The sequence below is a fragment of the Muscardinus avellanarius genome (genome assembly GCF_963383645.1).
Source record: "Muscardinus avellanarius genome assembly, chromosome: X".
In the NCBI taxonomy this organism is placed as follows: Eukaryota; Metazoa; Chordata; class Mammalia; order Rodentia; family Gliridae; genus Muscardinus; species Muscardinus avellanarius.
In genome coordinates this window covers 40890493-40962581 of record NC_137792.1, presented here as the reverse complement: position 1 = coordinate 40962581, position 72089 = coordinate 40890493, and the positions used below count along the sequence as shown (strand labels likewise).

The 72089-nt window shown below is 45.0% G+C and overlaps 1 protein-coding gene across 1 annotated transcript; it reads right to left on the bottom strand.

The window, feature by feature from the left end:
- Positions 1 to 32977: 32977 nt before the first annotated feature.
- SPACA5B (sperm acrosome associated 5B) lies at positions 32978 to 34709 on the bottom strand (the record flags this gene model as incomplete). Its single annotated transcript, XM_080718860.1, has 4 exons — positions 32978 to 33077; positions 33181 to 33259; positions 33975 to 34133; positions 34565 to 34709. 4 exons carry the CDS (start codon positions 34707 to 34709, stop codon positions 32978 to 32980), a joined length of 483 nt encoding a protein of 160 aa, XP_080574986.1.
- Between the last annotated feature and the right edge of the window lie 37380 nt (positions 34710 to 72089).

Genomic DNA, 72089 nt, shown 5'->3' with positions numbered 1-72089 from the left:
GAGTGTAGCCTGGAGGTAGAAGGATTTCCAGGAACCCCAGTACCAACAAAAATAAATAAATAAATAAATAAATAAATAAATAAATAAATAAATGATACTAAATTGTTGTTTGGGCTCTTAAAATCAGGTCCTTGGAGCTGGGCATGGTAGCACACTCTTGGAATCCCAGTATTTGAGAGGCTGAGACAGGAGGTTGAAGATTTGAGTCCAGCCTCAGAAACTTAGTGAGACCTTGTTTCACAATAAAAAATAAAATAGGATTGGAGTGTATGTCAGAGGTAGAATGCACCTGGGTTCAATCCTTAGTAACACACACACACACACACACACACACACACACACACAAATAGGTCCTTGGATTTTAAAAACATATTCTGTAGATTTCCTAGTACTTCACTTGAGTTGGTTGCACATAAATAATATAAATTGACTGTCAAGCTCTTTTAAATGTCTAGATTTTTTCACTAATGTGCTCTTTAGGGAGTATTTTGTTCATGCATACTTTCATCATTAAATTGAAACAGTCTTTCACTTCTCTTAGTTAATGCAAACCATTTGTTTTTTATTATGCTTTGGGGGACAGGATGTTTTAATGCAATATTTGCCTAAATCAAACAGCTCCTTTTGACTTTCTTTCTTTCTTTCTTTCTTTCTTTCTTTCTTTCTTTCTTTCTTCGCAGTACTGGGGATGGAACCCTGGAGCATTCTACCTGTGAGCTACACCCCCAGCTCTATTTTTTATTCTGTTTTTTTTTTTTTTTGCGGGTCTGAGGATGTAACCCAAGGGCATTCTACCTCTGAGCTACACCCCCTACCCTATTTTTTATTCTTTCTTTTGAAACCGGGTCTCACTGAGTTGCAGAGGGCCTCACTAAGTAGCTGAGGCTGTCCGCGAACCGCTATCCTCCAGGTCTCAGCCTCCCGAATGCTGGGATGACAAGCGTGCGCCACCACGCCCGGCTCCTATTTTTTATTCTTTATTTTGAAACAGGGTCTCACTGAGTAGCAAAAGGCCTAAGTAGCCAAAGCTGTCCTTAAACTGCGATTCTCCTGTCTCTCCTCCCGAATGCTGGGATTACCAGCGTGCGCCTCCACTCCTGGCTTTTGAACATTAATTTTAACTGCCAAAATGTAATGAGCCAGCGCCCAGCTGCGGCTCAGTGATCGAGTTTGTATTTCACATGTGCAAGACCCTGGAGTCTATCTCCAGCACTACCAAAAAAAATTGTGAACCATATGTCTTGGAAGAGATATTGCAACGTGCTTAAATGAAGTGGGGTTTAAAAAACAACAAAGAAAAAAATTCTGGGATTTGTTATTATTGAAGCTTCACAAAGAAAAATGGAAGCCAGGTATGATGGTTCACTCTTGTAATCCCAGTACTTGGGAGGCTGGGACAGGAGGATCGCAGGTTCGTGGCTAGCCTCAGCTACTTAGTGAGGCTTTCTGAAACTTAGTGAGACTCTGTTTCAAAAATAAAACATAAAGCCAGGTGTGGTGGCGCAAGCTTATAATCCCAGTACTTGGGAGGCTGAGACAGGATTGTTTAAATTCAAGGCCAGCCTCAGCTACTTAGTGAGGCTCTCAACAACTTAGTGAGACCCTGTTTCTAAATAAAAAATATAAAATAGGTCTGGGAGTGTAACCCAGAGGTAGAAAGCCACTGGATTCTATCCCCAGTGCCACACACACACACAAAAAAGAATAAAAGTTAGGGCTGGGGTTGTAGCTCAGAGGTAGAATGTCCCTGGGTTCAGTTCCCAGTACAGCAAATACATACGTGCATACACACACACACACACACACACACACACACACACACACACACACAGATGTGTGTGTATGTATGTATGTATATATTCAATAATAACAAATACATATATATATATATATATATATATATTCACATATATATTTTTTGTGGTACTGGGGATTGAACCCAGGGCATTTTACCTCTGAGCTGCACTCCCAGCCTTATTTTTTATTCTTTATTTTGAAACAGGGTCTCACTGAGTTGCAGAGGGCCTCACTAGGTAGCTAAGTCTGGCTGCAAATCTGGATCCTCCTGTCTCTGCCTCCGAAGTACTGGGATTACAAGTATGCGCCACCATGCCCAGATAGGATTTTATATTTTATTCAGTTGAATAGATACTAGTGTCAATGTGTGAAAATTTTTCCTTCAAATTTTTTCATGTCCTATTTCTTTTTCTTTTTCTCTTTCTTTCTTTCTTTCTTTTTTTTTGTGGTACTGGGGGTGGAACCCAGGGGCTTTTCTATCTCCAAGCTATACTCACAGACCTATTTTGTATTTTATTTGGAAATGGTCTCACTAAGTTGCTGAGAGCCTCGCTCAGTAGTAGCTAAGGCTGGCTTCAAACCTGTCTCAGCCTCCCAAGTGCTGGGATTACAAGCGTGCGCCACCATGCCCGGCCATGTATTATTTCAATCCATTTTTTATGTGGCATTTTTTGCAATAACTTTTTGAATTTATCTTTTTTTGTAGTACTGGGGATTGAACCCAGTGGTATTCTACCTCTGAGCTCTACTCCCAGTCTGATTTTTCATTTTTTTATTTTGAAACAGGGTCTCACTAAGTTGCAGAGGGCCTCATAAGTTACTGAGGCTGGCTGTGAACCTGCGAGCCACCTGTTTCAGCCTCCTAAATACTGGGATTACAGTACTTGATCCGCTATGCCTGGCCTTTGAATTTATCTTGAAAAAAAAAAAAAACGTTCTTAACATCCCTTCGCTCATCTGCCATGATGGAGCTAATGGCTATTAAAAATAAAGCTCAACACGCTAATAGAGCCACGTTCAATGTCCCAGGGCACAAGGCTGCACCCTTCATTCTGATTGACTTCTGATCTTCTTCTGCTGGATCACATCAAACTGTGCTCTTATAAAATAATTGCTGGCCAGCCCTTAAGAATTATTCTGTCTTGGCTCACAAAGCTACTAACGTTTTTAAAATACGGTGAGGTAGCTGGGCACAGTACTTGGGAAGTTGAGACAGGAGAATTGCAAGTTTGAGGCCAGCCTTGGCAACTTAGACCCTGTTTCAAAATAGAAAAGGAGCTGGGCGTGGTGGCGCACACTTGTAATCCCCGAGATTGGGAGGCTGAGACAGGAGGATCGCGCAAGTGAAGCCAGCCTCAGCTGGCTTAAGAGACCCTGTTTCCAAATAATATATATAAAATAGTCTGGGAGTGTAGCCCGGAGGTAAAAGGCCCCTGGGTTCCATCCCCAGTACCACCAAAAAATAAAAATAAAAATAATTTAAAAAAAGATTAGAAACTTTTGAGCCAGGCATGGTGGTGCACAACTGTAATCCCAGTACATGGGAGATTAAGACAGGAGGATGGCAGGTTCAGAGTCATCCTCAGAAACCTTGGGAGGTTTGCATCAATTCAGCAAGACCTTGTTTCAAAATAAAATTGAAACAGGTTCAGGATAGCATGCTTCTGGGTTTAATTTCTAGCACCACCTATAATCCCAGTACTTGGGAGGCTGAGACAGGAGGATCACAGGTTTGAGGACAGCCTCAACAACTTAGTGAGATTCTCAGCAACTTCAGCAACTTAGTGAGACCTTGCTTCAAAATAAAAAATATATAAAAAGGTCTAGAGGTGAGCTGGGAGTGGTGGCTCACGCTTGTACGTCTAGCATTTGGGAGGCTGAGGCTGGAGGATTGAGGTTTGCAGACAGCCTCAGCTACTTAGTGAGGCCCTCCGCAACTCAGAGAGATCCTGTCTCTATAAAGAATAAAAAACAGGGCTGGGGGTGCAGTTCGGAGGTAGAATGCCCCTGGGTTCCATGCCAAGTACCCCCCCACACACACATACACACACACACACACACACACACACACACACAGTTTCTGGAGGTGGGGCTCAAAGATAGAATGCTTTTGGGTTCAATTCCTGAATATAAGCCAACCAACCCAGAAATGGTACCAGGAGTGGTGGGTGGTACTCACCTATAATCCCAATACTTGAGAGTCTGAGAGACCAAGATGGCAGGTGTGCAGCTGGCCTCAATAGCTTACTGAGGTCCCTCCCTCTACAACTTAGTAACACCCTTTTTCCAAATATAAAATAAAATAAAATATGGCTGGGGGTAGAGCTCAGAGGTAGAATCCTCCTGGGTTCAATCCCCAGTAGCACAAAATATATAAATAAATAATTGCATAGGAGTGGGGGTGTAGTTCAGAGGTAAAACACCCCTGGGTCCAATCCCAGCACCAAGCTGGTCCGCGGCATCCAGCTCCACCTGGTTCTACTGACATGTCCTAAATCCACAAGGAAACAGCCACGTACTCTGCCAGGGGAGCTGCTTTCCCAAGAACTCCAGAATTGCCTGCATGATACAGGAGGAAGCGGAGAGAGAGAGGATGGTCAGCGTCCTCAAAAGAAGAAAAATGATGGTCTTCAAGACTGAATACAGCGCATAAGGGAGTCAAACAATGGCCAGTACAGCCTGTCACTCTTTTCTGTTTTGTTTTTGGTACTGGAGATTGAACCCAGGGGCATTCTACCTCTGAGCTACACCCCTTGCCCTATTTTTTATTCTTTATTTTGAAACCGGGTCTCACTGAGTTGCAGAGGGCCTCACTAAGTAGCTGAGGCTGTCCGCGAACCGCCATCCTCCTGTCTCAGCCTCCCGAATGCTGGGATTACAAGGGTGCGCCACCACGCCCGGCTCTAATTTTATGCGCTTAAAAGCATTACTCAGAGCCCAGCATGGGGGCGCACCCTTGTAATCCTAGTACTTGGGAGGCTGGGACAGGAGGATCTCAGGTTCAAGGACAGCCTCAGAAATTTAGTGAGACTCTCAGCAACCTAGTGAGACCCTGTTTCCAAATAAGAAATAAAATTGGTCTGGGGGTGTAGCTTGGAAGTAGATTGCCTCTCGGTTCAATACCCAGTAACACACACACACACACACACACACACACACACACACACACACACAAGCATCACTCAGGGCTGGAGGGTGTGGGTCAGTGGAAGAGCACTTGTCTAGCATGCTCTAGGCCCTGGGTTCCATCTCCAGCACTCAAAAAAAAAAAAAAAAGTAAAGAAAGAAAGAAAGAGAAAATTAAACGAAAGCAATACTCTGAGAAGAGCATCTATGGCCCAAAAAAGTTTAAGAAAACGAAGAGATAATTTCAGCCTCCCAAGGAGTGGGATTACAGGTGTGCATAACCACACCCAGCTACTATTTCTGTTTTTAATAAGGAGGTCTCTGTGGCTAATCTGATCAAATGTGTGTGTGTGTGTGTGTGTGTGTGTGTGTGTGTGTGTGTGTGTGTTCCATCATACCAGGTATAACAGGAGTCTCGGCATGTACAGTAACTGGCTCTATCTCGTAGGAGTTTCCGTTTTCATGGGTGCCCAGCACTCTGACAGGAGACACCGCTGTAGGGGTGAATGTCTTTGGGATGAGTCTGGTCTTCAGCATCTGCTCATGGTGATGGCCAGGGTAGGTGCCTGCCTGTCCATTCCATCCAGAGGCCCCAGGAAGCCAGTTTTGGGGGTGGTGGGACATTTTTATTGCAAGCCCTGCCCTCAGAGTAGCAGCTGGAGACCTTCAGTGTATCAGCGCCTTCTGCTCAGATCCGCACTAAGACTGGAGGCTCGGCACGTAGAGGCGGTGTTGGCGTGGGAATGCACACATCCCTAGCTGGGTGGCCTCAGTGACATGGAGGTGGAGCTTGTAAGATGGAATAGTTACCCTCTGGAGTTCCACAGAGAAAAGATGGAGGAGGGTGGGTGATCTCTTGCCCCACAGTGTTCACATGCAAGTGTAATGGCCCGTGAGACACCGTCAGGTCCCAGGAAGACAATGGCACAGGAACATCAAAGCCACATTTCTGGGGAGGTGGGGGGGGCGCAGGGGGACAGCTGGCCCTGTCGGCAGAGCCCAGGTGCTGGGCTGTAGAGGTCCATGCCCCGGGGCTACCTGGTAAAGGTGGGCTGTTGACGTTCCAAGGTGAAGGCGATTGTGATGGCCGTCCTGTGAAATTGTCACAGAACAGGACATGTCACCAGATCTGATAACTCACCCCATCTCCCAGGTTTGTCGTGTGTCGTTGGGTGCTGTGATTTAGTGGAGGAGCTGTACTAGGTGTGTTTCACCCGCCAGAGCCTGCAAGTAAGTCCCCTCCTCTCATCAGTCTGGCTTTATTTATTTATTTATTTTTGTGGTACTGGGGTTCCCGGAAGCCCTTCTACCTCCGAGTTACACGCCTAGACCTATTTTATATTTTTATTTGGAAACAGGGTCTCTTAAGCCAGCGTGCGTGGCTGGCTTCGAACCTGCGCGATCCTCCTGTCTCCGCCTCCCAAGCGCGGGGATTACAAGCGTGCGCCACCACGCCCGGCCTCAGTCTGGCTTTAAACACAGGTCAGATCCAGGAATTGCAAGGTGACAAGGTAGGAATTTGTCCCCCTTTATGAACATCAGTCAAATGGAGCATGCCTTAGTTGGTGCTGTGAGCGCTTACCCTCCCTAGTGGGAGGAGATGCTGACTCCCTCCCACAGGCCATGTCCCTAATAGCTCGGAAGCTTCAGGCTTGTTGTACAAGGTGACCTTCTAACTGAGAAGATCCATTGTGATGATTGGGGAAAGGGATAGTTTGGGGACAATAATGAGGACAGAAACACATTTTAGCAAAACTGGGTCAGTTTTAACAGCATGAGTAGTTGCCCCTTTCAACCTCCTTTGAAGCTGATCGCTGCTAAGGAGGATCATTCAATGCATGAATGTTTGCTGGGGTGAAGCCAAGCATGATGGCGCATGCCTGTAATCCCTCTACGTGGGAGGCTGAGACAGAAGAATCTCAGGTTCTAGGACAATCTCTGCAATTTAGCGAGGCTCTTCACAACTTAGTGAGACCCTGTTTCAAAACAAAAGAAAAAGGTCTGAGGAGGTAGCTCAGAGGTAGAGTGTCCCTAGTTTCAATTTCCAGTAACACACACACACACACACACACACACACACACACACACACACACACAAATAAATAAAACAAAAATATTTGCTGGAAGCCGGGCTTGGTGGCACATACTTTGTAATTTGGGAGGCTGATACAAGAGGATCACGGTTCCTGTACAGCCTCAACTACTTAGTGAGGCCCTTTGCAACTCAGTGTGACCCTGTTTCAAATTAAAGAATACAAAATAGGGCTGGGAATGTAGCTCAGAGGCAGAATGCCCCTGGATTCCATCCCCAGTACTAAAAAAAAAAAAAAAATGCTGGTCAGGGCATTGTGTTGCATGCCTATCATCCCAGTACTTGGGTGGCTGAGACAGGAGGCTCACAAGCTCAAGGATAGCCTTAGTATTGTAGTGAGACTTGGCAATATCAAGAGACCCTGTTTCAAGATAAAAAAATATATATATACCGGGTGTGGTGGTGCAGGCTTGTAATCCCAATACTTGGGAGGCTGAGACAGGAGGATCACAGGTTCGCAGGCAGCTTCAGCTACTTAGTGAGGCTCTCTGTAACTTAGTGAGACCCTGTTTCAAAAGAAAGAATTAAAAAATAAGGCTTAGAGCCAGGCGTGGTGGCGCACGCTTGTAATCCCAGTACTTGGAAGGCTGAGACAGGAGGACCGAGGTTCATGGCCAGCCTCAGCAGCTTAGTGAGGCCCTCTGCAACTTAATGAGATCTTGTTTCAAAATAAAGAATAAAACATAGGGTTGGAGGGGTGTAGCTCAGAGGTAGAATGCCCCTGGATTCAGTCTCCAGTACCACAAATAAGTAAATAAATACATAAATAGCCGGGCGTGGTGGCTCACGCTTGTAATCCCCACGCTTGGGAGGCGGAGACAGGAGGATCACGCTGGTTCGAAGCCAGCTGTGCTGGCTTAAGAGACCCTGTTTCCAAAAATTAAAAAAAAGTATAAAATAGGTCTGGGAGTGTAGCCTGGAGGTAGAAGGGCTTCCAGGAACCCCAGTACCACCAAATAATAATAATAATAATAATAATAATAATAATAATAATAAATATTTGCTGGAATGAAATGATATGAACTCTTGCCTTTATGAGAATCAGCCAGTGTTTTTTTGGAACCAAAAGCACACTTCATGTGGCAAAAGGGTGGAGGACTGCTTCTGTAACTGCTGGATCCTCCCAATCAAGGGCTGGCCCCTGGCCCAGGCAGCGGTCAGGGGCAGGTGCTGAAGGTGAGGTTGCCTCTGAAGAGGGAAGCTGCCAGGTCTGTGACCCACACCTAGTAAGTGTTGTGTTTTTCCACTGATTTCCCAAAGAACATCCAGTTTGGGATCCTCGAGTTTTTAGGGTTCAATATAAGCTGTGACGGTTAATTTTAAGGTCACATGACTGGATCACAGGGCACCCAGTTATTTGGCCCAGCCTTCTTCTGGGTATGTGTGTCTGTGCGTGAGGACAGTTCTGGGTGAGAATAACTAGAAGACTAATTGGATGATTAATTAGAAGTTTGGGTGGCTGGATGATTAATTGGAAAACTGATTGATTGGAAGGATAATTGGATGAGATTAACTGGAAGGTAGTGGGAAAGAACTGGCTCTTCCCAGGATGGGGGCCAGGAATCAGTGGAAGGCTGGACTCCAGCAAAAGGTTGGCCCTGCCATGAGCGCAGGGAACTCTTTCCTTCCTGACCCCTTAAGCTTGGACAGTGCGTTTTTTTGGCCTTTGAACTTGAACTAAAACACGAGCCTGCCTGGGTTTTGAGGCTCTGTCCTTCAGACTTGGAACTTTCCCATCAAGAGCTAAACCCCTTCCAGCCAGGCCCTGCCTCAGCGTGAACCCCGAGATGAAGCAGCCTCTCAGACGGCAGGTGTTGGGGCTTATCTATCAGCCTGTGTAACACCTGTGCCCATTCCTAGTGTGGAATCATAGATCTCTAAGAAGACATAGAGCTCCGTCCTATTGGTTGCTTCTTGTGCTGAAGTGGGGCTTGGCTGGGCGTGTTTGTTTGGACCAGGAGATCCCTAGTCTAGGTGACTCCACTCCTAGAGATTTTGATCCAGGCCGCATGGGGGATGGTTTAGGGAGTTACAGGCAACTCTTGACGGTGTCTGTCTTTCTGACTTTCTGTGGGATCTAGCACAGCTCTGCTCCCTGGGACGGTTTCAGAGTTGGCCACCATAAATCAAAACCAGTACCTATATCTATGGTCAGGGGCCCCTGAGAAACAAATGTGCAGACTCTGGACTCTGTCAGCAACCTCAGACTCACCAAGTCACTGTGTTACACACCACCTGTCACCTGAGAAGCTCACTCTGACTTCCTTGCTACTGGAGTCAGTACTAGCATTTCCTTCCTTCCTTCCTTTATTTCTTTTTCTTCTTTCTTTCTTTCATTTTTCTTTCCTTCCTTCCTCTTTTTCTTTCTTCCTCTTTTTGTGGTACGAGGGATTGAACTCAGAGCATTCCACCTCTGAGTTACACCCCCAGCCTTATCTATCTATCTATCTATCTATCTATCATCTATCTAACATTGTTTGGAAACAGGGTCTCACTAAGTTGCTGAAAGCCTTGCTACAGTGCTGAGGCTGGCCTCGAACCTACGATCCTCCTGTCTCAGCCTCTCAAATACTAGTATTACAGGAATGGACCACCAATTCTGGCTTCCCCTAGCATTTTTAATGGACAGTTGGTCTAGAAGGTTATGGAGCCTCAGGGAATGTGGACAGCTCTCCCAGAAGCAGGAACCCACACCAACAAGGTGGACGTGGACAGACTTCAGTCTGAATCTTCCCGGGTGGGGGGTGGTGTTCCTGCCCTCCCTGCTGATTTTTAGAATGCTTATGCCACTGTTCCATACTATGGCAGCCCTGGGTGTGACTTCAGCCATTGTCAAGTAGAACTTGTCATAGATAATCACATACAAGCTACCTATCTGGGCAGCCCACTTGGTTCCTGGGCTAGGTTCTTATGAAAACATTGGACTTCAGGGCAAGAGAGAAAGGATGCGTCTCCTGTTCCAAGGCAGAAATGGCCCTTTTCTCCAGACCCTCCTCCTTTGCCTTTTGAAATGTGGTTTGGGCCAGCAGAACAGGTAAATTGTCCCTGAGCCCCTCATGGTGGTGCTGTGCCTCCTGTTCCTCTAGAGGGCACCAGTCCTCTGTTCCAGGGTGCTCTCCTTGTAGTCCTGCAGACTGAGTTTCCACCTCCTTTCTTGAGCCTTGATCTAGGCCCAGCCTGGGTTTCTGGGTCTCCTGGTTTGGATTCACGAGGACAGCCAACTCCATCGAACTCCTAGGAGGGGAAGGATACAGGGCCCCACATGTGCTGGGCAAGTGCTATGACACTGAGCTATACCCCCAGAGCAACTTTCTTTTGTATGTATGTGTGTATGATTGGTACTAGGGGTTAAACCCAAGGATATTATTCTACCTTTAAGCCATACCCCTAGCCCTATCTTATTTATTATTATTATTATTATTTTTTTTTTTTTTTGGTGGTACTAGGGGTGGAACCCAGAGGCTTTCTACCTCCGAGCTATACTCCCAGACCTTTTTTTAGTATATTTTATTTGGAAACAGGGTCTCGCTAAGTTGCCGAAAGCCTCACTAAGTAGCCGAGGCTGGCTTCGAACCCGTGCGATCCTCCTGTCTCAGCATCCCAAGCGTGGGGATTACAAGCGTGCGCCACCACGCCCGGCTTTTATTTATTTATTTATTTATTTATTTATTTATTTATTTATTTTGTGGTGCTGGGGATTGAACCTAGGGGGCATTCTACCTCTGAACTACACCCCCAGCCCTATTTTTTATTCTTTATTTTGAAACAGGGCGTCACTGAGTTGCAGAGGGCCTCATTAAGTAACTGAGGCTGGCTGTGAACCTGCAGTCCTGTCTCAGCCTCCCAAGTACTGGCTATTTTATTTTTTACTTTGAAACAGGGCCTTGTTAGGTTGCTGAGCATCTCACTAAGTTGCCGATGCTGGCCTTGAACCTACAATCCTCCTGTCTCAGCCTCCCAAGTACTGGGATTACAATTCCCTTGTTTGTTTATTTATTTATTTATTTATTTATTTATTTATTTATTTTGGTACTGGGGATGGAACCTATAAGCTATGCCCTCAGTCATTAAAAAAATAGTTTTATGTAGTAATGGGGTTCCTGGAAGCCCTTCTATCTCCAGGCTACACTCCCAGATATATTTTATACTTTTTAATATTTGGAAACAGGGGCTCTTAAGCCAGCACGGCTGGCTTCGAACCTGTACGACCCTCCTGTCTCCGCCTCCCAAGCGCGGGGATTACAAGCGTGCGCCACCATGGCCGGCACAGTCATTTTTTTTGAAACATGGTCTCATTAAGTTCCAGAGAGTCTTACTACATTTCTGAGGCTGTCCTTGAACCATGATCCTCCTGTCTCAGCCTCCCAAGGACTGGGATTACAGATGTGTGCCACTATGCTCGGCTTTCCCTTGTTTTTATTTAGTTTTTGTTTTTTTGTTTTGCAGGTCTGGGGATGGAACCCAGGGGTATTCGACCTCCGAGCTACACCCCCTGCCCAATTTTTTATTCTTTATTTTGAAATCGGGTCTCACTGAGTTGCAAAGGGCCTCACTAAGTAGCTGAGGCTTTCCGCGAACCGCGATCCTCCGGTCTCAGCCTCCCAAATGCTGGGATTACAAGCGTGCGCCACCATGCCTGGCTCCCTTGTTTTTATTTAGTCACTTTAAGTAATGCTTTAGCCACCTCAGTCCAAATCTGAAGCTTTGCTATATTTCTGGGAAAGAATTAAGAGATGCCATTTTTACAGGAGGCCCAAGCGTGACAACCACAGAGGCATACTGGCTATTCACAGATGCTCTTCCCCAACCGCATGTAGGGCCAGTTCAGACTAGTATCTCTGCCTTATCGTCTTGTTTCTCCGCCATACTTGTCTCAGAGTCTCTCAAATCAGAGATCCAAGCATGGATATCCTCCCACCATACCCCAAAGTGTGCACAGTTCCCTTTTTGTGTTCAGGCCCACAGTCCTCACGGTGTTCAGTGTTAGCCAAAGGAGGACCCAGATGGGAGAGACTGACCTTCCCTGGGCAGCAGGTCACCTCTGAGCCCCAGAAGTCAGTCCTAACAGGGTGGACTCACTCAAATACCGTGATGCTGCTTGGCCAGGTTAGTGAGGCACAGGAGAGACCACAAAAAATAGAACGTAACACAGCACAGAGCAATGCCACGCCAAGCTGATGCGGTGCCATTCCAGATTCTGAGTCCCGCTGCTGGGGGCCTTTCAGAGTTATTCTGCCAATTGACTGTTATACTGATGGGGTGGTTCTCTGTCTTTTTCAAAAATAATTTCCTGCTGGGCGTGGTGGCACACGCTTGTAATCCTTGTAAGCTTGTAAGGCTGAGACAGGAGGATCGTGCAGGTTCGAAGCCAGCCTCTCTGGCTTAAGAGACCCTGTTTCCAAATAAAAAAGTATAAAAATAGGTCTGGGAGTGTAGCCCAGAGGTAGAAGGGTTTCCAGGAACCCCAGTACCACCAAAGAAATAATTAATAATAATAATAATAATAATAATAATAATAATAATTTACAGAGGCAAGTTGTGGTGGCACCGCCCTGTAATCCTAGAATTTAGGAAGCAGAGCTAGGAGGATGGCAGGTTTAAGGCCAGCCTCAGCCATTTAGGGAGACTCTGGAACTCAGGGTGACCCTGTTTCAAAAACAAAAAATAAAAAGGGCCGAGGGAATTGGGGGTGTAGTTCAGAGGTAGAACGTCCCCTGGTTTCAGTTCCCAATGCAAAAAGATAAAAAGAATTTTCAGGAACCCCCCCCCCCCCTTTTGCTACTTGTTGAGAGTTTGACTTGGAAGCCCATGAAGGAAAAATATGTGACCACAAGGTGGCGGTACGACGGGGTCTTAGTTGGGCGATGCTTTGACAGCCATAGAGGCTGGCAGCAGGCAACCTGAGCTTGAACAGAGGTTGAGCAACTGGGCTCCTGCTCAGTGGGAAAGCGCTCACTTTGCGAGAGCAACGCCCTGGTGATGCACGCTTGTAATCCCGGTACTTGGGAGGCTGAGACAGGAGGATCCAGGTTCCTTGGCCCTTTTTTATTTGACCTGAGATTTCCAGACCAGTAAATAAATAAATAAAATAGGGCTGGGGGTAAATGACTCAACGGTAGAATAATACCCTTGGGTTTAACCCCTAGTACCAATCACACACACATACATACAAATACACACACATACATACACACACATACATACAATTTGGTGATACCTTGTTTCAAAATAAAGAATAAAAAATAGGGCTGGGGGCATAGCTCAGAGGTAGAATGCCCCTGGGTTCCATCCCCAGCACTTAAAAAAAAGAAGAAGGAAAAAAGTCAAGAGAGAGAGAGAGAGAGAGAGAGAGAGAGAGAGAGCGAGCCATATGTAGAGACGCACAAGGGAAAGGCAGAGATGAAAGAGGAGGCTTATGGGGCTTACCTTTTCTATTGTGAAAAATGTAGGCTCCAGTTTTATAGGGGATGTGTTTTCATCAATGTTCTCACTGCTGTGATCACTGATACATAACACTTATGGGTCTGGAAAATTCAGACCATTTATGTAGCTGCCAAGCAGGAGCTGGGCTATAGGTCCTCGGGGCATGATGGGAGGAAGCAGAGGGAAGAAGAGAGCTTGTTATCACATAAAGGTTGCAGGGAAGTAAGAAGATCTAGAAGCTCCACCAGCTTGGAGAGGAGACGCTGTCCCAGGCCATACCCCCAGGGACCCCTCCCCAGTGGCCATGTCCTGCCTCCAACAAGGCTGCCTTATCTACCTGCCACATAAGATCTGGGGAACATTATAAATCCAAACTATAACAGCATGCGAAGCAGGCAGGCTCTCAGAGGCTACGCATCTGCTTACCTCTGCTATTCTTTTTTTTTAAAAAAAAAACTGGGGATGGAACCCAGGGGCCATTCTACCTCTGAGCTACACCCCCAGCCCTATTTTTTATTCTTAATTTGAAACAGGGTCTCACTGAGTTGCAGAGGGCCCCACTAAGTAGCTGAGGCTGTCCGTGAACCGCGATCCTCCGGTCTCAGCCTCCTGAATGCTGGGATTACAAGCGTGCGCCACCACGCCCGGCTTACAAAAGTAAATCTTGCTGGATTTAGTAATCCCAGAGACTTGGGAGGCTGAGGCAGGAGGATCACAGGTTCTAGGCCAGCCTCGGCAACTTAGTGAAACCCTGTTTCAAAATAAAATAGGGCTGGCCGGGCGTGGTGGCGCACGCTTGTAATCCCCGCGCTTGGGAGGCGGAGACAGGAGAATCACGCAGGTTCGAAGCCAGCCACGCACGCTGGCTTAAGAGACCCTGTTTCCAAATAAAAATGTAAAAAATAGGTCTGGGAGTGTAGCCCGGAGGTAGAAGGGTTTCCAGGAACCCCAGTACCACCAAAAATAAAATAAAATAAAATAAAATAAAATAAAATAGGGCTAGGTATGTGGCTTGGAGGTAGCATGCCCCTGGCTTCAATTCCCAGTACCAAGTAAAAAAGGAAGAAAACAAAACAAGTACACTATGCTAAGTGAGGAAAGGTAGGCATGAAATGTCCCAGTGTATGATTCTATTTATATAAAATTCCCACAATAGGCAAGTCTATAGTGACAGAAAGTATATTAAGTGGTAGCCAGGAGCTGGGAGTAGGGGAGTGGGGAATTCTTGCTTAATGTCTATGGGGCTTCTTTTCCGAGTGATGAAATTGATGTGGAAGTAGATAGTACTAGTAATGGTTCACATTGTGAAATGCACTAAACGACACTGAATTGTACTTAACATGGTTAAAATAGTAATTTTCATGTTATGTATATTTAACCACAGTAAAAAGTTGTGGGTTTTTTTTTTCAGTGCTAGTGATGGAAGCCTGGGTGTTGTACATGGCAGACAAGTGAGGAGTTACATCCGCAGCCCCCCAGGAAAGTTTTCAGATGAGGTTCAGAATGTGTGAATGGTGACCATGTAGCTAAGTGAATAAAAGTGAATAACTGTGTGTGATGGAATGGGGGACATTGGGGTACAATAGAAAATAGATTAGAATGATTGGTAGAGCCGGGCGTGGTGGCTCACGCTTGTAATCCCAGCATTTGGGAGGCTGAGACAGGAGGACTGTGGTTCGCGGACAGCCTCAGCTACTTAGTGAGGCCCTCTGTGCAACCAGTGAGATCCTGTTTCAAAATAAAGAATAAAAAATAGGGTTGGGAGCCGGGTGTGGTGGTGCACGCTTGTAATCCCAGCATTTGGGAGGCTGAGACCCGGAGGACTGTGGTTTGCGGACAGCCTCAGCTACTTAGTGAGAGCCTCTGCAACTCAGTGAGACCTGGTTTCAAAAATAAAGAATAAAAAATAGGGCAGGGGGTGTAGCTCGGAGTTCGAATGCCCCTGGGTTCCACCCCTAGATCTGCAAAAATAAATAAATAAATAAATAAGGCTGGAGATATAGCTCAGAGGTATAATGCCCCTGGGTTCCATCCCCAGTACCACACACACACACACACACACACACACACACACACACACACACAAATGAGAGTCATGAAGTAAGTTGAACTGGAGGAGTGATAGCATTTCTTTATATCTGAGAGAGTCCTGCTTTTCTAAAACACCTTGACAATCATTCAACTCGCCAACCTCCACCCCTTTGTGCCCAGCAAAGGGCTGTCTGTAAAGCCCCTCTCTGGCTGCTGTAACAAAGTACCACAGACTGTGACGTCAATGTCGGGAAATTTCTTCCTCGGTGTTCTAGTGGCTAAGAAGTCCAAGATGTAGGTGGCAGCTAATTTGGTCACATCCCCACCAGTCATGCCAACCCTTCTTTTTTATCCATTTTTTATTTTGAGACAGGGTCTTGCTACACTGCCCAGGCTGACCGCGAGTCCACGATCCTTCTTCTGCCTCAGCCCCTCCAGTCACTTGGATTGTAGACATGCAGCACTATACTCAGCTGTCACTTTTTTCTTGGATGATACCCACTAAATTCCACTGGAGACCTGTGCATTACCCGCATGACTTCATCCAACCCTGATCACCTCCCAAAGGCTTCATCTCCAAATTCCATTATGTTGGGGTTCGGGGTTTCAACATATGAAATTTGGGAGAGGACACAAGACCATAGCAGTATCCAGTGCTGCTGCACATTCTGAGATAAGACTTGTGTCCATCCTGCGTCAACTCCTTTGTCGACGCGCTTCTATAAAACCCCAGGGTCCCTTCATCACCTATGAGCTGTTCCTCATTAGTGCAAGTTTCCCTTATTGCAATAGCCTGAAAAGAGTCATCTCCTTAGTTGCCCGGTGCACTATCTTTCACCTGGCCAAGTGATGGCGTGTGCCAACTGGGGTAGGGTGTTTGAAGTCCAGAACCTGAGCACTATCTGCCTCCCATCGGCTCCCGAGGGCCTCAAAGAGTCCCTGAGCTGGGCCCCATAGCAATCAGACCCTGGCATCTCTGCCTTCGCAAATCTCTCCAAGGGTCCACGGGTACCCAGGAACGTGGGCACGGCGGGGTCACCGTCAGGTCTGTGTGGAGTCTCTGACTTAGTTTCCACCTCGCTCAGGCCCCTTTCTCTCTGGGCTTCTGTCTCCCTCACTCCTGGCACCCATGTTTACCGATGTCACTTTCGTCACGCGGCTTTACTCAGAGGACAGAATTGTACCAATTGTACCACCCCCGGCTTTCCCCACATCTGCACCGTGGTGTCTCCCACAGTGGACTGTACCAACCCGGGCCTCCTGCGCAGCCAGCCCAATGGACGAACCTTCGAGTGCTATTTTCTTGAGAAAAGTACCCCTCTACACTTTCTCCCCATTTCCACGGTGGTACTGATTGTAGAGGAATGTGCTATTATTCTCTGCTCTATTCCCTTCTCCAATTACCAGGTAGTGCTGAACCATCCCGGGCCTCCCCCATCTCTACAGTGGTATCTCCCTGCGGAGGCGGGTGGGTGCTGTGCTTCCCAGCTCTAAATTTGTAAAAAACACGCACATCATTAGACTGCCTTTGTATAAAAGGGCTCCAGTCTTATCGCCAAATTTTCAAATTCCTCCCCAAATCCCATCTCTTCTAAACTTTAATTAGCCCATTTTCTCCGCTGTACGGAATGGAGACGGCCGTAAAGATGTCTGCTCCCTTGGCAACCCGTCTTACTGGCGCAGCCATTTTTCTCGCCTGCCAAATACGATGGTAACCAAAATCATTTTGGCTGCTAGCTTCAGGAAGGGCTACTGCGCATGAGCAAGGATAGTGACTGACAGTAACCAAGGCGGGGTAAAAGACGAAAAAGTGGCTGTCGGAGGAAGTTATGTCTGATTTTGGAAACATCAAGGGGACTTTTGCCAGAATAAGAATTCAGATTTTAAGATCAGAGCAGGGGATGGAGAAGGGCAGAGTTCACTCAGAGCGGAAGTGAAAGGGCTGCTAGTCTGCGGGCGGAGTGACACCGGCGAGAGTGGACTCCCTGGAGAAGCGATCTACTGGGTGAGCACTTGGGGAGGGGCTTTGGGATGAATAATGAGTGCCGCGGGAGGGAGCTGGAAGCGGAGTGATGGGGGTCTGTGGAAGGAGTGATGGAGTCGGAGAGTCAGTGACGGAGGACTGTGGGGTGAATGATGGGAGCATATGGAGTGTGTGCTGAGGGGATCCGGAGGGTGAGTGATGGAGTGTGTAGCTTAAGTGATGGGGGGCTCGGTGGAGAGCGATGGGGGTGGGGGTCTGAGGTCAGTGATGGGGAATCGGTGATGGCGAGCGTTGGGTGGCCTATGAGGTCCGTGCTAGGACTGCGTTGTTAAGTGATGGGGATCCGTGGTGGGTGGGTGGGCGGGGGAAGCAAATGTTCTTTCCCCCCTTTTTTTTTCTTAGCTAGAGCGTGGCCATTTTACCAGCTGGCATTTGTGAATTTCTGGTTTGGTGATTTGGTGAACTTTCAATCTGGGTATTCCTTGCCATCTGCAACTCTTTTCTTGTCTTCTCCTCCCTCTCAACAGCTCTGCCCTTTTAGGCCTTTGCCTTCTCTCCACAACAGTCAGACATGACTAAGTTCCGGGTAAGTTCTCACTTGCTTCTCTCCCTCCCCCTCCCCCTGTTAGGGTGCACAGAAGTTAGGGAGTGACGCTGTACGGTGGTCAAGACCACCGCCGAACTGCTCTTAACAGCTTTGTGAACTTACGCAAGCCGCCTAACCTCTCTGTGTCCTGGTTTTCCTAACTGTAAAATGGGGATGCCGGTGGTGGTGATGACGATGGTAATTACCTTGTATGGTTGTTGTGAAGATCAGTGCAGTTAATATATATGTTTAGAAGAAGGCCTGTCACATACATAATAAGCTTTATATGCGTCTGATATTATTGTATTATTGTTTATCCCCCCCAAATAGGTATGTATAATCACATGCAAAGTTAGGATTCGGGAAGTAGAGCGAGACCAGGGCAAGGTTGAGAGGTGCATCTGTAGATAATAGGATTCCCCAGACTTCTATTGGGCTACGGTTACTTTTCCAGCTTCCTAGAAGTCACAATGTAAAGGGAAGGAAACACACTCGCTTGTTTTATTTATGTCGCCCATACAGAGAAAGTGAGCTACTTTCTCAGAAGCAAAGCTATCCTGATGTTGATCAGACAGTTCTCTGATGGGTCAGCTAAGCCTTAGTCAGCTGTGCTAAAGACAGGTCGAGGGTTGCGCTGCTGGGACTTAGATATGTCTTCATGTTATTCAAATGTGTCCTGCCAGAGCGGAACTAAAGGATGTGATTCTTCGGGGAGCCAAAGCTATGTCTGCATAAGGAGCTTTCCTTTATTCTGAAGTTATTTATTTATTTACTTTTAATTTTATCTTCATATGCTTTTGTTGTTGCATTATAGTCTCACACCATAATGCATAAAGAGCTTTCATATATTCAGGCACAACATGGGAATAAAACCTCGATGGTCAGGAAGAATCTATAAATTCCATGTCCTTCAACTTCTTTTCCAGTGGTTTTTTTCTCACCTGGGATTTCGGTGCAGCCTAAGAAACCCCTAGGGCTGCCCTCTTCCTTTGTAGGTTCTGAATTCATGGTGTCTCTGACCATTTGCAGTGCTGTCCCTTTGTTTTTCTTTAAAAGGTCTATATGAGCCGAGCTTGGTGGCGCACGCTTGTAATCCCCGCGCTTGGGAGGCTGAGACAGGACACCACACAGGTTCAAAGCCCGCCTCAGCTACTTAGTGAGGCTCTCAGCAACTTAGTGAGACCCTGTTTCCAAATAAAATAGAAAATAGGTCTGGGAGTATAGCCCGGAGGTAGAAAAGCCCCCCCTGTTTGACCCCCAGTACCACAAAAAATAAAAAAGGTCTATATGAGCCGAGTGAGGTGGCGCACGCTTGTAATCCCAGGACATGGGGGGCTGACACAGGAGGATTGAAGGTTTGTGGCCAGCCTCAGCAACTTAGTGAGGCCCTTTGCAACTTAGTGAGATCCTGTTTCAAAGTAAAGAAAAAAAAAAAACACAGGTCTGGAGGTGTGGCTCAGAAGTAGAATGCTCATGGGTTCCATCCCCAGTACTGCCAAAAACAATCTATATGATTTCATCTCTTTTTTTTTTTACAGAAGTAATACAGGAATGGCACCAAAATTTCATATTCTCAAGGAATATACAGCCTAAAAAGGGAAACTATCCCGTGGTCTCACATCATCACTCATTGCAGATAACCAATTCCATGGTGAATTTGGTTAATTTACACCCATACACATCTCTCTTTCTCTCTCTCTCGTTCTTTTTCTTCATATTTACACTTAAAATATATAGTTAACAAAAGTCTTTTTGCTGCAGTTTGCCCAGTGGGTGAAACTGTTTTTTTCCCCTTACAGAATAATTTTGATAGTGATAATGTGAGATGACTATCCCTAATCTGAAATCTAAAAAGCTTCAAAATCAGAAACATTTTGTGGTGTGGACATGACACCACAAGGGAAAATTTTCACAGCTGACCTTATGTGAGGGGTCACAGTAAAAATGTAGGCACTTAAAAAGACTGCATAAGTTAGGCTTGGCATGGTAGCACACGCCTGTAATCCTAGCGCTTGGGAGGCTGAGACAGGAGGATTGAGGCCAGCAAAGGCCTTCAGCAACACAGTGATACTTACAAAAGTACTGCATAAATTATATATTATAAAATTATTAGACCAAGGCGTATAAGGTATATATGAAATATCAATGAACTTTATGTTTAAACTTGGGTCTCATCTCTCAGACATTTCATTATGTATTCTAAAGGATTCAAAATTCAAAATACTTCTTGGTACCAAGCATTGGGATAAAGGATGCTTAGCCTGTAGTAGTAATAATAATGATAATACAGATGACGATGATGATGATGATGAAGTATCAGAACTGGAGCCACACACTGTACTAAGCATTTTATATCTGAAGCCAACTTTAATCCTCAGAATAACCCTATGAAGTAAGTACTATTTTCATTCGCATTGCCCAGATGAGGAGCTGAGTCCCAGAGTGGGTAAGCTCGTGGCATGGGGTTGCATAGATGATCACTAGCACAGCTGGGATAACATCTGCTCAGTGAGCACTTGTTAAAAGATGTTTCACTTCAAGACATAGAGTTTCTTTTTATTTTGTGTTTATTTGTGGTGCTGGGGTTGGAACTCAGGGCATCACACACGCTAGACACCTTCTCTACTACTGAGATACACCCCAGCTCATAGAAATATATATATATATATATATATATATATATATATATATATATATATATGGTACTGGGGTTCCTGGAAGCCCTTCTACCTCCGGGCTACACTCCCAGACCTATTTTTACATTTTTATTTGGAAACAGGGTCTCCTAAGCCAGCTCGAACGGCTTGGCTTTGAATCTGCGCGATCCTCCTGTCTCCGCCTCCCAAGCGCAGGGATTACAAGCGTGCGCCACCACGCCCACCTAGAAATATTTTTAATAGCTGCATTTTTCTGTTGTGTGCATGTACTATGATTTATTAATCAGCTTCACATTAAAAGACCTCTGTGTAATTTCTGTTACGCCGTGGCAGTGATATCTCTCGCCATCTATCTTTGTATAGAGTGACGAGTGTTTCTAGAATGTCTGGTTCAAAAGGTGGGCATGTTTCGAATTTGCATGGACATTGTCAAGTGGCCTTTTGAAATGCTAGTACAGGTTGACACCTCCACTAATAATGAATCAAAATACGTCTCCCCTCCTTTTTGTGGTCCTGGGAATTGAATCCAAGGGTAGTCTATCTCTGAGCTACACTATTCCCAGCCCCTTTTGTTTTATTTTATTGAAACAAGGCCTTGCTAGGTTGCTTAGAGTCTGTTGCTGAGGCTGGCCTTGAACTTGCAATTCTTCATTCCTCCTGTTCAGCTTCCCATGTACTGGAATTACAGGCAGGCACCACCATGCCTGGCAGAAATGCCCTTATTTATTTATTTATTTATTTATTTATTTATTTATTCATTTATGTTTTTGTGGTATTGGGGATGGAACCCAGGGGCATTCTACCTTCGAATTATACCCCGAGCCCTATTTTTTATTCTTTATTTTGAAACAGGGTCTCAATGAGTTGCAACGCCCCCCCCCTAAGTAGCTGAGGCTGTCCTTGAACAGCGATCCTCCTGTCTCAGCCTCCCAAATGTTGGGATTAGGGCCAGCTTTAGCTCAAGTGGTTATTTCCTAGTACTGATCGGACTCAACCAGGGCCAAATGCTGGGATAATAAGCGTGAGCCATCATGCTAGGCTCAGAAATGCCCTTTGAATCCTTTTGCCATAGTTTTAAGCCTTGCCATTTGATTTTTGAAAATACTCAGTATTTTGGTTTGTATTTATTTAATTATCAATGTGGTCTAACATCTTTTTTTATATTTATCCTTTTCAAATTTCTTTTGTGTGTGCGCATGGTACTGGGGATGGAACCCATGGCCATTCTACCTCCAAGCTACATCCCCCAGCCTTATTTATTTATTTATTTATTTATTTATTTATTTATTTATTTGCAGTACTGGGGATGGAACCCAGGGCATTCTTCCTCCAAGCTACACCCCCACCCCTACTTTTTATTCTTTATTTTGAAACAGAGTCTCACTGAGTTGCAAAGGGCCTCATTAAGTAGCTGAGGCTGTCTGTGAACCACGGTCCCCATCTCAGGCTCCCAAATGCTTGGATTACAAGTGTGAGCCATCACACCCAGTTTATGAATTTTTTAAACTAGGGATTGAATTAGGGGCATTCTAACTCTGAAGTACACCATCAGCCCTTTTTATATTTTATTTTTTGCAGAATTGGGGATTGAACCTCTGAACTACACCACCAACTCCATTTTTATTCTTTATTTTGAAACAGGTTCTTACTAAATTGTGGAGGGCCTCACCAAGTAGCTGAGACCGGCAGCGAACCTGGGATCCTCCTGTCTTAGCTTCAGAAGCATTGAAATTACAAGTATACACCAATACACCTGCTTTATTTTTTTGTTTGTTTTGTTTTGAAACAAGCTCTCTCTGGGGTGCTGAGAATCTAAGTTGCTGAGTCTAGTTGGAAACCTGCAATCCTCCTGTCTGGCCTCCTAAAAACTGGAATTACAGGCGTGTACCACCATACCAGGCTGTGAATTTTTCTTTTACAGATATTGCTCTTTTTCCTGTGAGGTTTTTAAATCTTTGTACTACTATTACTTATTTATGAAACTGAGGATTGAACCCAGGGTTATTTTTACCTCCCAGTGAAAGTCCCCAGACTCCTCCCCTGCACCATTGGATACTGGAGGCTGAACCCAGAGGCATTATAACTCCAAGCTATATCCCCAGCTCTTTTTTAATATTTTATTTTTAAATAGGATCTCACTCATTTGTTGTGGCTGGCCTCAAAGATGCTATCCTCTTGTATTAGGATACTCCCTATTACTAGGATTATAGGGGTACATTACCAAGCTTGGTTAGCCTCAGCCTCTTTTCTTTTTTATTTTGAAAAAAAAGGTCTCATTATATCAGTAAGGCTGTCCTCAAATTTGGGATTGTCCTCTCTTAGCCTCCTCACAAGTTCTGGGATTACAGGTGTGCAGCACCATGCCCATCTAATTTTTATAGTGCTGGGGATCAGACCTAGGTCCTCATGCATGCTGGGCAGGTGCTCTGTCACTTGCCCTAGTTATAGCCCTAGTTATAGTGCTAGCCCCACATTTTAATTTAAATTTTAAATTTTAATTTAAAATTCAGAACTAAATTAAATTTTACTTTTAAAATTTTTGTCAGGCATGGTGCCACATGCCTATAATTACAGTACTTAGGAGGCTTAGATAGGAGAATCTCAAGTTTGAGGACAGCCTCAGCAAGTAATGAGACTCTCACCAACCTAGTGAGACTCTGTTTCAAAATAAGAGTAGAGCCAGACGTGGTAGCACACACTGGTAATCCCAGCATTCAGGAGGCTGAGACCAGAGGATTGCGGTTTGCGGACAGCCCCAGCTACTTAGTGAGGCCCTCCACAACTCAGTGAGACCCTGTCTCAAACGAAAGAATAAAAAATAGGGCTGGGGGTGTAGCTTGGAGATAGAATAGAATGCCCCTGAGTTCCATCCCCAATACTGCAAAAAAAAAAAGAATAAAATATAGGGCTAGGGGTTTAACTCAGAGGTAGAATGCCCTGGGTTCAACCCCCAGCAATACACACACACACACACACACACACACACACACACACACACACACACAATTAATTAATACTAAATGTAATTTAAAAATTTAGTATTTAGAGCTGGACCAGCCTCAGCAACATAGTAAGACTCTCAGAAACCTGGCTGCGGTGGCGCACACTTGTAATCCCAGTACTTGGGAGCCTGAGGCAGGAGGATCACAGATTTGTGGCCTCAGCTACTTAGTGAGAAGCTCGGTGAGATTTAGTGAGATGCTGTTTCAAAATAAATAATAAAAAGTAGAGTTATGGGTGTTGCTCAGAGGTAGAATGCCCCAGACCCCAGGTTCAATCCCCAGTACCACAAAAAAAGAAAAAGACTCTTAGCAACCTACTGAGACCCTGTTGCAAAACAAGAAAATAAAAAGAGGCTGGTAGTGTAGCTCAGAGGTAGAATGCGCCCCCTAGGTTCAATCCCCAGTGCAAAAAAAAATAATATTTGATTTAAAATTTAAATTTAAAATGTGAAAACCTTCTAGGGAAACATAATTCATATAAAGATCTTTGGGAGTGGATTTATTAGAGCATAATATGCAGAGAAAATTCATAAAGTATACCGTTTTGTGAGTATCTGCAAATTGAAAACACCTGTGTAGCCAGTACTTGGATGTAAAAGGAGGAAATGAAATGACTCCCAGAAGCCTCCACGCCGCTTCCAATCACTGTCTCTTGACTTCTGGGAAACTGCTTTTAGATTTCTAGCACTAACATTTTTGCCTGTTCTTGAATGTCATATAATGGAATCATTATTATTCTTTGGGGTGTGGATTCTTTCCCTCATCATGGTTATTTGGGTTTTGTTTTTTGTGGCGTTAGGGAGCAAACCCAGAACCAAGCAGGCACTCTGCCACTGAGCTACACTCAACCCAACTCGAATGATTTTGCTTTGCTTGTTTTGTGTTACTAGGGATAGAACCCACGGGTGCTCTACCACTGAGCTACATCCCCAGCCCTTTTTATTTTTTACTTTGAGACAGGCTCTCTCTGAGTGGTCCAGGCTGGCCTTGAACTTGCAACCCTTTTACCTCAGCCTACTGAGTCACTGGGGTTACTGGCATGGACAAGGACACCCGGCCCATCCTATTTTTAACTTAGCTGGGCGTGGTGGCGCACATTTGTAATCTCAGTACTTGGGAGACTGAGACAGGAGGATCACAGGTCCATGGCCAGCTTCAGCAACTTATCAAGACCCTCCATAACTTAGGGAGACCCTGCTTCAAAGTAAAAAAAAAAAAGGCCTGGTGGTATAGCTTGGAGGTAGAATGCCCCTGGGATCGATCCCCAGTGCCATAAAAAATAAAAAGAAATTAAAATTAGTTTCATCCTTGTTATTTTGGGGGTCCTAGAGATTGAAGCCAGGGGTATTCTATCTCTGAGCCCCACTCCCAGCCCTACTTTTTATTCTTTATTTTAAAACAAGGTCTCACTAAGTTGCCAAGGGTCTCACTAAGTAGTTGAGGCTGTCCTTGAACCTGAGCTCCTCCTGTCTTAGCCTCCCAAGGACTGGAACTATAGGCATGCAGCACCACTCCTGGCTTTATTATCTTTTGTTATCTTTTAATTGTGTTTATTATTCCATAAAGTGGAATAAGTATATTACAATTGTTTATCTATTCCACTGCTGGTTGATGTTTCTATTTTTGGCTACTGTAAATAATAACTTCTTTGAATATTCTTGTAAATATCTTGATGAACAATGTGTACATTTCCATTGGATATATGCCTAAGAGTAGGGTATTTCTTTTTATTTTTGTTTTGGTGTTACTGGGGGTGGAACCCAGGGGCTTTTCTACCTTCGGGCTACACTCCCAGACCTATTTTTTATTTTATTTGGAAACAGGGTCTCACTAAGTTGCTGAGAGCCTCACTAGGTAGCTGAGGCTGGCTTTGAACCTGTACGATCCTCCTGTCTCAGTTTCCCAAACGCTGGGATTGCTGGGATTGCAAGCATGCGCCACCACGCCCGGCTCAAGAGTAGGGTATTTGGGTCTGAAGTTAGGAGTATTTTCAGGTCTAGTACATTCTACTAAGATGTTTTCCAAAATTGTACCATTTCACTCTCACCAACAATTTTTTAGAGTTCCATTTGCCTCACATCCCTGCTACCATTGGGGTTGTTGGCCTTAATGTTATCCAGTTTGTGTGTGTGTGTGTGTGTGTGTGTGTGTGTGTGTGTGTGTGTGTAATGTTTATTGACCATTTGGATAGCCTCTTTTGTAAAGTATCTATTCAAATATTTTTCTAGTTTTCTGTTGGATTATCCATATCTTACTCATCTGTAGGAGTTATAGTTCTTTGTAGCTTACAGTTCTTTAGAGTTTATAGTCCTTTGTTTTATATAGATACTGCAAATATCATGGGGATAGCTTTCTGTTTTTGTTGTTTTTGTGTGTGTGGTACTAGGGATCAAACAAGGGCCTCACACATGCTAGGAAAGAGTTCTACCACTGATGTACATCTTTAGCCTCCCAGAAGGCTTTTTGGAAATGATTAAGCAGCAGCTTCTCTCTGAAGAATATTCCCTTTATCTTAAAATATCATTACTCTACCCAGATCTGATCACTAGTCTATACATGTGCTGATATACCATACTGAACTCCCCATACATATGTACAATTATTATGCATCAATTTTAAAGGTATTAGAGACTTAGTAATTTTGGAAATTGCCATTAATTTTTTGAAACCAATTGAACACAAGTATGCAATTGCAGGGGTCAGTGTCATTTGAGGATGTGGCTGTGGACTTCACCCAGGAGGAGTGGGATCAACTGGACCCTACACAGAGGACCCTATACAGAGATGTGATGCTGGAGAATTATAGCCATCTTGTCTCTCTGGGTGAGGATGGCTTCCCTGTGTTATCTACAGTGCCCCCAGTAGAATAACTTTCCATCTCTTAAATACTTCAAAAATTTGACCTCAGTTCCCAGGGATTAAAGTTTCTTATTCTTTCTTAAGCCGAACAAGGTGTTTGTGTTTTCTTTTGTCTGTCTTTTCTTATGGTACTGGGAATTGAACCCAGGGGTATTCTACCTCCAAACTACACCCCCAGCTTGATTTAATTTTTTGTTTTGAAACAGGGTCTCACTAGGTTGCTAGCAGTCTTACTATGTTGCTGAGGCTCGCCTCAAACCCGCGATCCTCCTGTGTCAGCCTCCCAAGTACTAGGATTCCAAGCATGTGCCACCACTCCCGGCTGCTGTTTGTGTTTTCATCTCCCATGTGAAATGTATCCTCATTCAAATGTACCTTTGTGATTTTTTAAATCCCTAAATGGCACACAGAGGTGCCAAAGTTTGTATCATTTCTCATTACAGGGTTTCCAATGACCAAACCAGATGTGATAACCTCTTTGGAGAATGGAGTTCTTGGAATCATAAAGACAGAAACCCCAAGTTCAAGTTGTACAGGTAAGATATGAGACATGGAAGACGGTCTGTGGATGCTGGGCATGTGTTTTTGTTTTTTGTTTTGGTAGGGGGGATTGGAGGGCATTCTACCTCTGAGCTACGCCCCTAGCCCTTTTGAATTTTTTGTTGTTTGTTTTGAAACAGGACCTTACTACATTGCTAAGGTCTTGCTAAGTGGCTGACGCTGGTTTTGAACCTACAACCCTCCTGTGTCAGCCTCTCAAGTACTAGGACTCTCACTGTGCGCCACCATGCTCAGCCATGCTGGCCGTCTTTTAGGGCTTAGAGATATCATCCTAAAAGATATGTTTTGCTGCCGCTCACTCCAGATTGTTAGTTTTGTGAGTTAATATGCAATTACAGGGATCGGTGTTCTGATCAGAATGAACAGTCTGAGCAACCTCTCCTCAAATGCTGGTTCTCCTACCCTAAAACATTCTTTTTTTCTATTCATGGTTCCCTAAACCTATTTTCACATTCTCTCCCCGGTTTTATTTTCAGAAACACTCAAGTCACTTGTTACTTTACTGTTCTGATGTCTACTGGATGGACCTGTTTTTTTTCTCCCCAAGCTCTGAGTATAGAGAGACAAATACTTGGAATTTCTTTCTAACTGGTATCTATATTTAAAAGCAAATAAACTAGACATGGTGGCACAGGCCTGTGACCCCAATATTTGGGAGGCTGGGGATAGGAGGATCGCAGGTTTGAGGACAGCCTCAGAAACCTAGCCAGGGTCTCAGCAACCTAGCAAGACCTCATTTCCTAATTAAAAAAAAAAATAAGCTGGGCGTGGTGGCACATGCTTGTAATCCCAGCATTTGGGAGGCTGAGACAGGAGGATTGCAGGTTCATGGCTGGTGAAACTTAGTGATACCGTTTCCAAATAAAAAATAAAACATAGAGCCGGGCGTGGTGGCGCACGCTTGTAATCCCCGCGCTTGGGAGGCTGAGACAGGAGGATCGCACAGGTTTGAAGCCAGCCTCAGCTACTTAGTGAGGCTCTCAGCAACCTAGTGAGACCCTGTTTCCAAATAAACTATAAAATAGGTCTGGGTGTATAGCCCGGAGGTAGAAAGCCCCTGGGTTCCACCCCCAGTACCACCAAAAAATAAATAAATAAATAATAAATAAATAAATAAAATATAGAACTGGGATTGTGGATCAGAGGTAGAATGTCCCTGGGTTCAACCCCCAGTACCACTAAATAAATTAATTAATAATTAAATTAATTAATAAGGCATAGAGGTAGAAGGCTCCTGAATTCCATTACACACACACACACACACACACACACACACACAAATAACAGTCAATGCCATCAGAGGCCCACTGCTGACAAAAGTGTATTCACAGAGTGTGGTTTCTTATTCTTTTTTCTAGAAGATGGACAAGTTGAAGACCAGCTGGAGAGGTGCCAGGAAAACCAAAACCGCCATGTGATACAGGCTGTATCTACCGATGAGAAAGATGTGTCTAAGGAGCAAGGCCATGAACACGATGGCTTTGGAAACCCTCCTTCTCAGAGCGCGTGGGGAGTTTCTTCAGAACACACCCCCTACCTGAGCAACTCATACGGGAAAAGTGTTACAGACAGTTTGGGCGTACTCAGTCCCAATGGTGTGAGCTTTGCGCCTCAGAAGTGTTATGAATGTAATGGGTGTGGGAAGTTATTAATCTATAGCAGGCATGATAAAAACAACGGAATGATCCCCCAGGACTGTAACGCCTGTGAGCTCGATCACAGTCATAACTTTGTTCAGCGCGACATGACTCAGGCTGGGGTGCAAAGCTCTGAGTGCCCCGAGTGCAGGCTAGCCCTGAACATGGACTCCTCCCTCCTGATTGTTCATCAGTTCACTCGTATAGGAGAGAAACCTTACAGGTACACAGAATGCAAAGACGTGTTCAACAAGACGGCACACCTCGGCATCCACCCGACGGTGCGCACGGGAGACAAACTCTTCGAGTGTAACGAATGTGGCAAATCCTTCAGAGAGGAATCCACGCTGAACATCCACCAAAGGACTCACACGGGCGAGAAGCCCCACGTGTGCGGCGAGTGTGGCAAAGCCTTCCAGGAGAAGACGAAGCTCATCATCCACCGGAGGACTCACAAAGGAGAGAAGCCCTACAAATGCTCAGAGTGCGAGAAAACCTTCAACCAAAAGGCTCACCTCAGCGTGCACCAGAGGACGCACACCGGAGAGAAGCCGTTTGAATGCCACGATTGTGGCAAATACTTCCGAGAGAAGTCCACACTGAACATCCATCAAAGAACCCACACGGGGGAGAAGCCGTACGTGTGCAACGAGTGTGGCAAAGCCTTCCGGGAGAAGACGAAGCTCATCATTCACCAGAGGACGCACACGGGAGAGAAGCCCTACGAGTGTTTGGAATGCGGGCGAGCCTTCAACCAGAAGGCTCACCTCAGCGTGCATCAGCGAACACACACTGGGGAGAAACCTTTTGAATGCAACGAGTGTGGCAAATCGTTCCGGGAGAAGTCGACGCTGCGGAGACATCAGCGGATTCATACCGGAGAGAAACCTTATGTGTGTCCAGACTGTGGGAGAGCCTTCACCCTTAAGCTGAGCCTCAGTGCTCATCAGAGAATCCACACGGGAGAGAAAACTGATGGCTGTACTGTGTGTGGGAAAGTCTTCTCCCGGAAGTCATATCTCATGCTACATCAGAGAGCTCACACGGGAGAAAAATTTGAGAAATCCTATGAATGCAATGAATGCGATAAAGCATTCTTCCAGAAATCGTATCTCATTATTCACCAGAGGGTTCACACAGGGGAGAAACCTTATGAGTGTAATGTATGTGAGAAAGCATTCTCCCAAAAATCCTATCTCATTATACATCAAAGAACTCATACGGGAGAGAAGCCCTACAAATGTGACAAGTGTAGCAGAGCCTTCAGAGAAAAGTCCAAACTCACTGTACATCAGAGAACTCACACAGGGGAGAAGCCCTGTGACTGTCCTGAATATGAGGGGAGCCTTCTAGGGGTCAAAGTTCAGCATGGATTAGAAAGCGCAGAGATAAGAGAGACCAAAGAACTGAAAATGGAAAGTCTTTCATAGGGAAGTCAAGGGAAAAGAAGATGCGAAAGGTGAGGTGGGGATTGTGCTTTAGCTAGGGTGATCGGGGAAGGCTTTCTTGAGGACATGATATTTGAGCTTAAGGCAGGCACCAGCCATACTGGGGGAACGGCATTCCAGGCAGAAGGAATAACAAGCAAGGTACTAAAGCAAAAACCAAACAAAACAACAACAAAAACTTGGCCTTTCAAACTTCTATTATCAGTGTACATCGAATGACCGTTTTACATCAAAGAGGTTATTCAGTACTGAAAACTTTGTGTGTGTATGTGTGTGTTTGTGCGTGTGTATGTGTGTACAGTACTGGGGATGGAACCCAGGGGCATTCTACCTCCAAGCTACACCTCCGGCCCTGTTTTTTTATTCTTTATTTTGAAACAGGGTCTCATTAAGTTTCAGAGGGCCTCATTAAGTAGCTGAGGCTGGCTGTGAACTGCACTCCTCCTGTCTCAGCTTCCCAAGTACTGGGATTACAAGTTGTGTTACCATGCCCAGAAAATACTGAAATCTTTTTGAAGCCTTGAATATATGAGAACTATCTGTTAGAAGCCAAACCACACAATAGACCTGGGCAGAGGTATCAAGGGAAACTCAAATAATTCCTATATGCATAGTAACTTGCAAGTGAAATAAGGGAAAGATTTTTTCCAGATTTAATACCAAACTCTCATAGAAAAAAAATAAGAAAATCTATTGTTAAGAACACCTATTTTGCTAAGCCCAGTGGCACACACCTATAATTCCACTACTTGGGAGGCTGAGACAGGAGGATCACAGGCTCAAGACCGGCTTCAGCAACTTAGCAAGACCCTCAACAACTCAGTGGGACCTTGTTTTGAAATAAAAAAACAAAAAGGGTGAGGGGTATAGCTTGGAGGTAGAATGCCCCTGAGTTCAAACTCCAGTACCAAAAGAAAAAAAGAACACCTATTTTGTCATCTTTCATACAGAACAAGTGCTGTCTCGAAGAGAAAACGGGGAGGGAGTTATCAAATGAAACAAGGTTACAGATTTAAAGATAATCACTAAAGGAACAATGATGGGGAATATACTATAAAAGTTTCATTATTATAAAAGATGCACAATCAGAACATTGAAAAGGGAACAACACTATGGTATTAAATTTGGTTTCAAGAAGTCACCACAGCTGATAAAGCCCGCCTTTCCACCCAATGTGTCCAGTAGGCACAGATTGTGGGTGAGTTTCTCTGCGTGGACCTTCCTTCCCCCGAGATTGATCGTGTACAGCCTTCCCAGACTCTAAGCTACACGATAGGCTTTTAGAAGATCTGCTTTTGACCTACATTTCACCAGAGTTCATTCCTGCTGCTTTGGATAAATATCTCTCCCATTGGAAAGTCAGGAGCCAGAGTGATGGCATCGTTTATGGCCCCCCAGGGAGATGTGGGATTCACCTGTCTCTTTGGGTTGGGGCTGAATGTAGAGGAAATCTACTTGGCATTAGGGAGGGAGGCTTGACTTTTCCTTGGCATGCAGCGGCAGCTAGCTGTTTTGATGTCATCTGTTCTTGTCTTGGATGAAGAGGACACTGAAAGCAAAGCTTTGGGTAGTTGACTATCTACCCCCAACCAAAGAGTAGAAAGTACTAGAGGAACCGCTTCCTCATGAGAGTAGCCACTACCTATGGAACCAGCCAGTGAAATGAAAAGAACAGCAAGTTCAAATTCCTAATGCTCTGCTCAAGACAGACCGAACCCTGGGCACTCTGTAAAAAGAAACGATTACCTTGTGCATCCACTGAACTCCTTCCCACCTTCCCAGTCTGTCGTTTGCAATTTAGGATTTTGATTGTGAAATAGACGGTGGGGAACTGACGGTCAGGATGGTTATATATGGGAAGATATGGGAGAATGTGAATATTTTACCCCCCCAGTTCCCACTGACCTTCCTGTGTAAACTGAATCTAATCCCATTCTTCCCTGAAGAGATTGTATTTGTCTTAAATAAAGACCCTGTAGTGACCTCAGCTGACACTGATACTTTTTTTTTTGGTGGTACTAGGGTTCCTGGAAACCCTTCTACCTCCAGGCTACACTCCCAGACCTATTGTATATAGTTTTTTTTTTTTATTTGGAAACAGGGTCTCTTAAGCCAGTGAGGCTGGTTTCGAACCTGCGTGATCCTCCTGTCTTCACCTCCCAAGCGCGGGGATTACAAGTATGAGCCACCAGGCCTGGCTGACACTGGTACTTTTGAAGGGAAGTCAGTTTGCATATCCTTCTACCCTGCCACTCTCACTCCAAACCTGTAACTGTCTTCTGTACCGAGTGTTTTGTGCTTTATGAATATTAATTCATCTAGTCCTCTCAATAACCCCAAGGGGTCATTGCTGTCATGATCATCCTCATTTTCAAGATGAGGAAATTGTGGCACAGAAAAATTTACTGCCTCTCTTGGGACAACTAGTGGTACAGATGGTATGTGAATCAAGGAGTAACTGTGCTATTAAGCACCACACTGTCCTCTTCTTCCCATCCCAAGTGATCCTGACCCCCTCTCTTTCTTTTTCTCCTCCTCCATCTCCTCCTCCTCCTCCTTATCTATCTATCTATCTATCTATCTATCTATCTATCTATCTATCTCTCTATCTATCTAGTGAAGGTATAGAGGAAGCGATTGAATGGGGATACCTCCAGGCATTGGAAAAATGAAGACTCAGGTGGTGGTTCTTGCATTGCTTATTAGTATCACCTTTTATTAAATCCACAGAAGAGAAAAAAGGAAAAGAAAATCTCTATGGCTGGGAATCGAAGTCACCAATCAATTTTCCTTGGGTTAGTTTTTGCATGCATCTTACACCCCTTGAGCCATTCAGATAAATCATGGCCAGAACAGTGCCGGCTCCAAGAATCCCTGGGAAATGAAGGGAAGGAGGGAGGAAGAAGTGGCGAAGTCAGTGTGGTAGCAGTACCACCGTCTCTGGCTGCTGGGATCCAGATCATCCTTATTTACTTACCAGGCATTCATACTACTTTGTGAGGATACCACACGCTTGGCACACAAAATATCATCCAGAATATGGCGGTTGAGGAGGTCTAGGGGGAAGAGAGGGACGTGATCTGGGGTATTGGTGACAGAGCAACATTGTGAGGAAGCCCAGGGTTTCTTGGTTGCTCAGTGCCTGGAAAAAGTCATTATTGATTTACCTTGTCTTAGAGAACCCGAACCTCGAGGGTGGCCAGTCTTGGACAACCTCAGCCTTCAACACGCCCAACCCTGGGTGATCTTTCCTATTATGTTGCCAGAACTTAGAGAATCTCAACCTCCATTTGTTCTGTCTCCATATAATTTAGCGTCCATGTTGGCCTGTCTTGGACAGCCTCAACCATTCTGGTTAACCCCAAACAACTTCAGCAGCTTATCCTAATTCTTCCCCAATGCGACCACACACTCTTTTCGGAAAAGTTCTCTTATTTCTGCATGGAGACAGTTTGTTTCTGTTCCTGCTTCCAAATATTTGCTTTTTCCCTCGGGACTTAGATAATTTCAACCCCAAATCAGGATGGTTTCCCAAGTGTCAGAAAACTGCAGTTCCCATTATGGGTGAGGTTTGTGGATCTGCATTCTCCCGGCTTGGGTAATCTCTCTGGTGAAGGATTCAGGACAGTTCCTCTAACATCCTAGATAACTCTCCTCCTTTCCCCATCATTTTTCTGCTTCTGTGGGAGATTGTGGCTTAGATCATCTTTCCCTTTGTGTGTGGCCTGTGGGACCAGGCAGGAACACCATGTGACTATAGTATCGCCTTACCACGACAATCCATGTGGCAGAGGTTCTGGGTGGGTGTGATTCCGTTGTCACACCACCAGGCAGAGTTCAGCTGGAAAATGCCATATTCGCTGCTGCCATCAGGGTTGTGGTCCACAAAGGAGGTGTCAAAGCCACTCTCGTAGTGTGCCATGCACAGCCCTGGAACAGAGGAGAGGAGAGGTAGGAGGTGGGCATGGGGCTTAGAAACAGGAAAGGCTCGAATGGGGTGGGGGCGAAGGCAGGGATGATTATCATCTTAGTCGTGAGGTTGATGATTTGGGCTTAGTGGTGGGATGTCGTTGGTGATTCTGGTGAGCTATCCGTGATGGTGGGGGTGATGATATTCATGATACAAGCAGTGATGTTTTGATGGTAGTGATGGTGTTGGTGGTTGAGCTTAAGGTGAGCGTGGTGAAGTAAATGGTGGTGATGACATGGGAGCTGAGTTAAACATCTCACCAATCAGGGAGTGGTTGTGAAGACCACACCCTGGCTCAGAGAGGCAAAACGTGATGAGGGAGGTCTGGGTCTGAGCGCGGGGAGTGTGTGTGTGGGGGTCTGGACGGGACTTGGGGTAACTGGAGTCTCACAGTCTCCAATGCTATAGCCTCTGTAGCCATCGAGGCCTGCTTTCTCCAGCTTCTTTGCCAGCTCACAGCGTTCAAAAATCTTGGCATCCACACCAACAACCATCAGTGTGGTCCAGATCACTACAGCAGTGGCCAAGGTCTGCATTGTGGCAACCACAAGCCCTTCTAGCTGACTCTTTGCTCCAGACTCACCAGTGGCTTCAGATTTCAAGGCATTCTGGAACTCTGGGCTCTATGAGCACTGGTCAAATGATAGATTTTGGAATACTGAAGTCCGAAGTCTGGGCCCTGCTTTCCCCAGTGCTGGCTCTGTTAAAAACCAAGGGATACACACAGAAAAAGAAAGATCCTGACATATACACTGAGATGTTAGGAGATAAAGACAAGGAGAAACCCAGAAATGGGAGAAAGAGATGCAGGGAGAGAGTGGTTGGGGATACACCGAGGACAGACAGGACTTGAATACTAGGCCATACTCTGGGCACACATTCCCCTACAGTTACTGTCCCACAGTATTCTTTATTTTGGTATGAGGGATTGAACACAGAGGCATTATACCTCCAAGCTACACCTCCCAAGCCCCATTTTATTTTGAAACAGGGACGATCTGGGTGTGGTGGCTCATGCGTGTAATCTCAGTACTTGGGAGGATAAGACAGGAGGATCACAGTTCGTGGCCATCCTCAGCAACTTAGACCCTTTTCAACTTAGAGAAACCCTGTTTCAAAATAAAAATAGTAAACTAGGGTTAGGGGTCTAGCTCAGAGGTAGAACCACCCCTATACAAGAAAGAAAAGAAAAGAAAAGATAATGGGAAACATTTTTTTTTTGTGGTACTGGGGATGGGACCCAGGGGCTTTTCTACCTCCAGGCTACACTCCCAGACCTATTTTATACTTTATTTGGAAGCAGGGTCTCACTAAGTTGCTGAGACCGTCACTAAGTAGCTGAGGCTGGCTTCGAACCTGTGCGATCCTCCTATCTCAGCCTCCCATGTGTGGGGATTACAAGCGTGCACCACCATACCCGGCTATGGGAAACGTTTTTAACCCAAACCATCAGTGGGGCACGGTGGCACATTCCTGTAATCCCAGTACTTCGGAGGCTAAGACAGGATGATCACAGGTTCAAGGCCAGTGCATGGTAACTTAATGAGATCCTGTTTCAAAATAAAAAGTAAAAAAAAAAAAAAAAGAAAAAAGAAAAAGAAAAAAAAGGGCCAGGATCATAGCGCAGAGACAGAATATCCTTGAGTTCAATCCCCAGTACCCAACCCCCAGAATCTAAACCATAACAGTCTGTGCTGCTCTAAGAGACTACCTGAGACCAGGTAATTTATAAAGAACAGAAATTTATATCCTCACAGTTCTGGAGGCTGGGATTTTCCAAGATCAAGCCAATGACATCTGGACAGGGTTTTCCCTGGTAGGCTCACATGGTGGAAGGCAGGAGGGCAAGAAAGAATGAAAGTATTCCTTCACGCCCTCTATAGCAGCACTCGTCATTCACGAGAATGGAGCCCTGTGACCTAAACACCTGCGCTAATGCCCTGCCTCTCAACACTACTGCACTGGGACTAAGTTTCTAACGCCTGAGCTGGGAGTGCTGGTGCACACCTATAATCCCAGTACTTCAGAGACTGAAACCTGAGGATTGCAGGTTCGAAGCCAACCTTGGGTTCAATCCCCAGCACTTCCCCAAATCATATCCATCTTACGTCCACAAGGAAATATGAGCCCCCCCCCCTGACTGAGGAAGCTCTACAACACCTCACAGCTGCCCACACCTCCCACATTCCCAACATACTGACAGTGGCTCCGCCCATCCATTGAAAGCAACCTGTCAGCCACAATTTGTCATGAAAACTTGTACTTCTTGGTGTGTATGTGTGTGTGCTGGGGATTGAACCCACGGGCATTTGACGTCTGAGCTACACACCCAGCCCTATTTTATTTTTATTTAATTTTAATTTTTAACTTTTTTGGTGGTACTGGGGGTGGAACCCAGAGGCTTTCTACCTCCGGACTATACTCCCAGACCTATTTTATATATTTTATTTGGAAATAGGGGGTCTCTCTCTCTCTCTCTCTCTCTCTCTTTTTAGTGGTACTGGGGGTGGAACCCAGGGGCTTTCTACCTCCGGGCTACACTCCCAGACCTATTTTATATTTTATTTGGAAACAGGGTCTCACTGAGTTGCTGAGAGCCTCACTAAGTAGCTTGAGGCTGGCTTCGAACCTGTGCGATCCTCCTGTCTCAGCCTCCCAAGAGCCGGGATTACAAGCGTGCGCCACCACGCCTGGCTTTATTTTTATTTTGAAACAGGGTCTTGCTAGGTTGCTGAGCATTTCACTACTTGCTGAGGCTGTCCTCAACCCTGCAATCCTCCTGTCTCAGCCTCCCATGTACTAGGATTACAGGCATGCGCCACCATGCCTGGCTACCCACTATTACACTGCCCTCACCCCTGTTGTGTGTCCCATATCACTATTTCTTCTTCAGTTTGATATCTTCATACTGTTCTACCATCCTTCAAACACTAGAACGGATACTCCCAGCCCGAGCCACTGGATGGAGCCACTGGCTTAACCCCTACCGTTCTTGTTTTTTGTGTACGCCCAGCACTCGGTCCCGTGCCCTGTCTTAATTTCACCTGCAACCCCGTTGCTACCCTTTGGACTCAAGACACAAAATTCTCGCTGGCGAGAATCTTTTCCTTCACTGGGTACTTCCCCTCTCCGCTCCGCCAGAAGAAAATTGATGTCTGAAGTCTTAGGAATGCCGCCGAACAAAATAAACACCTTCACTGCGCCGCCACCCTAGAGGGGACACGGAGGGCTGGGCCACCTCGCTTCGGAACAGTGACATCACGGGCGCCGCCACCTTCCTTCTGCGCCTGCGCGGCGGCGTCCGCGCCTTCGCGGACTCGTGCTGACTATTGGCGGGTGCGCTCGCAAAGGCGTCACTGAGCGTGCGCAGAACCGACCGCCGCAGCTTTCTAGGCTGCGGTGCGGGAGAGTTGGTCCCGAGGCGGAAGTGCTTATCTGGCCGGTTCTAGTAATGGTTTCCTCAGCAGCGAGCAGAAAATCTGTTGTCAAGAGACAGTGAGGTTGAGGGGACGAGCGCCGGGGGTCGAGGGCTGAGCCATAGGGAGTTTTGGGGGCTGAGCGAAGGGAGGATTGTGAGTCATTGATGTGGGGGCTTGTGCTTGAGTGATGGGGGACCGAGACGTCAGTGAGTGAGGGTCTACGGGGCGCAGTGGTGGACAAAGTTATGGGGCTATTTAGGACGGAGTGGAGCTTATTCAATTTTGACTTTTACACGTTTTCCAGCACAGTGACCTGGTTTAAGGTTCATGAGCATCTCTCAGGCCCCTCCTTAGAGGTGCCCCGCCTCTCTCTCGGCCCCTGTCCTCCAGTCCTCTTGCCCAAGCCCTGAGATCGGGGCCTGGTGTGAATGCTGCAGCTGAAGTGAATCTGCACCTGAAGGGCTCTTTCCGGCTCCTGGGCAAGACATCCCAGTGAGGTGAGAAGAGGGACCCGAGAGGACACCTGACCGTGGGCCTTCGCCACAGTGTGAGGATTGGGAGGAGTGGGCGGGTCCTGGTGCTGTGAGGCTTGGGGGTAAAACGTCATCTCGATACTAGTTCTGAAGCTCAGGTTTTTTTTTTTTAATTTAGCACTTAATAAGTACCACATTTGAATTATAGATAAATTGGGAAATAGAGGCAAGGGGAAAAAAGGGAACTGATTTTAACCCCCCTCTTTCATACACACATTTAAATGTACGTTCTTAGACATATAGGGATATGCCTTTTTAAACATTTAACTTAGAGTTTTAAGATGGGTTCCTGCCGTTTTATAACCTACCTTTTTTCGTTTAGAAGTTTTCATTTTGGTTTTTGGTACTGGGGATTGAATGTAGGGGCATTCTACCTCTGAACTACATCCCCAGCCCTGTTTTTTTATTTTTTGTTTTTTGCGGTACTGAGGATTGAACGCAGGGGCATTCTATCTCCAAGCTGCACCCCCCGCTCTATATTTTATTCTTTATTTTGAAACAGGGTCTCGCTGAGTTGCAAAGGGCCTCACTAAGTAGCTGAGGCTGCCTGCAACTGTGATCCTCCTGTCTCAGCCTCCCAAATGCTGGGGTTACAAGTGAGCGCCACCACGCCCGGCTTTATTTTTTATTTTGAAAAAAGGTCTTGCTAAATGGCTGAGTCTGGCTTGGAACTTACCATCCTCCTCTCTTAATATCTGAAATACTGGGATTACAGGTGTGCACCACCTTTTTGTGTGTCTGTGTGTGGCACTGGGGATTGAACTCAGGGGCATTCTACCTCTGAGCTACACCACCAGCCCTATTTTATTTGGTACTTTTGAAACAGGGTTTCCTTAGGTTAATGAGAGTCTCATTGCTTGCTGAGACTGTCCTCCACCTGTGATCCTCCTATCTCAACCTCCCAAGTACTGGTATTATATGTGTGTGCCACTACGCCTGGCTTCATTTGAAAATTTTAATGTAATTCAAGTTAAGATTTTTTGGTATAACATTTTCTAAGTTTTTGAAATATATGTACAATGAAATATATAAATTATAAGTGTATAGTTCTTTATAACATTAACAGCTGTGTACCATTTCATTTCTTATATTTACTCATTTTCTTATGATGTGTCATAGGGTCATTTTAATTTGGTATTATTAAAGCCAGTGCTGAGATGAAGGTACTTATATAGAAGCTATACATTATGATAAATTATTTCATTAAGGAGAATTACCTAGAAATACAATGTCTAAGTCAGTGTAAAATTTTTGTGTGTGTGGTGCTGGGGATTGAGCTAAGCAGCATCCTACCTCCAAGTTACACCTTGAGTCCTATTTTATTTTTTATCGGGAAGCAGGATCTCGCTAAGTTATGGAAGGCCTCACTCAGTTGCTGAAACGGCTCTCAAACCTGCAATCCTCCTGTCTCAGCTTCCCAAGTACTGGGATTAAAGGCATGTGCCACCATGCCCAGCTACTGTACAATCTAACATATAATAAAAGCCTTTTGTCTTCAGTGTTCACATGGCAAAAAGTATTAAAAAAATCACAGGTTGTTATTAAAACCACATACTCTCTGGGTGTGGGGGCACATGCTTGTAATCCCAGTACTTGGGAGGCTGAGATAGGAGGATCACAGGTTCAGGGCCAGCCTCAACAACTTAGTGAGCCCCTCCACAACTTTCTAGCCCTAGTACCCCCCACACAATACAACAACTTAGTGAGCCCCCCAACAGCTGTCTATTCCCAGTACCCCACATTCTTGCACAGAGCAGCCTTATGCTTGTATGAGGGATCTATAGGCAGATAATTCCATTCCTGAAAGCCTGCTGGGGTCTCCTCATATCCTCCCCTCTTCTCTACTTATTCCAGCTTAACTGCTGTACATCTCTGCCTGTACCCAAGAAAAGCAGGAAATGGCCGAACCCCACGTAAGTATGTTGTTTGTCTGTTCTTTCCTGTATTTTTTTAAATCATAGATGTGCTTAGAAATGTAGGAATCTCTCACTGTACTGTAAAATAGGAAATTATCTGAAAATAAAGACTAGGATCAGGGAAGATGAGAGACAGTAGATCAAGGCTAATTAGAATGCCCGTACTTGGAGACTCCAGGGTAACAGATATAGATGCTCCTAGACTTAAGTTGAAGTGAATACTCTTAGCCACTGTGGACTACCTGTCATTTCCCCCTTGTGATCACGTGGCTAAAACTGGGAGCTCTGGCTCACTGCTGCTGCCTAGCACCAGGAGACTGTATCTTAACACATTTCACACGCCCAGGAACAGATCAAAATTCCAAGGATGATATCTACTGAATGTGTATCATTTTCACACCTTTGTGAAGTAGAAACATCATAATTTGAACCATCTGTTTTGTGGTTCTGGGGATTTAACCCAGGGGCATTCTTGTCTCTGAGGTACACCCCCTTTCCAGCCCAATTTTAATTTTTACTTGGAAACAGGGTCTTGCTAAGTTGCTGAGAGCCTTGCTAAATTTCTGAGGCTAGCCACAAACGTGCGATCTTCCTGTCTCAGCCTCCCAAGCATTGGGATTACAGGCCTGCTCCACCACGCCTGGTGAGTTGAACCATCTTTAGTCAGAGAACATCTGTATTAATGTTGAGCTGCTGGTTTCTCTTTTAGCCTCTGGCAGCCAAAGTGAAAAGTTATTAGTTCCTTGGCAGGAGAGAGTATACCAAAGCTTCAGGGGAAACTCGAGTTTTCTGGAATTGCGTTTCAGGGCATTTCTTTGCCGGCTTTCATGTGGATTTGTCTTAAACCACAGCCTGCTGATAAATGCAATCCCTGGTCTCCTGCAGATATTTCCCACAGCATTCCTTAGTGAGCTGGAGATATGATCAAAATGTAAATCGAGAAGGAAATCTCTTAGGGAAGCTGTCTTTCTTTCAAATGGTTTTCCTGAAGTAATTTTTCTGAGTTGGACTTTAATTTTTCTTTAGGCCAAGACACAATGTCCTACACACCACCTCCCCTCTCCTTCTCTCTCTCTCTCTCTTTTGATTGAACCCAGGTGCATTCTGCTTCTGAGCTACATCCCCAGCCCTATTCTTTATTTTGAAACAGAGTCTCACTAAATTGTGGAGGGCCTTTGCTAAATTGCTGAGTCTGCTATTGAACCTCTGTGTACTAGGATTACAGGTATGCACCACCATGCCGGCCTTTTTTCTTTCATTTTAAGATTTTCAGCCGGGCATGGTGGCACACGCTTGTAATCCCAGCATTCGGGAGGCTGAGACCTGGTGGATCGCGGTTCGCGGACAGCCTCAGCTACTTAGTGAGGCCCTCTGCAACTCAGTGAGACCTGGTTTCAAAATAAAGAATAAAAAACAGGGCAGGGGGTGTAGCCCGGAGGTCAAATACCATTGGGTTCCATCCCCAGACCCGCAAAAAAAAAAAAAAAAGATTTTCTTTTGTGATACTGGAGATTGAACCCAGGGTGTCCTACCTCCAAGTTATACCCTCATCTCTTATTTTTTATTTTGAAGTAGGATCACACTAAGTTATTGTGTGCTGGCCTCAAACCTGCAATCTTTTTATCTCATCCTCCCATGTACTGGGATTACAGGTGTGTGCCTCTGTGCCCAGTTGATTTTAATTTTTTTCTTTTGCTGTACTGGAGATGGAGCCCAGGAGCATTCTACTTCTGAGCTACACCACCAGCCCTGTTTTTTATTCTTATTTTGAAACAGGGTCTCACTGAGTTGCAAAGGGCCTCACTAAGTAGCTGAGGCTGTCTGCAGACCAGGATCCTCCTGTCTCAGCCTCCTGAATGCTGGGATTACAAGTGTGTGCCACCATGCCCGGCCTAGAACTTGTTTTTAAAAATTAAATCCCAATAAGATGGGCATTGTGGCACACATTTGTAATCCCAGCATTCCGGAGGCTGAGACAAGAGGATCGTGGTTTGCAGCCAGCCTCAGCTACTTAGTGAGGCCCTTTGCAATTCAGAGAGACCCTGTTTCAAAATAAAAAAATAAAAAATAGGGCTGGAAGCCAGGCGTGGTGGTGCACGGTTGTAATCCCAGCATTCAGGAGGCTGAGACCAGGGGATCGCGGTTCATGGACAGCCTCAGCTACGTAGTGAGGCCCTCTGTAACTTAGTGAGACCCTGTTTCAAAATAAAGAATAAAAAATAGGGCAGGGGGTGTAGCTCGGAGGTCAAATGCCCCTGGGTTCCATCCCCAGACCCGCAAAAAAAAAAAAAAAAAAAAAAATAGGGCTGGAGGTGTAGCTCAGAGGTATGGTGCCAATGCGTTTCATCCCCAGTGCTGCAAAAAACAAATCCCAGTGAAATTGATTATGTTGTTCAAGCTGATAAATGCTAACTCATGTAAATTGTTGTAACTAATCTATAATCATTGGTTCATCACCCTGAGAAAGGGTCTCATTCCACCTCTTTATAGTTGTACTCGACATGTAACCCCAGGTAGTCACAGATCCATTCTGTGTCACTATGGTTTTGTCTTTTCCAGAGTATCATATTAATGGTGTCATATACTATGCAACATTTTTGTGGTACTAGGGATTGAACCCAGGACATTCTACCTCTGAGCTACACCCCCAGCCCTATTTTACTTTTTTTTTTGTTTTGTTTTTGGAAACAAGGTCTGGCTAAGTTGTTGAGAACCTCACTAAGTCGTTGAGACTGTCCTCAAACTTGGGTTTCTCTTATCTCAGCTTCCCAAGTACTGGAATTACAGGCATTCATCACCATGCCTAACAATTTTTTGTGGTACTGGGGATTGAACCCAGGGGCATTCTACCTCTGAGCAACACACTCACCCAATTTTTTATTTAATTAATCAATTTATTTGTGTGTCTGGGGATGGAACCCAGGGGCATTCTATCTCTGAGCTATACCCCCTGCCCTATTTTTTATTCTTTATTTTGAAACAGGGTCTCACTAAGTTACAGAGGGCCTCACTACGTAGCTGAGGCTGTCCGTGAACCGCGATCCCCTGGTCTCAGCCTCCCAAATGCTGGGATTACAAGCATGCGCCACCACACACAGCTCAATTTTTTATTTTTTATTTTGAAACAGGGCCTCACTAAGTTGCAGAGGACCTCACTAAGTAGCTGAGGCTGGCCACAAATATGTGATCCTCCTGTCTCAGCTTCCCAAATACTGGGATTACAAGTGTGCACCACCACACTATTTTTTTTTTTTGAGATAGGGTATCACTATGTTGCCCAGGCTGGTCTCAAACTCCTGGGCTTAAGTGATACTCCCCCCTCAGCCTCTCAAGTGCTAGGATTATAGATGTGCACAACGATGCCCAAGTTTGTGTAATTATTGTGTGTGTGTATATGTGTGTATGGTTCTGAGGACTGAACTCTAAGGCATTCTCCCTCTGAGCTACACCCCCAGCCCTATTTTATTCTTATTTTGAAACAAGACCTCACTAGGTTGATGGAGTCTCTCTAAATTGTCGAGGCTGGCTGTGAACCTGCGATCCTCTTATCTCAGCCTCCCAAGTACTGGGATTACAAGCATGTGCCAGTGTGCTAGCTGTAAAGGTTTTAAAACAAAAATGATCCAGGTGCAGTGGTGCTCGTTTGTAATCCCAGTACTTGGGAGGCTGAGATAGGAGAATTGCAGGTTCATGGCCGGTCTCAGCAATTTAGAGAGGCCCTCAGCAAGTAGATGAGACTGTTTCACTATTATAAATTAAAAAATAGGGGAAGGGGTATAGCTCAGAATTAGAATGCCCGTGAGTTCAATTCCCAGTAGCTAACACACACACACACACACACACACACACACACACACACACACACTTTTACCTTTGAGGAGATTGATTTATATATAGTTTAAAGAATAATACAGATAGGTTTTATATCCCCTTTCCTCAGTTTCCCCAAATGATAACGCCTACCAAAGCTAATACAATATATCACAATCAGGATATTGACATTGATATAAATAGGCACAGGATGATGCTATCACTTTAAGTTTTCCTCAAGACCACATTTACTGCCCCTTTGCCCTTGGACGCATTCCCAGTCTCCTGGCAATTACTGTGTTCTCTATTTCAGAAGTTTTGGTATTTTGAGTGTACAGTTTAAATGGAATCACATATTATGTGCTATTTTTGGATTGGACCTTTTTTCATTTGACACAATCCCCTGGAGATGTATCCAAGTTGTTGGGTGTTTCATAGTTCTTTTTTATTGTTGAGTAGTAGTTGATGGCGTAGACATTCCCTAGCTTACTTAAGCATTCACGTGTTGAAATACACTTAGACTATTTGCAGCTTGGGGCACTTATTAGTAGAGCTACGTAAATATCCACACACAGGTTTCTGTGTGGACATGTTTTAATTTCTCCAGAGTAAACACTGAATTGCTCTTTCAAATGGTAAGTGCATATTTAACTTTTTTAGGAATCTGCCAGTGTTTTCCAGAGTGGCCGAGCCATTTTTGAGTTCCATGAGCAATGTGTAAGAGCTTCAGAGGCTTCAATTTATGTCAATACTTAGAAATGTATTTTTATTTTAGTCATTATAGTAGATATATGATGGTATTTTATCAGTGTGTGTGTGTGTGTGTGTGTGTGTGTGTGTGTATGTGTGTGTGTGTGGCACTGGGCACTGGGGGTTGAACCCAGGGACATTGTACCTCTGAGATTCACCCCATCCCTATTATTATTTATTTTAATTTTTTAAATTTTTTGGTACTAGGGATTAAACTTAGGGGCTTTCTACCTCTGAGCTACATCTCCAGTCCTATTTTTATTCTGTGGTACTGGGAGTAGAACCCAGGGGCTTTCTACCTCTGGATTACACTCCCAGACCTATTTTATATTTTATTTGGAAACATGGTCTATCTAAGTTTCTGAGAGCCTCATTAAGTAGCTGAGGCTAGCTGTAAACCTGCGTGATCCTCCTGTCTCAGTCTCCCATGTATTGGGATTACAAGTATGCGCCACCACACCTGACTCCCTATTTTTTATTCTTTATTTTGAAACAGGGTCTCACTAAGTTGCATAGGGCCTCACTAAGTAGCTGAGGCTGGCCACAAACCTGTGATCCTCCTGTCTCAGCCTCCCAAGTACTAGGATTACAAGTGTGTGCTACCACATCCAGCTCTATCCATATCTTTACTAAACTTGTTATCTTTTATATTTTCCTTTGTGTGTGGTACTGAGGGTGAAACCCAGAGGCTTTCTACCTCCAGACTATACTCCCAGACCTATTTTATACTTTATTTGGAAACAGGGTCTCACTAAGTTGCTGAGAGCCTCACTCAGTAGCTGAGGCTGGCTTCGAACCTGTGCGATCCTCCTGTCTCAGCCTCCCAAGCACAGGGATTACAAGTGTGTGCTACCATGCCTGGCTATCTTTTATATATATTTATTTTACTTTATTTTATTGTATTTTGCAGGTCTGGGGATGGAACCTGGGAGCATTTGACCTCCGAGCTATATCCCCTGACCTAGTTTTTTTATTCTTTAATTTGAAACTGGGTCTAAGTTGCAGAGGGCCTCACTAAGTAGCTGAGGCTGTCCGCGAACCGCGATCCTCTGGTCTCAGCCTCCCGAATGCTGGGATTACAAGCGTGCGCCAACACGCCCGGCTCTTTTATATTTTTGATAATAGACATTCTGACAAATCTGAGGTTTCATTTCATTGTGGATTTCATTTGTATTTCCCCTATGGATTAGTGATGTTGAACATTTTTCATATATCTGTTGGGCCACTAGTATATCCTTTTTTTTTTTAAAGAAATGCCCCTGGGTTCCATCCCCAGTACCACAAAAAAAAGAAAGGAAGGAAGGAAGGAAGGAAAGAAGGGAGGAAAGAAGGAAAGAAAGAAAGAAAGAAAGAAAGAAAGAAAGAAAGAAGCCAGGCATGGTGGTGCATGCTTGTAATCCCAGCATTTGGGAGGCTGAGACAAGAGGATTGTGGTTCATTGCCAGCCTCAGCTACTACTTAGTGAGGCCCTTTGCAATTCAGTGAAACCCTGTTTCCAAATAAAGAATAAAAATAGGGCTGGAGGTGTAGCTCGGAGGTAGAATGCCCCTGGGTTCCATCCCTAGTACCGCAAAAAGAAAAGAAAAAAAAAGAAAAAAGTTGTTATTCTTGTTAGATTTTTTTTTAACAATATAGTTGATATATTTAAAGTTATCTTGCATTGAGTATTGTGGCACATGCCTGTAATCCCAGCACTCAGGAGACTGAGACAGGAGGATCACAGGTTCAAGGACATTCTCAGTAATGTTGTGAGATTCTCAGCAACCTAGTGAGACCCTGTTTCAAAACGAAAAAAAAAATGGCTGGGCGTGGTAGTTCACCCTTGTAATCCCCGCGCTTGGGAGGTGGAGACAGGAGGGTCTTGCAGGTTTGAAGCCAGCCGCGCTGGCTTAAGAGACCCTGTTTCTAAATTTAAAAAGTGTAAAATAGTTCTGGGAGTATAGCCTGGAGGTAGAAAGGCTTCCAGGAACCCCAATACCACCTAAATAAATAAATAATTAATTAAAAATTTTAAAAAAGGTCTAAGAGTGTAGCTCAGAGGTAGAATGCTCCTGGGATCAATCTCTAGTACCTCCAACCCCCAAAAAAGTAGGAGCTGGCTATGGTAATACATACCTGTAATCCTAGTACTTGGGAGGTTATGAATTTTTTTTCGCAGTACTGGGAATGGAACCCAGGGGCATTCTACCTCTGAGCTACACCCCAACCCTATTTTTTTCCTTTATTTTTAAACAGGGTCTCACTGAGTTGCATGGGCCTCTCTAAGTAGCTGAGGCTGTCCTCCATCCTCAAACCTCCTGTCTCAGTCTCCCAAATGCAGAGATAACAAGCGTGCGCCACCACACCCAACTTAGTACTTGGGAGGTTAAGACAGGAAGATCTCATGTTCAAGGCCAACTTTGGCAATTTAGTGACACCTGTTTCAAAATAAAAAAAGGCTGTGGGTGTTGCTTAGAGGTAGAGGGTCCTATGTTCAATTCCCAGTACAAGAAAGAAAGAAAGAAAGAAAGAAAGAAAGAAAGAAAGAAAGAAAGAAAGAAGGAAGAAAAGAAAAGAAAGGAGACAGCAGTGGTGGAGCCCTTTAAGAGATGATTAGGCCATAAGAGCATTGGACCTTCATGGTTGGGATTGGTGCTACTAAAAAAGATGAGTTTGAGCCGGGCGTGGTGGCGCACACTTGTAATCCTCGTGCTTGGGAGGCTGAGACGGGAGGATCGCACGGGTTCGAAGTCAGCCTCAGCTACTTAGTGAGGCTCTCAGCAACTTAGTGAGACCCTGTTTCCAAATAAAATATTTTTAAAAAAAGGTCTGGGAGTATAGCCCAGAGGTAGTAAAGCCCATGTGTTATGCCCCCAGTATCACACACACACACACACACACACACACACACACACACACAACACACACACAACACACACACACACAAAGATGAGTTTGGGCCAGGCATGTTGGTGCATGCTTGTAGTCCTAGTGCTTGGGAGGTTGAGGCAGGAGGATCACAGGTTTAAGGACAGCCTCAGCAACTTAATGAGGCACTCCACAACTGAGGTAAACCTGTTTCAAAATAAAAAGATAGACCTGAGGGTGTAGCTCAGAGGTAGAATGTCCCTCAGTTCCATCCCCAGTTCCATCCCCAATATCATACACACACAGAAAAAGATGAGATTGGCCCCCACTTACCATCTGCCTCTCCAGGTGCTAGCCCCTTGATCTTGGACTTCCCAGCCTCCACAAGTGTGGGCCAATCAATTTTTATTATAAATATTCAGTCTCAGGTACTCTGTCACAGAAGCAAAAATGAACTGAGACCCCCTCCAATCACATGATGAGTTTTCCTGGCCTGGCCAGCCCTGTCTTGTGTCATTTCAATAGCCTAAGCTATTGAATATAGCCCACCAGGAGTCTCTTCCTCAGCATAAACCATCAGGACCCAGAATGAAGAATAGAGACACATCTGTGAGTTGGGAGTTGTAAATATAGGTTGTTAAGTGAGTTCTTTTTTTTTTGTTTTGTTTTGTGGTACTGGATATTGACTAGGGGTGTTCTGCCTCTGAGTTACACTCCTAGCCCTATTTTATTCTTTATTTTTATACAGGGTTTCACTGAGTTGCAGGGGGCCTCACTATGTTGCTGAGGCTGGCTGCGAACCTGTAATCTTCCTGTCTCAGCCTCCCAAGTACTGGGATTACAGACCTGTCCTACCATGCCTGGCTGAGGTCCACTTTTTTTGTGTGTGTATGTGTGTGTGGTACTGGGGGTGGAACCCAGGGGCTTCTCTACCTCTGGGTTACACCCCCAGCCCTATTTTCTATTTTATTTGGAAACGGGGTCTCACTAAGTTGCCGAGAGCCTCACTAAGTAGCAGCGGCTGGCCGTGACCCTGCAAGCCTCCTGTCTAAGCCTCCCCAAACTCTGAGACTCCTTTTTGATGTGTTCATGGCTATAAATTTCTCTCTTGGCACTTGTTTTTTACTTTATCCCATATATTACAGTATGCTGTGTTTCTATTTTCATTTCTCTCAAAGTATTTTCTAATTTCCTCGTGATTTCTTCTTTGATGCATTGGTTGTTTAGAGATATGTTGTTCAAACAGGCACGATGGCGCACCCTTGTAGTCCCAGTACTTGAAGGACCGAGACAAGACAATCACAGGCTCAAGACCAGCCTTAACAACTTAGCAAGGCCCTGTTTCAAAATGTAAAAAATTTATGCTGGGTGTGGTGGCACTCGCTTGTAATCCCAGCACTTGGGAGGCTGAGACAGGAGGATCGCACAGGTTCGAAGCCAGCCTCAGCTACTTAGTGAGGCTCTCAGCAACTTAGTGAGACCCTGTTTCTAAATAAAGTATAAAATAGGTCTGGGAGTGTAGCCCGGAGGTAGAAAAGTCCCTGGGTTCCACCCCCAGTACCACCAAAAAATGAAAAACTTAAAATAGGACTGGGTTATAGCTCAGAGGTAGAATGCCCATGGGTTCATTCCCTTTAAGTATGTTGTTTAATCTCCATGTATGTATGAATTTTCCAGTTTTTGTTTATTGATTTCTAGTTCCCTGCCATTGCTATTTGAAAAGATAGGTTACATGCTTTTAATCTTTTTAAATTTGTTGAGATTTGTTCTGTGATGTAACATATGGTGTATCCTGAAAAATGTTCCATGTGCACTTGAGAAGAATGTCTTCTGTCACATGTCTGTTAGATCTAGTTGCTTTCTATATTTTTAGACTTTTTTCTCACTGATCTTCCATCTGGATGTTCTCTCCATTTCGAGGGAAGAGGGTTCCAAGGATTGAACCCAGGAGCATTCTACCTCAGAGCTATGCCACAGACCTATATTTTTTGCAATACTGGAGATGGAACCCAGAGGCATTCTGCCTCCAAGCTACACTCCCAGCCCAATTTTTTATTCTTTATTTTGAAACAGGGTCTCCCTGAATTGCGGAGGGCCTCACTAAGTAGTAGCTGAGGCTGGCTGCGAACCAGGATTCTCCTGTCTCAGCCTCCCAAATGCTGGGATTACAAGCGTGCGCCACTACACCCAGCCTTTTTTTTTTTTAATTTTGAAACAGGATCTCTCTAAGTTGCAGAGAGCCTTACTAAGTCTTAGCAGCGGCTGGTTGCAAACCTGCAATCCTCCTGTCTCAGCCTACCAAGTACTGAGATTACAAGCATGTGTCACTGCGCCCGGCTCCCTTTTTTATTTTGAAACAGGGTCTCATTAAGTTGCTGAGACTGTCTTTGAACCTGAGATCCTCCCTCCTGTCTCAACCTCCCAACTACTGGGATTACAGGTGTGTACCATGCCCGGCTAGGTGTTCTGTCCATTATTGGAAGTAGTGCATTAAGGTCTCCAGCTATTATCATAGAAGTAGTTTTCCCTTCTATTCTGTCAAATTTTGCTTTATATTTTGGGGGCTATATGTTACTTTTTTGTGTGGTACTAGGGATTGAACCCAGGGGCATTCTACCTCCAAGGTACATCCCCAGCCCAATTTTATTTATTTTATTATTTTGAAACAGGGTCTCCCTAGGTTGATGAAAATCTCACTAGTTGCTGAGGTTGCCTGTCAAACCTGTGACCCTCCTGTCTCAGCCTCCCAAGTACTTAGATTACAAGCCTGCACAGCTGGGTTTCTGTGTCATTACTTTTATGTATGTTTCTATTTGTTATGTATTCTCAATTAACCCATTAGGTCCTAAATTTTCAGTTCTGCAAATATTTCAATGAAATTGACCCAGATGCATTAAAATAGGTTGGAAATCACAATGTATAGCTTATATGTATTACATGAACATTATAAAATAATACTTGTATTATGTTATTGTAAATATAAGCCAGGCATGGTGGAGCACACTTGTAATCCCAGCATTCAGGAGGCTGGGACAGGAGGATCGCGGTTTGCAGACAGTCTCAGCTACTTAGTGAGCCCCTTTGCAACTCAGTGAGACCCTGTTTCAAAATAAAGAATAAAACGTAGAGCCGGGCATGGTGGCGCACACTTGTAATCCCTGAGCTTGAGAGGCTGAGACAGGAGGATCACACAGATTTGAAGCCAGCCTTAGTGAGGCTCTCAGAAACTTAGTGAGACCCTGTTTCCAAATAAAATATAAAACAGGTCTGGGAGTATAGCCAAAGGTAGAAAGCCCCTGGGTTCCACCCCCAGTACCACAAAAAAAAAAAGAATAAAAAATAGGGCTGGGAGTATAGCCCGGAAGTAGAATGCCCCTGGGTTTCATCTCTTGTACCGCAAAAAAAGAAGTATAAATAGAGTATTTTTAAGTTTTTATAGGTGTTCCACATCCGGAATGATGGGACAAAATGAGTTAATTGACCCATGTGTGTGTGTGTGTGTGTGTGTGTGTGTGTGTGTGTGTTACTGGAGATTGGACCCAGGCACATTCTGTCTCAAAGCTACATCACCAACCCTTTTTGTTTTGAAATTGGCTCATTAGGTTACTGAAAGTCTCATTAAGTTGCCAGTCATGATAGTGCACAGTTTATAATCCCAGTACTCGGAAGGCTGAGACAGGAGGATCGCAGGTCCCGGGACAACCTCAGCAAATAGTGAGACTCTCAGCAACCTAGCAAGAACCTGTTTCAAAATTTTAAAAATAAATAAAAATAGGGGTGGGGATGTAGCTTGGAGGTAGGATGCCCCTGGATTCAATCCCCAGTACTACACACACACACACACACACACACACAAATAAAAAGTTGCTGAGGCTGGCAGTGAACCCATGATCCTCCTATCTCAGCCTCCCAAGTACTGGGATTGACAGGCATGCGCCACCACACCCAGCTAGTCTTTGACGCTTGCAGTAGTATCCGTCTTAAAGTCTGCTCCATCTGATATTAGGATAACCAATCAAACTTTCTTTGGGATACCATTGCATGGAATGTTTTTTCATCCTTTTACTTTCATCCCATTTGCATCTTTGGATCTATTATTAGTTTGTTGAACACCCAGAGCTAGAACAAAGAAGAAGAAAAAAAACACCATGCCTTTACAGTTTGGCTTTGCAACCCTCAGCCAGGCTCTCGTGGAACCTGCGGGCCAGCCTGCAGGGAAAGCTTAGAAGGCTCTCAGGTTACTTGTGTGTGTCCGGTCCTGGGCATGTAAGTGGCTCTCTCCATTCCCTTTACATTAATATTCAGGAGACTCCTGCAGCTGCTCCACTCGGGCTGCAGGCAGTTTACTAGATGTCTGGCTAGAGTCTTTTGCCCCAGGCACCTGCAGGTTGGTCGTTGGCCTTGCAGCCTGGTGAGCAATGCCCGCTGCTTTTCCACCCTGCATTCCAAGTTAGGCGGAACAAAGGCAAGCACCTTCCACCAGTCTTTCTGGTAGCCACAGGCAGGTTAGAGCAGCACAGGTTGACTTATGAATAAAGTCTGCTCTGCTCCCTCCAGGGTCCGAGACCCACACTGGGAACGTGGGCAGCTGCTGCTTTGCTTCAGATGGGGTGGGACGAGGACAAGTAAAGAACACTACAGAGCCCAGCGTGGTGGCCCATGCCTGCAATCCCAGTAATTCTAAGGTTGAGACAGGAGGAGCTCAGGTTTGAGGCCAACCTCAGCAATTTAGTGAGACCCTCAGCAACTCAGTGTGACCCTGTTTCAAAATAAAAAATAAAAGGGCTAGGGATATAGCTTAGAGGAAGAACCACCTGAGACCCTTGGCAACTTAGCAAGACTCTGTTACGAAAGGAAAAAGAAACAAAGGCTGAGGGTGTAGCTTGCAGGTAGAATGTTCCTGGGCTCAATTCTCAGGGGAGAGAGGGAGGGAGAGGGAGAGGGAGAGGGAGAGAGGGAGGGAGGGAGGGAGGGAGGGAGGGGGAGGGAGAGAGAGAGAGAGAGAGAGAGAGAGAGAGAGAGAGAGAGAGAGAGAGAGAGAGAAAGGCTGCAGGCTTTTTTTCTACCATCTTAAAGTTTTTCCTGATTCTGTTTCTGCTAGGTTGCTGCAAACCTTTGGCTGGCTTCCAGAGTTTTGGCAAAGCTAGCTCTGTTAGTTCTTCTAGTTCTTTATATTTCTGTGGGAGGAGGAGAGCTTGAAGCTGCCTACTTTATCATTTTGCTGTCAGCATCATGAAGTGACCATTCTGTTGCTTGCATTTGCTTTTGGATTCCTTGTTTGTTTGTTTGCTTTTGCAGTACAGGGGATGGAACCTGGGGCCTCCCACCTGCAAGGAAATGCTGAGCTACACCCCAGCCCCAGTCAAGGAAGACTTCTCATTTTGCATTGTTCTTAAAGAGGCTTTGAATGGATACAGGCTGTTTTTTCCTGTTTGAGGACAGGATTAAGGAGCAGGTGGCTTCCCTTAGTCTCCTGCAAGAGCATGAGGTTCTGAGAGTGATAGGACATGCTACACTAAATGGCTGATTTTTCTTTCGGTACTGTAGACAGGGATGGTGTATGGTCTGATTTGTCTTTATTTTAGCCATTCTTTGTCTTACATGGTCTGAAGTTTCCCCTTCTTTCCCCCTTTGACCACCTCATCTCTGCATGACACTTCCTCGTCCCTCTTTACTGGCCCTCAGATCCAACTCTGTGACCTTCACATTGGGTCCCTCACACCTCTCCTATAACAGGTGCGCTCATAGCTCTGGCCAGCTCTTCAGTGTTTCTTTGGTAGTATTTCTTCAGTATTTCTGGATTTTTTCTCTCTCAGCATGATTTCAGCTCACCTTTAGTCTCTCCACTCCCCTCCTCTGTTCTGTTTTTTCAGACCCTCCTCATACTCCAGAAGGGTTCATGGCAAGAGTGTGAAAGACGGCTGAGCTGGAATTGGTTATTTACCGTAGGTAATTAGAAATGTATGGTAGTCACTGTTTTGTCTTACAAGTTCTACTGAATGCATCGGCTCTGTGTGTGTGTATGTGTGTGTTTTTATATACACTTGGAGTGATCTGTATAGTTTTTGGAGTATATATAGAGAGATTTGGATTACTACAGATGCAGTTATTCTAGATTACCTGGAAGCTCCTTATTTTAATTAAAAATTTAAGAGAGCTGGTTGTCATGGTACATACCTGTAAATCCCAGTACTTGGGAGGCTAAAACGGGAGGCTCACAGAGTCAAGGACAGCCTCAGCAAGTAGTGAAACTCCGAAATCTAGTGATACCCTGTTCCAAAATAAAAATAAAATGGGGCTGGGGGTGTAGCTTTGAGGTAGAATGCATCTGAGTTCAACCCCCAGTACCACAAAAATTAAAAAATTAAAGTATAATTTATATATACTAAAATAAGCCCCTTTTGAAGTATTGGGGATGAAACCCAGGGGTATTCTATCTCCAAGTTCTACCCCAAGCCCTATTTTTTATTCTTTATCTTGAAATAGGGTCTCACTGGTTCTCAAAGGGCCTCACTATATAGTAGCTGAGGCTGTCTTCAAACCACGATCCTCCGGTCTCAGCCTCCCAAATGCTGGGATTACAAGCGTGCGCCACCACGCCCGGCTCCTATTTTATTTTTTATTTTGAAACAGAGTCTCACTAAGTTACCACACACGTATTGGCCTCAAATCTGTGTTCCTTCTGTGTCTGTCTCCCGGTAGCTGGCTTCATTGTGGGTTGTTTGTTTGTTTGTTTGTCTGGGGTTTCTTTTGGTAATAAACCCAGGGGCATTCTACCTCCAAGCTACACCCCCAGCCCTTTTTACTTTATATTTTGAAACAGGGTGTTACTAAATTGTTGTGGCTGGCCTTGAACCAGTGATCCTCCTGTCTCAGCCTCTTCCCAAGTCCTGGGATTACAGGCATATGCCACCACACCGGGTTTATTGTGGTTTTAATTTGCAGTTTACTCATGATTAGATATATTGAACAACTCTTTATGTGTTTATCTGCCATCTGTATTTCTTCTTTGGTGAAGTAGCTAGCTTTTGCCTCACATTTGTTTTGATAGTTCTTTCATATTCTCAATGCAAGTTCTTTTCTTTTTGTGATATTAGGGATGGAACCCAGGGGCATTCTAACTTCGAGCTACACCCCAGCCCTATTTCTTATTATTTATTTTGAAACAGGGTCTCGCTGAGTTGCAAAGGGCCTCACTAGGTAGTAGCTGAGGCTGACTGAGAATCACAATCCTCCTGTCTTCAATACAAGTTCTTTTCCAGATATTTGTAAATAAATATTTTATCCCATTCTGTGGCTTGTCTTTTCTATTTTGAGTTAATTGTATATATGTTTGAGGTATTTATTGAGTGTGTGTGTGTGTGTGTGTGTGTGTGTGTGTGTGTGCGCGTGCGCGTGCTAGGGATTGAACCCAGAGGCATTCTACCTCTGAGCTACATACCCGGCCCTATGTTATTTTTGATTTGGAAACAGAGTCTCACTAAGATGAAGGCCTCATTAAATTGTTGAGACTGGCTTTAACCTGCAATCCTTGTATCTCAGCCTCCAGCGTTTTTTAAATATGTATACTGAATTTTTTGAAAACCATTTGTTGAAATAGGAACTCCCATTTTTTTTCTCAATGAACTGCCTTTGTACTTTTGTTGAAAATATTTTGTGTGTGGTGCTGGGGATCAAACCAAGGGCCTCACACATGCTAGATGAAGCACTCTACAATTTAGCTCCATCTCAGCCCTCTTGAAAATAAATATTTTGGCCAGGCGTGGTGGCGCATGCTCTTGATCCCAGCACTTGGGAGACAGAGACAGGAGGATCGCACAGGTTCGAAGCCAGCCTCACCTACTGAGTGAGGCTCTCAGCGACTTAGTGAGACCCTGTTTCCAAATAAAATATAAAATAGGTCTGGGAGTATAGCCCGGAGGTAGAAAAGCCCCTGGGTCCTACCCCTAGTACCACCACACACACAAAAAAAGAAAATACTTTTTTTTTTGTACTGAGGATTGAACCCAGGGGTATTTTACTTCCACGCTACCACAGGCCTTTGTGTGTGTGTGTGTGTGTGTGTGTGTGTGTGTGTGTGTGTGTGTGTATCTGGGGATGGAACCGAGGGGCATTTGACCTCTGAGCTACACCCCATGCCCTATTTTTTATTCTTTATTTTGAAACAGGGTCTCACTAAGTTGCAGAGGGCCTCACTAAGTAGCTGAAGCTGTCTGCGAACTGTGATCCTCTGGTCTCAGCCTCCTGAATGCTGCGATTACAAGCGTGCTCCACCACGCCTGGCTAGGCCTTTTTATTTTATTTATTTATTTATTTATTTATTTATATTTTTTGCGAGTATGGGGATGGAACCCAGGGGAATTCTACCTCCGAGCTACAACCCTGCTCGATCTTTCTTTCTTTCTTTCTTTCTTTCTTTCTTTCTTTCTTTCTTTCTTTCTTTCTTTCTTTCTTTCTTTCTTTTTTGGTGGTACTAGGGTTCCTGGAAGCCCTTCTACCTCCGGGCTATACTCTCAGACCTATTTTATACTTTTTATTTGGAAACAGGGTCTCTTAAGCCAGCGCGGCTGGCTTCGAACCTGCGTGATCCTCCTGTCTCCTCCTCCCAAGCGCGGGGATTACAAGCGTGCGCCACCACGCCCGGCACTTACTCTTTATTTTGAAACCGGGTCTCACTGAGTTGCGGAGGGCCTCACTAAGTAGCTGAGGCTGCCCGCGAACCGCGATCCTCCGGTCTCAGCCTCCCGAATGCTGGGATGACAAGCGTGCGCCACCATGCCCGGCTCCTTTTTATTTTTTAGATTGAAATAGTCTCACTAAGTTGCTTGAACGTGGGATTCTCCTGTCTCAATTTCCAAAGTACTGGTATGATGAGAATAATTTTAACGTATAAAGGATATAGAGTACATTTAAGTACAGCATACATAAAGTGCAGTTTTATAAGTATACAAGTTGATATTTTATCAAAATGTGAACACTTTCTATAGCTATCATCTAGGCCAAGAAATAGAACATAACCAGGACCTCAGAATCCCCCCTCAGGCCATCTCCCTAATCTTTGCTACCCACAGAAGTAATCACTCTCCTGACTTACAACATCTTGGACTGGCCTTGCTTGTTCTCCTACATGTAAGTAGAGTCATGAACTATTACATACTCTTGTTTTGGCTTCTTGTGCTTACCAGTGCGCCTAGGGCTTTCACCTGTGTTGGGCATGCGCAGTACACTTTTCTGGATGCCTTGAACCAACCAGCTCTCTCCTCGTCCTCACTTGTTCTCAAGAACAACAATAGAATGTGCTGGAATGTAACATCCTGAGATAATGGGGAGCTGACCAGAATAGCCTGAGTATATTTTCTTTCTTTTCTTCTGTGGCATTGGGGATTGAACCCAGGGGCACTCTAACCTATGAGCTCCACCCCAGCCCTAATTTTTGGTTTTTTATTTTATTTTGTTATTTATTTTTTGTGGTACTGGGGATGGAACCCAGGGACATTCTACCTCTGAGCTACACCCCCAGCCCTATTTTTATTCTTTATTTGGAAACGGGGTCTCACTGAATTGCAAAGGGCCTCACTAAGTAGTAAGTAGCTGAGGCTGTCTGCCAACCACGATCCTCCGGTCTCAGCCTCTCAAATGCTGGGATTACAAGCGTGTGCTACCACGCCTAGCCCCAGCCCTATTTTTTATTCTTTATTTTTTGAAACAGGGTCTCACTATGTTGTGGAGATCCTCACTGAGTAGCTGAGGCTAGCTGTGAATTACAGTCCTCCTGTCTCAGCCTCCCAAGTACTGGGATTACAACTGTGTGCCACTATACCTGGCAAGAAGATATTTTCTTATGTTCACGAGCCATTTGGTTTTCCTTTTTTTTTTTTTTTTTGTGGAACTGGGGATTGAACGAAGAGGCATTCTACCTCTGAGCTACTCCCTCAGCCCTATTTGAGTTTTTGTTTGAAAACAGTGTCTCACTAAGTTTCAGAGGGCCTCACTATAAATTGCTGAGGCTGTCCTCAAACCTGTGATCCTCCTATCTCAGCCTCCCGAGTACTGGACTTACAGATGTGGGCCACCACACCTGGCTCTTTTTCTCTCTTGAGTACTGGGGGGTGAACCTAGGGGTGTTATGCCTCTGAGCTACTCCAGTCCTATTTTATTTATTATTTTGGAACAGGGTCTCACTAAGTTGCGGAGGCCTCGAAACTGTGATCCTCCTGTCTCAGCCTCCCAAGTACTAGGGTCACAGGCCTGTGCCACCCTGCCCGGCTTGGTGTTCCTTTTTTAATGAAGTACCTGCTCACTTCTCCTGTCCATTCTTCCGTGTTGTTTGCATGTTTCTTACTGATCGATAGGATTCTTAGATTCTATAGAGCATTTTACCACTCATGGCTATTGCAGATAATCTCCCCTGTGGCCTGCCTTTTCACTTCATCCTTTTAATCTTCTAACACAAGTCTCTTCCACTTTGATAAGTGCTTTTCATGTCTTATTCTAGAATTTGTTCCCATATCCTGTGCTTATAAAAGCATTTTCTCTATTATTATGTAGTCTTGCTGAACACACAGCTGGAGCGGGGGAATTCCCCAAAGGAGTACCCCAAACCACCCTGAAATAGCCAGTTGGGAGCCCCAAGGGCCGGGTGGCCGGTCCTCCACGTGTCAGGGGATGTTGAGGGGCTGCAGGGTCCTCAAGGCAGTGGAGGATTCTGAGGGCTGCCCTGCCCGGGTGCATCTGGAGAGAGGGAGGAAGGGAACGGTTTATATGAGGATTTAAGGAATTTGGGGGTCAGGGCCGGGGCCATTTTCCTTCAGTGTTTTAATCAACAATATAAACAAGTTTGCCAGTGCCTGGGAATATTCAGGGCCCAGCTTTGGTTCACACCTGCTGGGAAAAACCCTGCAGCTAGTCAGGTCACAGACTGGTCAAAGCACTGTGTGATTTTCAGTCAGGAGACAGAAAGTGGGGGGAACTGGGGAGTCCTACAGTTATTTATTAGACACTTCATTGTCATCTCTCAGATTTATGGTTTACCTGTAGCTGGATTTTTGTTTATGGTGAGAAGGTTTAAATTCCATTCCCCCTCCCCATAAAGATGATCCAGTAATCCACCCGCACGTATTCCTGCTGCTTTACTGTGCGAGCCTTGTCATAAGTCACCTAGTGTTTAGATGCTCTCTTTTTTTGTTGTTTCACCAGACTGTCTATCTTTGTGCTAATATCACATCAGTGTGTGTGTGTGTGTGTGTGTGTGTGTGTGTGTGTGTGTATTGAACCCAGGGACATTCTACCTTTGAGCTCTACCCCAGCCCTATTTTATTTTTTAGTTTGAAACAGGGTCTCACTAAGTTGTAGAGAGCCTCACTGAATTGCTGAGGCTGCGAACCTGCTATCTCAGCCTTCCAAGTACTGGGATTACCGGAGTGCACCCCCATGCTAATTTCACATCATCTTTAGTATTCTATTACTTTTTTTGTGGTATTGGGGATTAAACTCAGGGCCATTCTAGCTCTGAGCTACATCCCTAGCCCTATTTTATTTTATTTTTGAAACAGGATCTCACTAAATAGCTGAGGCTGGCCACAAACCTGCAATCCTGTCTCAGCCTCCCAAGTACTGGGATTACAAGTGTGCACCACCACACCTGGCTTGTATTCCATTCACGTAATGGGAAAGTTTTGTTCTTATGATTTGTGATTCTCACACGAAGTAAGTCACTAACTTGATAAGAAATAGGCAGCTTGTGGTAAGTCAGGACGAGCTGGGAACCCAGTCAGAAGTTCTCCTGTGTTCTATCCTCAGCACGTAGTGGTCAGCATTTTAGAATAAAAGGAATGTGCCATTACAGAGACTAGTGACATTTGAGGACGTGGCTGTGGATTTCACCCGGGAGGAGTGGCAGTACCTGAACCCTGTGCAGAAGATCCTGTACAGAGACGTGATGCTGGAGACCTACAGCAATCTGCTCTCCATGGGTAAGAGTAGCCTCATATGATATTCCTCTTTATGATTATTGTATCCAATTGCCTTTTCTTTCTCCAATTTTCCTCCCGAAAAGGTATTTAGGAACTCAAAAGCCAGGTTGAATGACTCGACTTTCCCACTGTGTCAAGTGTTATGTCCCTTGTGCTGCCCCCAATCTACAACTTCCTCTTGCCTGAGGGCTCGGAAGACCAGGGAGGCATCTGCCATTTCTCATTAACAGGGCAGGAGGCCATGAAACCTGACCTCATCCTCAAGTTGGAGGTGGAAGAGCCATGCCCGGTAGAAGGCAGAATCCCAATTTGGAGCTTTCCAGGTGAGTAGGATTGACCCAGACTCTGAACACATGAGCTCCCAGGCTACACATCCCTATCACGGATCTCGCAGAACTGTCGTGGGGAAAGGTCATAGCCCGTAGTGCTTGTTAGAGGACAGGGACGTGAAGAGCTCATTAGACCGGTACCCCTCTCTGCTCCCACCCGCCAGTTCACTGTAAGTTGCTATTCCCTGGCAGGTTCTTGCAGTTCCTTTGATCCCATATGTCTTGGAAGTGCTATCACTCCCGGGCCCCGCTACTTTTATGATGCCATGGTATTCATCTGTCACTGACTTATCTGAAGCCAGGCCCACATCAGTCATATGCCTGGACTCTAAGTTCATATTGGATTCTCTTGAGTTCTTTCTTCTTGTTCACCATAGATATTTCCTGTCAGATCCGGTCTCCTAAAAATATCTGCTTGTTTGGTGGCGTTCAAGATTGAACCCAGGGCTTTGTCCGTGCTACCAACTGAACCACACTCTCGCCTCCTTGATTATTTATTAAAATATCTTTAGTAAGATATAACTCACCGCCAGCTGGGCATGGTGGTGCTTCCCTGCAGTCCCAATACTTGGGAAGCTGAGACAGGAGGGTCACAGGTTCAAGGACAGCCTCAGCAATTTAACAAGACTTTCTGCAACCTAGAAAGACCTTGTTTCAAAACAAACAAACAAACAAAAAAAAGGACTCGGGGTGTAGCTTGAAAGTAGAATGCCCCTGGGGTCAATGCCTAGTACCACACATACACAAAAAGATATAACTCACAAGCATAAAATTCAGCCTAAGCCAGGCATGGTGGTGGTGCACACTTGTAATCCCAGTACTTCGGAGGCTGAAACGGGAGGATCGCAGGTTCGCGGCCAGCCTCAGCTACTTGTAAGATTCTTCACAACTTAGTGAGACCCTATTTCAAAATAAAGGATAAAAAATCGAGCTGGGGATGGAGCTCAGAGGTAGAATTCCTCTGGGTTTAATCCCCAATACACACACACACACACACACACACACACACACACACACAAAATGTCCAATTTCATGGATTTTTAGTATATTCAGAGGTGTACAACCATTACCCATATATAACTCCACATTTTCATCATTCCAGAAAGCAACTCCTACTCTTTTCTCTTTGTTGTTGTTGTTACTGGGGATTGAACCCAGGGGCATTCTACCTCTGAGTTACAACTTCATCCCTATTTTATTTATTTTGAAATAAAGTCTCACTAAGTTGCTGAGGCTGGCCTTGAACCTGTCAGCCTCCTGTCTCAGCCTCCCAAGTGCCACTGCTCCTGGAGACTCCTACTCTTACCAGTAACTCTCCATTCTCATTCTCTCTTCTCCCCATTCCCTGGCAACCACAAATCTACTTTCTGTCTCCATGTTTTTGCTATTCTGAATGTTTTGTACAAATGTGATCATATAAAATGTGGCATTTAGCCGGGCGTGGTGGCGCACGCTTGTCATCCCCGCGCTTGGGAGGCGGAGACAGGAGGATCGCACAGGTTCGAAGCCAGCCGTGCTGGCGTAAGAGACCCTGTTTCCAAATAAAAAAATATAAAATAGGTCTGGGCTTGTAGCCTGGAGGTAAGAAGGGCTTCCAGGAACCCCAATACCACCAAAAAATAAAAATAAAATAAAATAAAATGTGGCCTTTTATATCAAGTCTCTTTGACTTGACTTTTTTAGCTATACTCCCAGCCCATTTTATTTCTTATTTCGAAACAGGGTCTCACTAAGTTGTGGAGGGCCTCACCAACTTGCCGAGGCTGCCTTCAAACCTGCCGTCCTGTCCCAGCCTTCCAGGTACTGGGATTACAAGTGCCCGGCTCACTTGACTTGTTTCTCAGGTTAATCTGTGCTGTGGCGTGGAGGCATGCTTTCTTCCTTTTTATGGAGGAATAATATTGCACTGTATGGATAGACTACATTTTTTATTCATCTCTTGATGTACATTCTGATGACGTGATTTTTGTCTGTTCTGAATAATGCTGCTATAAACATTTATTTACAAGTCTTATGGTATACATTCTCATTTCTTTTGAGTACGTAATATTGGAATATTAGGTGATAGAATTAGAAAATTGGAGTACTATGTGGAATACCATGTGGTGATTGTATGTTTAAGATTTTTAAGAACCGTCACACTGAATATCCTGTTCCTCAAAACCTTTTGCCTATTGGCTTTAACATTTAGATTACTCTTGCCTGACTCAGTGTGTGTGTGTGTGTGTGTGTGTGTGTGTGTGTGTGTGTGTGTTACTTGGGACTGAAACCAGGGACATTCTTCCTCCAAGCTACACCCCCAGTACTATTTTATTTGTTTTTATTTTGAAATGAGGTCTCACTAGGTTGATGAGTCTCACTATTTGCTGATGCTGTCCTTGAACCTGCGATCCTCCTGTCTCAGCCTCCTAAATACGTGGAATACCGGCATGTACTACCATGCCTGATTTCTGAATGAGTTATTAATAAGATGGTTGGGCCGGGCGTGGTGGCGCACGCTTGTAATCCCCGCGCTTGGGAGGCAGAGACAGGAGGATCGCGCAGGTTCGAAGCCAGCCGCGCGCTGGCTTAGGAGACCCTGTTTCCAAATAAAAATGTAAAAATAGGTCTGGGAGTGTAGCCCAGAGGTAGAAGGGCTTCCAGGAACCCAGTACTACAAAAAAAAAATAATAAGATGGTTGGTTTTTCATTTTCCACTGTTATCATGTGTTACTGTCATTATTCATGTTCACATTGTCTTCCACTTGGCTGGTAGGTATCTTTTCAGGCTGGCTTCCCTGTCCTTTTGGCATGTCCATATCATTCTCTGAGCATTTACTTGCTTTCCAGTATAAATGTACATTTCATGTTTTGTTTTGTTTTGTTTTGTTTTGTTTTTTGTGACACTGGGGATGGAACCCGGGGGCTTTCTATTCCCGGGCTACACTCCCAGACCTATTTTATATTTTATTTGGAAACAGGGTCTCACTAAGTTGCTGAGAGCCTCACTAAGTAGCTGAGGCTAGCCTCGAACATCTTGCAATCTTCCTGTCTCAGCCTCCCAAGCGCGGGGATTACAAGCGTGCGCCACCATGCCTCGTGCCCTATTTCTTATTTTTATTTTGAAACAGAGTCTTGCTAGGTTGATGAGAATTTCACTACTTGCTGAGGTTGTCCTCAAACCTGCAATCCTCCTGCCTCAGCCTCCCAAGTACTGGAATTACAAGTGTGCACCACCATGCCTGGCTGTAGTGGCTCTTAACCATAATGATAGTAGTAGCAGATATTGTCTTAAGTGTGTGTGTGTGTGTGTGTGTGTGTGTGTGTGTGTGTGTTTGTGTGTTACTGGAGATTGAACCCAGGGCCACTCAACCACTAAGCTATATCCCTAGCCCTTTTTGTTTTTGTGTTGAGATAGTATCTTACTAAGTTGTCCAGGCTTGTCTCTAATTTGTGATCCTCCTGTCTCAGCCTCCCAAATTGCTAGAATTACAGGCATGCAGGACCATGCCAGCTGTAGTGAACAATTTAAAGCACTTCCTTGTGCCATGCAAGTTCTATTATGAGTAACTAAATCTTCTTCCCAACATCCATTTGAATGATTATTCTGTTATTATTCTATTATAACTATTATTCTGCTTTTTTTATCTTTTTTTTTTTCTGGTACTGGGGATGGAACCCAGGGCCATTCTACCTCCAAGCTACACTCCCAGCTCAGGTTTTTTTTTTTTTAGTGGTGGTACTGGGGTTCCTGGAAGCCCTTCTACCTCCGGGCTACACTCCAGACCTATTTGACCTATTTTATTTATTTACTTATTTACTTATTTATTTATTTATTTTTGTGGTACTGGGGGTGAAACCCAGGGGCTTTCTACCTCTGGGCTATATACACCCAGACCATTTTTTTTTTGTGGTACTGGGGGTGGAACCCACGGGCTTTCTACCTCCGGGCTATACTCCCAGACCTATTTTATATTTTATTTGGAAACAGGGTCTCACTAAGTTGCTGAGAGCCTCACTAAGTAGCTGAGGCTGGCTTCGAACCTGCGCGATCCTCCTGTCTCAGCCTCCCAAGTGCAGGGATTACAAGCGTGCGCCACCACGCCCGGCTCTCCCAGACCATTTTTATATTTTATTTGGAAACAGGGTCTCACTAAGTTGCTGAAAGCCTCATTGAGTAGCTGAGGCCGGCTTTGAACCCGTGCAATCCTCCTGTCTCAGCCTCCCATGCGTGGGGATTACAAGCGTGCACCACCACGCCCGGCCTTCCCACACCTATTTTATGCGTTTGTATTTTTGGAAACAGGGTCTCTTAAGCCAGCACAGCTGGCTTTGAACCTGCGCGATCCTCCTGTCTCCGCCTCCCAAGCACGGGGATTATAAGTATGTGCCACCACACCCAGCACGCCCAATTTTTTATACTTTATTTTGAAACAGGGTCTCATTGAGTTGCAAAAGGCTTCACTAGTAGCTGAGGCTGTCCGAGAACTGCGATTCTCCTGTCTGAGCCTCCCAAATGCTGGGATTACAAGCGTCTGCCGTCACGCCCAGCTTTTTTTAAAATCATTTTTATTGTATAATTTCTATTTTACAGATGGCAGGAAAGTGATACAAATAGATTAGATCAAGCTGGCGTGGTGGTGCACGCTTGTAATCCCAGTGCTTGGGAGGCTGAGACAGGAGGATCGCACAGGTTCGAAGTCAGCCTCAGCTACTTAGTGAGGCTCTCAGCAACTTAGTGAGACCCTGTTTCCAAATAAAGTATAAAAATAGGTCTGGGAGTATAGCGTAGAGGTAGAAAATCCTCTGGGTTCCACCATCAGTATCTCTCTCTCTCTCTCTCTCTCTCTCTCTCTCTCTCTCTCACACACACACACACACACACACACACACACATCACTTGCCTAAGGTCACAGAAAAGTGAAAGGTGAGCCAGGATTTGCTTCTGGGCTGGAAAGCCCGGGGCTCCAATTCCACAGATCAAACTGCTTCTGTCCACCTATGGAGGCTCAGATCCAGCAGATCCTGGGTGGGCTTGGGTCCCTCTAAGTGCATTTAGTAAGACCATTTCCTGTGAATCTGTGTTTATTCCTAGCTAAGGACTAAGGCTTTCCTAGCCAATGAAAGAAAGTGACAGGAAGGGAAACCATGGCTGCAAGTTTCATTTTAAAATTCAATACTGCCAGCTGGGAATGGTGGTACACAGTTGTAATTCTAGACCAGACAGGAGTGATCACAGGTTCACATCTAGCCTCAGCTACTTAGTGAGGCACTCAGCAACTTAGTGAGACCCTGTTTCCAAATTTAAAAAAGGTCTGGGAGTATAGCCCAGAGGTAGAAAGCCTCTGGGTTCCACCCCCAGTACCACCAAAAAAAAAAAAAAAAAGGAACACCCCTGGGTTCAATCTCTAATACCACAAAAATAAATAAAAAATATATATGTTTGTCAGGCATGCACCTGTAAAACCCAGTACTTGGGAGGCTGAAACAGGAGGATCACAGGTTGCAAGTCGGCCTCAGCAACTTAGTGAGGCTCTCAGAAACTCAGAAAGACCTGTTTCTAAACTTAAAAAAAAAACATACAATAGGACTGGGGGCATAGCTCAGAGGTAAAAGGCCCCAGGTTCCACTTCATGTACCTAAAAAAAGGGAAAGAAATGTTTCATTTTTCACAAGACATTTTAGGGGAAAGTATGAAGGAAAGTAAACTACAAAACCTGAGGGAAGATTCCATACATTTTCAAAACCCATTTTTTACTGACTTCAAAATAGTGTCTCTCTTAAAAAGTACCACCAAGAAGTGTCACCAGCAATTAATTTATGACATGTTATTTATTATAAGGTGCATCTAGATTCATAAAATTTTTTGTAGTCTTGGAGATTGAACCCAGCGGCATTCTACTAAGTACACCCCCAGCCTTTTCTATTTTATTTTGTATTTTGAAACAGGGTCTCACTAAGTTGCTGAGGGCCTCGCTAAGTTGCTGAGGCTGGTTGTGAACCTGCGATCCTCCTGTCTCAGCCTCCCAAGTATTGAGATTTTAGGCTTGCACCACTGTGCCTGGCTCCGAAATATTACAATAGAAAATACTATGCATCTTGAAGTTGATGAAATATGAAATTAAAGGCAAAGCTTTGCAGTTTTAACTGTCTAAATGAGTGGTACAGATGACCAAATACATTAGAAGTTAATAACAAGTGTAAGCATTTTCAAAAAGACGGAACTGCCTCTTGAAAGTTACCTAGATTCTGAATATAGCAAGATGTTGACTATGTGGGTGACGGAACATGAGAAAGGGTTTGCAGTTAACAGTGGCCATAGTTTTCAAGGGAAACACAGATGGGGCAGACATGGTATTGAAGAACTGGACACACGAGCTTGGGATGCACTGGTGAACTGAGATTGGTTAAAGATTTTATTTTTGCCAGATTAATTATTCTCAATTTTTCTGCCATTTGATGATAATACAGATTCACAGTTGTAAAATTTGAGTTCAGGATTCACAGTATTGTACTTCTTCCTAGGTGGAACCATTATAAGTCAGGTACAGTTAATAGTTCATGTCATAGCCAGGTGTGGTTGCGCACACTTGTAATCCCAGTACTTGGGAGGCTGAGACAGGAGGATCACAGGTTTATGGCCAGCCTCGGTTGCTTAGGCCCTCTGCAACTCATTGAGACTGTCTAAAAATTAAGAATAAAAAATAGGGCTGGGGCTATAGTTTGGAGGTAGAATGCCTCTGGTTCAAACCCCAGTTCCACCAAAAAAAAAAAAAAAAAAAGAGTTCATATGATAAAGGTCCCAGAGTTTCTGGAAATCAGAGCTGATATAAAAATGGAGTTAAGAGACCAAGGTGTCAGGGTAAGGAAGTTAAGTGAGAGACTCTCTCCAAGGACTCTGATAAAATGATGCAATCGTGTTATCTTTCATCTGGCAGGACATTTCTTTTGTGTGTGTGTGATGCTGAGGATTGAACCCGGAGGCATTCTACCTCAGAGCTACGCCTCTATCCATATTATATTCTTTATTTTGAAATAGGGTCTAAGTAGTGGAGGGCCTCACCAATCGCTGCAGCTGGCTGCAAACCTGTGATCCTCCTGTTTCAGCCTCCCAAGTGCTGGGATTACAAGCGAATGCCACCACGCCCGGCGGTGACAGGCCATTTGTAAAGAAGGTCCACTCCCTAATGTCAGAGTGTCAAGATGGTTTATTGTACTTTTTTTCTAGAAGTGTGCCAAATTGATGAAAAGACCGAGAGGAAACATCACGTTGGCCAAGATCAATATTTGCTGATGCCAGTTGGATTCCCTGACAAAACAGTAATCGCCACCAAGAGCGGCCATGACTATAGTGAATTTGGAAACATACTGCGCCTGAGTACAAGTCTTGCTGTTCCAATACAAAGACCCTATAAACTGGAATCGTTTGGAAGTGATATGGTAGATAATTTAGGCTTATTTAGCAGAAGCTCTGCAGAAACGAAACTTGATAATGGATGTGCAAAATTGTTCTTCCATACCGAGTACGAGAAAACAAACCTGGTAGTGAAGCCCTTTGGCTATAAAGAGTGCGGGAAGGGCATCAGGCGAAAGAAAGGTCTGAGTCTTCATCAGAGAATTAAAAATGGAGAGAAGCCCTTCGAATGCACTGCCTGTCGGAAAACCTTCAGCAAGAAGTCACACCTCATTGTCCACTGGAGAACTCACACAGGAGAGAAACCCTTTGGATGTACCGAGTGTGGAAAAGCCTTTAGCCAAAAATCTCAGCTCATCATACACCTCAGAACTCACACGGGCGAGAGGCCCTTTGAGTGTCCTGAATGTGGGAAAGCCTTCAGGGAGAAGTCCACTGTCATCATCCATTACAGGACTCACACTGGAGAGAAACCTTACGAATGCAATGAATGTGGGAAAGCCTTCACACAGAAGTCAAACCTCATCGTCCACCAGAAGACCCACACGGGAGAGAAGACCTACGAGTGCACTAAATGCGGCGAGTCCTTCCTCCAGAAGCTTGATCTGATCATACACCACGGCACCCACACGGGAAAGAAGCCCCACGAGTGCGCCGACTGCAAGAAGACGTTCAGCGACAAGTCGACGCTCGTCATCCACCAGCGAACGCACACGGGAGAGAAGCCGCACAAGTGTACAGACTGTGGGAAGTCTTTCAACGAGAAGTCGACGCTCATCGTGCATCAGAGGACGCACACGGGAGAGAAGCCCTATGCGTGCGACGTGTGTGGGAAAACCTTCACCCAGAAGTCCAACCTGGGTGTGCATCAGAGGACTCACTCCGGAGAAAAACCCTTCGAATGTAACGAATGTGAGAAGGCCTTCTCACAGAAGTCCTATCTTATGCTCCATCAGAGGGGTCACACCGGAGAGAAGCCGTATGAGTGCAACGAATGTGAAAAAGCATTTTCCCAGAAGTCCTACCTCATCATACACCAGCGGACTCACACCGAAGAAAAGCCCTATAAATGTAACGAGTGCGGCAAAGCCTTCCGGGAGAAGTCGAAGCTCATTATACACCAGAGAATTCACACCGGAGAGAAACCCTATGAGTGTCCTGTGTGTTGGAAAGCATTCAGCCAGAAATCCCAGCTCATTATCCACCAGCGAACGCACACGGGAGAGAAGCCCTATGCGTGCACGGAGTGTGGCAAGGCCTTCAGGGAAAAGTCAACATTCACTGTGCATCAGAGAACTCATACTGGAGAGAAGCCCTATAAGTGTTCAGAATGTGGGAAAGCCTTTACCCAAAAGTCCAACCTTATCGTACATCAGAGAACCCATTCTGGAAAGAAGGCCCACGGGAGAGGCCACGCCCGAAAGCCAAAGCCCACTGTACACTAGGGAGCAAAGCAGCAGTGTTTGCTGGGTACCCCCAAGGGAAGCTGTGTTCATTTAACATTTTAAAAAGTACGTGTGACCTCGTTGAAACACAGGGAGGAAAGTCAGCCAATCTTCTTTTTGTCTTGGTCATAACCCAAAAGCAACAGGAGAAAAAGCAGAAGCAGAATCTCTGTATCTGACCGAAATAGGAGACAGCCGCGACCAGAGGGTCTCCAGAGGCAGAGGAAATCAAGAGCCAGCACCAGAGATTTCAGAGAACGGTGTGCTCAGGGCTGTGGATGCCAGGCAGCTCGGGTAAGGATTCTTAGCAGAGGATCAAGGTGTGTCCAGGGTGCAGGGTCACAAGCAGTTATATCCAGGAGAACAGTGCAGAGGTAGCTAGGTGGTTTCCTAGGTCATCTGGGTCTGAGGAGAAACAGGCAGGGGCCTCAATAAGGAATCACTCAGACTAACCATATTTGCAGAAAGTAGTCTATACTAACGGGAGGAACAGTTGAGGGGGAGCAGGGAAAGAGAAGGGACTTTTCCCTGTGAAGAACCCTACGGCTGCCCCACTCACTCACTTGGGAAAAGTAACATTTGTAAGAACCAACAAATGGTGGGGAGGTGTCTCAGAGAAACTCTGACCAGCCGAGAATGTGGCCATGGTAACTTCACCCCACATGAACCTTCAGCAAATAACAAGTCCCCCCCAAAAAACACCTCCTCATTCAAAGAGGATGATTCTAATGTAATCAAAACAGGCATGGGCTTGGTGGTGCACACTTGAAACCCCAGCATTCGGAAGGCTGAGACAGGACGATCGTGGTTCACGGCCAGCCTCAGCTACTTAGTGAGGCCCTCTGCAACTCAGCGAGACCCTGTTTCAAAATAAATTAAAAAATAGGGCTGGGGGTGTTGCTCAGAGGTAAAATGCCCCTGGCTTCCATCCCTAGTACTACAAAAGTAATCAAAACCACAAATGGCTTTTATGCCAGCAGTTCTACTCCTAAGAATGTATATACTCACGCATGTACAGAATGGACTCGCAGAGGTATTCATTGATGTACTTACTGATTCTGAAAAAGACTGGAAGCTGTCCAAATGACATTGACACAGTTCCCGAAATTGTGACATATTCATCCAGAAAACTCCTAGGTAGACAAAAGTGGATAAATAATGAGAACCTGGATATCATTTTTGTTAGATGTGGCATAATCTCCAAGTTATTAGATAGGAAAAGCAAGGTGCATCATTGTGATATTACTCTAAGTGTATAAAAAGGGGGAAAGGGAAGCTACATAACTGTATACATATATGCTTTCTAGAAAGAGACTAGATACTGGTAACCCTGATTACCTCAGGGAAGGGGCAGTGGGTGGCTGGGGGATGAAACTGGGAGGAAGATATCTGTGTATCCCTTCAATATCTTGAAAATGGTACTGTGTGGATGTATTACCTTTTCAAAAATAAATAAAAATTTTAAAGCATGTTTTACTCTCTTATTATAACAAAATCAAAGTCTAGATGCAAGAATTCATAACACTTAACACAGATAAGATCAATGTGAACCTTAATTTTTCTTTTGCAGTGCTAGGGATCAAACCCAGCCTACATGAGGATATATGCATGCTGGACAAGTCACTCTACCATGAAGCCACATCCTCAACCCTGGAGGGTTTTTTTTTTTTTTTTGGTGGTACTGGGGTTCCTGGAAACCCTTCTACCTCCGGGCTACACTCCCAGACCTATTTTTATACTTTTTTATTTGGAAACAGGGTCTCTTAAGCCAGCGTGGCTGGCTTCGAACCTGCGCGATCCTCCTGTCTCCACCTCCCAAGCGCGGGGATTACAACCGTGAGCCACCACGCCCGGCTCCTGGAGGGTTTTTTTTAAAGAGGATAAATTGAATAACCAGGCAGATAGATCAACTGATAGTCCTGAGGATGCCAAATGGTGATTATCAGATCAGCTGGGACTACACTACCTAAACCTAAAAGAATTGAGACTGGAGCACATTTCTTGTTTTGTATACAGTGACATCTGTGAAAAGATCTTGTTTTAAAGCTCACCAGCCCCTTTCCATATCTTAAAATGACTTAGATTACTACACACACACACACACACACACACACACACACACACAAAATGTGTGTGTGTGTGTGGTACTGGGGTTTGAATCCAGGGACATTCTACTTTCAATCTCTACCCCAGCCCAATTTTTTTTTTAGTTTGAAACAGGTTCTCTCTAGGTTGATGAGAGTCTACTTGCTGAGGCTGTCCTCAAACCTGCAATCCTCCTGTCTCAGACTCCCAAGTACTGGGATTACAAGCATGCCCCACCACCGCCGGCTCACACAAACTTTTTAACAAGAGCTGTAGATACCCCAGCATCAAAACAAAAAACCCACGAATCCACATTGAGTAACTGCTCCTAAGATTACATAGCTGTTGATAATAAGCCAGGTGTCCACGCTTACAGTCCCAGTACGTGGGAGGCTGAGACAGGAGGATCCCGGGCTCATGGCCATCCATAGCAACTTAGGCTCTCAGCAATTTAGTGAGATTCTATTTCCAAATAAAATAGGTCTGAGGTATAGCCAGAGGTAGAAAGCTCCTGGGTTTCATCCCCAGTATATCACACACACACACACACACACACACACACACACACACACGAGTGAGTCCTGAGACCGTGCCCTTCCAGCCCTTCCCTACTTAAATTACCCAGTAAGGAAATAAATGAGCTGCGGGCTTGCTTTTCTTCAGTGACCACTGTAAATAAGATGTGTCCCAGTCAGTACCTGTCCAGCAAGATGCAGTCTGTAGGAGGGTACCAGAAGGCACTGGAAATGAAGCCATTTCATTTCCTTCTGATAGGAGATCTTCCTGAGTGGGACAGGGGTCAGCTCGCACCATTTCCCATGGATCTTGGACTCCTGCATCCCAGGGCACAGATGGAAGCCTGACGGACCCCGTGTGGGCAGGTGGAGGGGTGGGAGGCCCAGGCTGAGAGGGTAGGGGTGGGGGAACTGCAGGATGCGAATCACGGGCTGGGACTAGGCAGGTCAAGGGAAATGGTAATGAGGGGTGGAGTATGGTGAGCAGAATGGTAGGGGAAATGGGGCAACTTGCAGTGGAGTGAGGTGCTGGAGAGGGAACAGTAGGGTGTTGGTGAGCACAGGAGCCACTGGGCAGAGTGCATGTCGGCAGTGCAAATTGTGGGTGCTCTGGGGTGAGTGACAGGGAGGGATCGGTGGTGCCAGGAATCACGGGATCTTGGGGTCAGTGATATAGGGCCTTACAGTGTTGGTGATGGTGGCTTCTAGAGACAAGTGGAAGAGGACAGTCACCACAGTTTGCACAAAGAAGAGTGGTGATCCAGGGAATTTAGGATTTATGATTATTACTATTTAGTTTTTTGGGGGTTTTTTGTGGTACTGGGGATGGAAGCCAGGAGAATTCTACCTCCAAGCTACACCTCCAGCCCTCTTTTTTATTCTTTATTTTTTGAAACAGGGTC